This window comes from Salmo salar, chromosome 08 (genome assembly GCF_965601325.2).
Source record: "Salmo salar chromosome 08, fSalSal1, whole genome shotgun sequence".
Classification (NCBI taxonomy): Eukaryota; Metazoa; Chordata; class Actinopteri; order Salmoniformes; family Salmonidae; genus Salmo; species Salmo salar.
Window position 1 is genome coordinate 23,492,603 of NC_138298.1, and position 72,089 is coordinate 23,564,691.

The 72,089-nt window shown below is 46.0% G+C and overlaps 1 protein-coding gene and 1 long non-coding RNA gene across 2 annotated transcripts; both read right to left on the reverse strand.

Annotated features, from left to right (window-relative positions):
* Positions 1-4,738: 4,738 nt before the first annotated feature.
* LOC145881469 (uncharacterized) lies at positions 4,739-10,250 on the reverse strand. Its single transcript, XM_082978175.1, has 4 exons — positions 9,471-10,250; positions 6,752-6,794; positions 5,756-5,831; positions 4,739-5,400 (listed from the first exon to the last, which is right to left on the reverse strand). The coding sequence occupies exons 1-4, from the start codon at positions 9,677-9,679 to the stop codon at positions 4,739-4,741; spliced, it is 990 nt and encodes a 329-aa protein (XP_082834301.1). The 5' UTR covers positions 9,680-10,250.
* Positions 10,251-35,413: 25,163 nt separating this feature from the next.
* Positions 35,414-48,998, reverse strand: LOC123744195 (uncharacterized). Its single transcript, XR_006770784.2, has 3 exons — positions 48,696-48,998; positions 42,100-42,221; positions 35,414-35,822 (listed from the first exon to the last, which is right to left on the reverse strand). It is a non-coding gene; the product is annotated as an uncharacterized LOC123744195 (long non-coding RNA).
* Positions 48,999-72,089: the final 23,091 nt, after the last annotated feature.

The window sequence follows — 72,089 nt, forward strand, 5'->3', positions numbered from 1 at the left end:
GAAAGTGTCACTGTGCTGTAGTGACACGTGTTCCACTTAGGCTGAAAGGGTACGCCACTTCTCTCACTTTGTCTCTCTATCTCCCCCTCTCGCTCGCTACCTCTCCCCCTCTCTCTCGCTCTCTCCCTCACAGACACACACAGCCTGATTCACATTTCAATAACACACAACTTCTCACTGAAGTAACAGGAAACTACAGGACACCACTAAGGAGCCAAACAAACGAGGTAGCTCTACTTCTCGGTCTCTGACACTGTCATCATACCTTTTCACATGACAGCCCCCGAGGCGCCGGGCTAAGCCAATTAGAGCCAGAGTTTTGGACTCTGAGTCAGAGAGCTAGCAGGCAGGCAAGGGCCAGCCGGATACCAGCCAACAGCACAGGACCTTGTGCCCTTTATAGGGGGAATGATCCCTGTTTTCTAGCTGAGAGCTCAGAGTCTTGGACAACTTCTGCTGCAGTGGCATTAATACTGCAGGAGTAAAAGACAGCTATTGCTGTTTCTTTCTGGTCAGCCCAAGCGGAGAAAAGTGTGTGTGTGTGTGTGTGTCTATCTCTGTTTCTAGGTGTTTGTGCATGTGTGTAAGTGTGTGTGTGTGTGTGTGTGTGTGTGTGTGTATTTGTATGTGTGTGTCATTAATGCCGCAGAGCCAGTGTCTGGGGTCTCCTCGGGGCCCTGGCTGTTCTATTCTACGATAGCAAGGTAGGGGCCGGAACCCGGAGGCCACTTCCAGAACAGCGGGGATCCTGCGCTCTTTGACCTGGGTGTATCACACACACTCCTAATCAGGCCTCCAGTGGGTTGGGGCTGGTCGGGGCTCTGCCTGCTCCTGCCCAACAGGGGCCTCCTGCCAGTCCCACTAACTACCATACGGCCTGGTGTGTGTGTGAGAGAGAGTACGTGTGTGTATGTGTATGAGGCCGTGAGAGAGAGCGAAAGAGGAGGTCAGGTCATAGAAGAATTTGCCTGGCTACACAAACTCTACACCGCGCCACGGATGTTAGTTTCTTCTCCGCAATGAGTCTGTATTTGAGTACCTCCCCGACGAGTTTTAGAACAGAAATCCAGTTTAAACTGTCTGATTGGTCCCAGAAACCAATGGGTTGGGCCAGAGCCAGAATACATGGGGGTAAAGCACCGTTTAGAAAATTCATCATTGGCTTTGACACTCTGAAGAGTTAAATATGATCCAACACCCTTCATTTTGACGTCCCCACAAACAACATCAACGATGGCAGTCTCAGACTGAAGTACTGTATGTAGCAAACAAAGAATTCAGTTTGAGAAATATCACTGTTTCACAGAGACTAGTTGGTTGAGTCAGTACAGTATAGTATAATAATATAGTAGTCAGTGCAGTATAGTATAATATAGTAGTCAGTAGGGTTTAGTATAATAATATAGTAGTCAGTAGGGTATAGTATAGTAGTCAGTACATTATAGTATAATATAGTAGTCAGTAGGGTATAGTATAATAATATAGTAGTCAGTACATTACAGTATAATATAGTAGTCAGAAGGGTATAGTATAATAATATAGTAGTCAGTACAGTATAGTATACAATAGTAGTCAGTAGGGTATAGTATAATAATATAGTAGTCAGTATAGTACATTATAGTATAGTAGTCAGTAGGGTATAGTACAGTAGTCAGTACATTATAGTATAATATAGTAGACAGTAGGGTATAGTATAATAATATAGTAGTCAGTAGAGTACATTAAAGTATAATATAGTAGTCAGTAGGGTATAGTATAATAATATAGTAGTCAGTATAGTACATTATAGTATAATATAGTAGTCAGTAGGGTATAGTAAAATAATATAGTAGTCAGTATAGTACATTATAGCAGTCAGTAGGTTATAGTATAATAATATAGTAGTCAGTATAGTACATTATAGTATAGTAGTCAGTAGGGTATAGTATAATAATATAGTAGCCAGTATAGTACATTATAGTATAGAAGTCAATAGGGTATAGTATAGCAGTCCCCAGGGTATCGTATAGTATAACATAGCAGTCAGTAGGATAAAGTATAGTACATGATAGTATAGTAGTCAGTAGGGTATAGTATAGCAGTCCGTAGGGTACAGTATAGTAGTCAGTAGGTTATAGTATAGTAGTCAGGAGGTTATAGTACATTATAGCAGTCTGTAGGGTGCAGTAGTCAGTAGGGTATAGTAGATTATAGTATAGCAGTCAGTAGGTTATAGTATAGTAGTCAGCAGGGTATACTATAGTAGTCAGTAGGGTATAGTATAGTAGTCAGTAGGGGTATAGTAGTCAGTAGGGTATAGTATAGTGGTCAGTAGGGTAAAGAATAGTATAGTAGTCAGTAGGGTATAGTATAGTGGTCAGTAGGGTATAGAACAGTATAGTAGTCAGTAGCGTATAGTAGTCAGTAGGTTATAGTAAAGTAGTCAGAATGGTATAGTATAGTAGTCAGTAGGGTATAGAATAGTATTGAGTAGGGTATAGAATAGTATAGTAGTCAGTAGTGTATAGTATAGTAGTCAGTAGGGTATAGTATAGTAATCTGTAGGGTATAGTATAGTAGTCAGTAGGGTATAGAATAGTATAGTAGCCAGTAGGGTATAGTATAGTAGACAGTAGGGTATAGCATAGTGGTCAGTAGGGTATAGCATAGTGGTCAGTAGGGTATAGAATAGTATAGTAGTCAGTAGTGTATAGTAGTCAGTAGGTTATAGTAAAGTAGTCAGAAGGGTATAGTATAGTAGTCAGTAGGGCATAGTATAGTATTCAGTTGGGTATAGAATAGTATAGTAGTCAGTAGTGTATAGTATAGCAGTCAGTAGGGTATAGTATAGTCGTCAGTAGGATTTAGTATAGTAGTCAGTAGGGCATAGTATTATAGTCAGTAGGGTATAGTATAGTAGTCAGTAGGGTATAGAACTGTATACTAGCCAGTAGGGTATAGAACAGTATACTAGTCAATAGAGTATAGTATAGTAGCCAGTGGGGTTAGGTATAGTATAGTAGCCAGTGGGGTATAGTATAGTAGCCAGTAGGGTATCGTATAGTAGTCAGTAGGGTATAGTATAGTAGTCAGTAGGGTATAGTATAGTAGCCAGTAGGGTATAGTATAGTAGCCAGTAGGGTATAGTATAGTAGTCAGTAGGGCATAGTATAGTATTCAGTTGGGTATAGAATAGTATAGTAGTCAGTAGTGTATAGTATAGCAGTCAGTAGGGTATAGTATAGTCGTCAGTAGGGTTTAGTATAGTAGTCAGTAGGGCATAGTATTATAGTCAGTAGGGCATAGTATTATAGTCAGTAGGGTATAGTATAGTAGTCAGTAGGGTATAGAACTGTATACTAGCCAGTAGGGTATAGAACAGTATACTAGTCAATAGAGTATAGTATAGTAGCCAGTGGGGTTAGGTATAGTATAGTAGCCAGTGGGGTATAGTATAGTAGCCAGTAGGGTATAGTATAGTAGTCAGTAGGGTATAGTATAGTAGTCAGTAGGGTATAGTATAGTAGCCAGTAGGGTATAGTGTAGTAGTCAGTAGGGTATAGTATAGTAGTCAGTAGGGTATAGTATAGTAGTCAGTAGGGTATAGTATAGTAGCCAGTAGGGTATAGTATAGTAGTCAGTAGGGTATAGTATAGTAGCCAGTAGGGTATAGTGTAGTAGTCAGTAGGGTATAGTATAGTAGTCAGTAGGGTATAGTATAGTAGTCAGTAGGGTATAGTATAGTAGCCAGTAGGGTATAGTATAGTAGTCAGAAAGGTATAGTATAGTAGTCAGTAGGGTATAGTATAGTAGCAAGTAGGGTATAGTATAGTAGTCAGTAGGGTATAGTATAGTAGCCAGTAGGGTATAGTATAGTAGTCAGAAAGGTATAGTATAGTAGTCAGTAGGGTATAGTATAGTAGCCAGTAGGGTATAGTGTAGTAGTCAGTAGGGTATAGTATAGTAGCCAGTAGGGTATAGTGTAGTAGTCAGTAGGGTATAGTATAGTAGTCAGTAGGGTATAGTATAGTAGCCAGTAGGGTATAGTGTAGTAGTCAGTAGGGTATAGTATAGTAGTCAGAAAGGTATAGTATAGTAGTCAGTAGGGTATAGTATAGTAGTCAGAAAGGTATAGTATAGTAGTCAGTAGGGTATAGTGTAGTAGTCAGTAGGGTATAGTATAGTAGTCAGAAAGGTATAGTATAGTAGTCAGTAGGGTATAGTATAGTAGCCAGTAGGGTATAGTGTAGTAGTCAGTAGGGTATAGTATAGTAGTCAGAAAGGTATAGTATAGTAGTCAGTAGGGTATAGTATAGTAGTCAGAAAGGTATAGTATAGTAGTCAGTAGGGTATAGTGTAGTAGTCAGTAGGGTATAGTATAGTAGTCAGAAAGGTATAGTATAGTAGCCAGTAGGGTATAGTGTAGTAGTCAGTAGGGTATAGTATAGTAGTCAGTAGGGTATAGTATAGTAGCCAGTAGGGTATAGTGTAGTAGTCAGTAGGGTATAGTATAGTAGCCAGTAGGGTATAGTGTAGTAGTCAGTAGGGTATAGTATAGTAGTCAGTAGGGTATAGTATAGTAGCCAGTAGGGTATAGTGTAGTAGTCAGTAGGGTATAGTATAGTAGCCAGTAGGGTATAGTGTAGTAGTCAGTAGGGTATAGTGTAGTAGTCAGTAGGGTATAGTATAGTAGTCAGTAGGGTATAGTATAGTAGCCAGTAGGGTATAGTGTAGTAGTCAGTAGGGTATAGTATAGTAGTCAGTAGGGTATAGTATAGTAGCCAGTAGGGTATAGTGTAGTAGTCAGTAGGGTATAGTATAGTATTGCAGGAGACTGCAGCAGTGTGTTCAGTGCTCTGTGGCTCTTCCTCTGCTCCTCTGTGGTGCTGACCTCCTCAGGCGAGGGCAGGCCTGTCAGAAACACACTTATTAAGCATGATAAGGGCAAAGGAGCTGCTCCCACTGCAGCCAGGGATAGGGCCCCCAGAAACACACCGAAAGACAAAAGAAAAGACAGGAAGAAACAAAAGAGGAAACGTACGTTGGTACAGTAACTGGGAACAAGGAAGTTGTTCTTTTTCTCCCCCTTATCTTTCCCTACCCCTCCTTCTCTTCTGTTTGTTCCACTCTTTCTGTGCCTGTCCTCCCCTCTTCTGGTCTGTGGTACCTGTGATAACTGCTTGCTGACGTTCAGTCTCTGGGCGAGCTGCGACGTGATCTTCTCGTTGGCGTCTCGCAGCTCCTGGGAGGAGCGCTGGGCATCACGCCGGGCGGTCTGTAGAACGGCGAGGTGGTGCTGGAGCGCCAGAACGCGTCTGCGCAGAGAGGCGGGGGCGCAGCAGCCGCACCTCTGGGCCTTCCTCCTCTTTCTCTCACTCCGTCTCTTCCCTCCTTCCTCCCCCGGCTCCCTCTGTTTATATCCTAACAAGAGGAGAACACAGTGCGTTCCTCAGAGTGTTCATGTACAAGAGAGTGGTGAACACACTTACAATCCCCATTTAGATTTCTGCTGCCGAGAGTTATCAAACGTGTGTGTGTGTACGTATGTATGTGTGTGTGTGTGTGTGTGTGTGTGTGTGTGTGTGTGTGTGATACTCTATCATCAGACTGACTAAGCCATTCCATATATAACCGATACAACAGTGTAGAGACCAGAATCTTGTTTTGTATCAGGTGTTGCTTCCAATAGTGTGTGTGTTTTGGTGTGTCCCCCCCCTAAATAGTTGATAAAGTTTTGTGAAAATCTATGTGAAACATGAAAACGTGTTGTTGCTACCTTGGTTCGGAACATCAGGCTGCGTTCTGGAGAATTCTTCCGCTGGCTGTTCTGAGGCGGCTGCGTACCTGTGTGACTGGAAAAAGACAAACCAAAATGTTTTGAAACTCTTAAACCCTGCCGTTTAATGCAGCACAACAGGTTAACGTCCGCGTCGTGTCACACAGGAATCACAGCATGTGGCATTTAACGCGACGCGACAAATCACACCGAGTCATAATGCAGCGCAACGTGTTTAATACAACACACGTCGACTTGAACGCAACTCTACACCGCCACAACTCTCTTGACAGGTGCCTGATGAAACACCCCCGCGCTCACTCACCCCCTTGCCCCTGTGCCCCACGGTGTGTGTGTGTGTGTGTGTGTGACACCGCCTGAGAGCGTTTGTAGTCACATCAAAGCCCTCCCCCCCGGAGCACCGGTACGGTTTAATCACGGGCTGGTTTGATCACATGGAGCCTTCCGGAAGCCCTTTGATTTGTGACACAGCGCGCGTGGATCCACTGTCATGGCGATGAGGCTGGGCGGAGCTGATGGGCAGGGCGGGCGGAGGGGCATGTGGAGTGGCTGACTGAGGGATCTGATTTGACAGATAGAAGAGCCTACAGAACATCCCTTTGGGGAATAGCTGCCAGGTATTACAGTGAAGGAGTTGACAATAGACAAAAACAAGTACAGAAAAACCTGGACTATTGATTTCATTGGGTGGAGGAGGAAGGAAGAACAGAGGAGGCAGAGCCTAAAGCCAGGTAGAGCACAGAGTAGCCACTGCACTGCGTAATATAGGCTAGGCATTACTAGGCCAAACCCAGGTTAACAACATCCTGACTGACTCACCGATTACAAACAAACTCTTCAGAAATGAAATCAACAATTCAATAAAAAATTCAATGAACTACTTCAATTCCACATTATGCGTAAAGGCTTGTTAGTCGATTGAATGGAGGTTATAGTGAATGGAAGAATAGATAAGACTTCTCCAAATGGACTCACCTTGACTGGGTGACTGTCCAGGCTGTCAGAGTACTCCTCTCCACTGTCACGAGAGAGAGAGACATAGAGAGAGAGAGAGAGACAGACAGAAAGAGACAGAGAGGGAGAGAGACAGAGAGAGAGACAGAGAGACCGAGAGAGAGAGAGAGAGAGACAGAGGGGTGGGAAAAAGATAGAGAATGTGAATATGTATTACCACAGTAATATTTATAATTTGCATGTATGGAAGTTCAATAACAATTTATATATCCAATGTTCCATTTACCATCAAGCAGAGTATTGTTTTCTCCATCTCATTCCATGTGCAATTTAATTCCTGAATCTATTTCCTGAATTCCTGGAAATGACCTGAATCAATTTCAGCTCATCAGTTGTGCTGCAGTGTGTATCAACATGTATGAAGACTGCAGTGGCCTTCATTAGTGCGATCTGTGTGACAGACGTGTGTGAGTGGCATGGCTGAGCACCGACGAGACGAGCCCATCTGATGGACGGACGTGCGGTAAGGGTTTCGGAGACAAACACGCCTCCACTCCCTACCCACCCACCTCCCCCGTTATCGACAGTGACCTTTGACGTGGAAGTCAGTGACATTTACGCTGTGGGTTTTATTAACGTGGGGCGGTGAGAGCAGCAGAGGTAAAGACCTCCACATCACCATCAGCCTTCCCACATGACAGACCAGAGGCCCCAGGGCTGGGGGGCGCAGGCTGGGGGTGGAGGCTAGAGCTGGGATCTGGGGCTGGAGGGAGAAAGGACTGGACCCAGCCACTAAGGCCCAAGACTGGCCTACTGACAGACTGTGCTGAGCACTGAACATTCCAGTATACCACAAACCTGCAACAGAGAGGCATTTAGCCTACATTACCATACAAAAGTAATAGTTTGAATACTGTAGGTAATCAATGCAACAGGAAGGGGAATAAATAACTACTTCAAAACAAACCAACCATATGGATACAAGTCAAGTCCTCACTATAACAGTATGCTGGATGTATTGGATAGACTGTATTTACATGATATGCTGTTGTAATTGACAGGTATTTCAGATAGCCTGTCTTTACCTGCCTGCTCACTGCCTTTGGGCTGAACCACTCACTCAGCCAGGGCGGGGGTGATCACCTTGTCAGGGAGTGAGCTGTATCACTGTATCTTATACCCTGTGGCAGGGCGTCCCCCCTGTTTAGGGCACTTCTACTATTCCATCAGTCTCAGATGTGCTGAGTGGACAGGATAGTGTGCTGGTCGTGTCATGGCTGCCTTGCTTCGGGAGACAGGCTGTGTGTGTGTGCTGGTGTACTATATATTGTATACCAGATACCTCCTGCTAGCCCCTACAGTACTCTCCCGGAGGCCCCTGCCTCAGCCCTGCTCTGCTCTCCAAACAAACTGCTGATGTGGTCAAAATTCAAAATGTCCGCCAGCCTTAAGGTACTTCTTCCTGAAACTTTTAAACCACAAGTCGAGCCAGAGGCAGTGAGAAGAACAGTCAAAAACCAAGACGGAGGAAGGCGCTTGTCAGTCACTTCTTTAACGAGTCTGATATCTTCATTTTGTTGGTATTTAACACATTCTCTGCAGGATGAAAAGCCACATTTTGCCAAGCACCTATAGGCATAATAATATTGAGACATCAGAGACAGAAGGCTTTAACAGTACTGCACCTCAACTGACAGGTAACTTAACTAAAGATATCTTTATTTAAGTCCCCCTTTTAGGTTAAGGGAGAAACATGCCATAGGTTTATACAGCCACTGTTAGGTTTCATCGTCCCCATGTGAGTAACCAAGGTTTCAGTGAGATGAATTAGTCATGGGAGATGTGAGGTGAAGTGTGTGTGTGTGTGTGTGTGTGTGTGTGTGTGTGTGTGTGTGTGTGTGTGTGTGTGTGTGTGAAGTGAAGCTAGGCTACTGCTGGAGGGGGGGAATAGAGTCTCTGTGAGAAATGAACATCAGCCAGCGGTGCGGGTAGCCGGTGTTTGAAATCAAATCATCCCAACCATCACTCAATAAACATTAGCTCAGTGGCTTTCTAGCATAAAACATACATGAAATAATTACTGTAGATGGTTCTTCATTTGGAGAGTGTTAAACAGCTTGTAGACATCTGGTAGCGAGCCGAGGAGGGTCATTCAAAATTTATCCAACTAAATTAAGGCGAGGAGAGGAATGAGAGGGGGGTTCGTGTGGGGAGCAAAAAACGGTTGCGCACATCCTGAATCGACATGTCACAAGATAACGGAACTGACTGGGGTCGGGGTGGTGGGGGGGAACCTATGCCTGGGAATGTCTTAAGTTGCTGTCAACAGAGGGGTGAATATGCACAGGACCGGTAAATTAAATCAAGCTGCCAAACTGTCAATTCTCAGGCCTCATGACTGCATCACTCGAAGATATCAAGTGTCGGGCTTTCTTGGCACCAGTTCAACTCTGTGTGCAGAGGTGGCTAATTTTGCATGCACATTTCAGTCAATAAGCTCCGAGCAAGACGTCCCAAGATATTTTAAAGGATCTGACAGTCGTTTTCTTACATTTCCTCCCTCTCCCTCCATCGGCTCTTGAATACCAACTAGACAGGCGCTGAAAATTCAATCACCCATTTGCTTACGCTTTGCATATGCACGGTGTCCCCTCGATGCCGCTAAGCCCCCCCCACCCTAGAAAATAATGAGGGGCTGAGAGAGAGAGAGAGAGAGAGAGAGAAAGTGTGTGTGTCGTACCTGTCCGCGCTTATGTCCTCCCAGTCGTCCCTAGCAGGGCTGAGGCCTCCTCCTCCAATGGCTTGATTGGGGCCAACTGCTCGGTGGCGGTGCAGCCGCGCTGGGCCTCTGGGCCGCATGCCTGTTTTGAATTTGACCTTGCTGTTTGCTAATGCCCCTCCACTTATTCCTCCTCCTGCTGTGGCTGCTGTGGCCAGCCCTGTTAGCATGTTAGCCTTGGGTCATCTCTGGCTCTTGTTGAAGTCCCGGGCCGCCCTCAGGATGCCCAGCTCCTGCCTGAGCCGGAGCAGCTGCTGCCGGGTGCGTCCGGCTTCCCTCCTGGCCCCCTCCAGCTGGGTCTCCAGGGCCACTAACCTCTCTATGTACTCTGCCATGTAGAGTTAATGGACCTTCTATTCACTGTAAATGTCTTAAAACAAAGCTACAAACAAGAAAAATCCTGTCAACTTTGAACTGCGAAAACAGAGTAGTGTCAGTGTTTCTCTCTACTCTGACCTGTGTTTGCAGTAACTGTGCAGGCCAGGGTAGTAGAGGGTTGAAACAAACCATTAGGCCATTAACACGGCGGCAGGTAGCCTAGTGGTTAAGAGCTTTGGGCCAGTAACCAAAAGGTCGCTGGGTCGAATCCCCGAGCCGACCAGCTGAAAAATCTGTCGATGTGCCCTTGCCCAAGGCACTGAACTCTAATTGCTCCCATAAACTGTGGATAAGAGCATCTGCTAAATTACTGAAACACTCCCATTCTGACTGAGCCCCCACCTCCTAGAGAGGCTACAGACATCTGACTGCTAGCCCCCCCCCCCCCCCCCCCTCCTAGAGAGGCTACAGACATCTGACAGCTAGCCCCCCCCCCCCCCTCCTAGAGAGGCTACAGACATCTGACTGCTAGCACCACCCCCCCTAGAGAGGCTACAGACATCTGACTGCAAGCCCCCCCCCCTCCTAGAGAGGCTACAGACATCTGAAAGCTAGCCCCCCCCCCCTCCTAGAGAGGCTACAGACATCTGACTGCTAGCCCCCCCCCCCCTCCTAGAGAGGCTACAGACATCTGACAGCTAGCCCCCCCCCCCTCCTAGAGAGGCTACAGACATCTGACTGCTAGCCCCCCCCCCCCCCCCTCCTAGAGAGACTACAGACGTCTGACTGCTAGCCCCCCCCCTCCTAGAGAGGCTACAGACGTCTGACTGCTAGCCCCCCCCCCCCCCAGAGAGGCTACAGACATCTGACTGCTAGCCCCCCCCCCCCCCCCTCCTAGAGAGGCTACAGACATCTGACTGCTAGCCCCCCCCTCCTAGAGAGGCTACAGACATCTGACTGCTAGCCCCCCCCTCCTAGAGAGGCTACAGACATCTGACTGCTAGCCCCCCCCCCCTCCTAGAGAGGCTACAGACATCTGACTGCTAGCCCCCCCCCCCCTCCTAGAGAGGCTACAGACATCTAGCCCCCCCCCCCTCCTAGAGAGACTACAGACATCTGACTGCTAGCCCCCCCCTCCTAGAGAGGCTACAGACATCTGACTGCTAGCCCCCCCCCCCTCCTAGAGAGGCTACAGACATCTGACTGCTAGCCCCCCCCCCCCCCTCCTAGAGAGGCTACAGACATCTGACTGCTAGCCCCCCCCCCCCTCCTAGAGAGGCTACAGACATCTGACAGCTAGCCCCCCCTAGAGAGGCTACAGACAACTGACTGCTAGCCCCCCCTCTCCTAGAGACGCTACAGACATCTGACTGCTAGCCCCCCCCCTCCTAGAGAGGCTACAGACATCTGACAGCTAGCCCCCCCCCCCTCCTAGAGAGACTACAGACATCTGACTGCTAGCCCCCCCCCCCCTCCTAGAGAGACTACAGACATCTGACTGCTAGCCCCCCCCCCCCCTCCTAGAGAGGCTACAGACATCTGACAGCTAGCCCCCCCCCCCCTCCTAGAGAGACTACAGACATCTGACTGCTAGCCCCCCCCTCCTAGAGAAGCTACAGACAACTGACTGCTAGCCCCCCCCCCTCCTAGAGAGGCTACAGACATCTGACTGCTAGCCCCCCCCCCCCCTAGAGAGGCTACAGACAACTGACTGCTAGCCCCCCCCCCCCTCCTAGAGAGGCTACAGACATCTGACTGCTAGCCCCCCCCCCCCCCTAGAGAGGCTACAGACAACTGACTGCTAGCCCCCCCCCCCCTTCCTGGAGAGACTACAGACATCTGACTGCTAGCCCCCCCCTCCTAGAGAGGCTACATACATCTGACTGCTAGCCCCCCCCCCCCCCCTTCCTGGAGAGCCTACAGACATCTGACTGCTAGCCCCCCCCCCTCCTAGAGAGACTACAGACATCTGACAGCTAGCCCCCCCCCTCCTAGAGAGACTACAGACATCTGACAGCTAGCCCCCCCCCTCCTAGAGAGACTACAGACATCTGACAGCTAGCCCCCCCCCCCCTACTAGAGAGACTACAGACATCTGACTGCTAGCCCCCCCCCTCCTAGAGAGACTACAGACATCTGACAGCTAGCCCCCGCCCCCCCTAGAGAGACTACAGACATCTGACTGCTAGCCCCCCCCCCCCCCCCCCCCTAGAGAGGCTACAGACATCTGACAGCTAGCCCCCCCCCTCCTAGAGAGGCTACAGACATCTGACAGCTAGCCCCCCCCAGACAGGCTACAGACATCTGACTGCTAGCCCCGCCCCTCCTAGAGAGACTACAGACATCTGACAGCTAGCCCCCCCCCCCCCCCTCCTAGAGAGACTACAGACATCTGACTGCTAGCCCCCCCACCTAGAGAGGCTACAGACATCTGACTGCTAGCCCCCCCCCCCCCCCTAGAGAGACTACAGACATCTGACTGCTAGCCCCCCCCCCCCCCTCCTAGAGAGGCTACAGACATCTGACTGCTAGCCCCCCCCCTCCTTGAGAGACTACAGACATCTGACAGCTAGCCCCCCCCCCTAGAGAGACTACAGACATCTGACTGCTAGCCCCCCCCCCCCCCCCCCAGAGAGGCTACAGACATCTGACAGCTAGCCCCCCCCCTCCTAGAGAGGCTACAGACATCTGACAGCTAGCCCCCCCCCCCCCCCCCAGACAGGCTACAGACATCTGACAGCTAGCCCCCCCCCCCCCACCTAGAGAGGCTACAGACATCTGACTGCTAGCCCCGCCCCTCCTAGAGAGACTACAGACATCTGACAGCTAGCCCCCCCCCCCCCCCCCCCCCCCTCCTAGAGAGGCTACAGACATCTGACAGCTAGCCCCCCCCCCCCCCTCCTAGAGAGGCTACAGACATCTGACAGCTAGCCCCCCCCCCCCCCCCCCCCCCTAGAGAGGTTACAGACATCTGACTGCTAGCCCCCCCCCTCCTAGAGAGACTACAGACATCTGACTGCTAGCCCCCCCCACCTAGAGAGGCTACAGACATCTGACTGCTAGCCCCCCCCCCCCCCTAGAGAGACTACAGACATCTGACAGCTAGCCCCCCCCCCCCCTCCTAGAGAGACTACAGACATCTGACTGCTAGCCCCCCCCACCTAGAGAGGCTACAGACATCTGACTGCTAGCCCCCCCCCCCCCCCCTAGAGAGACTACAGACATCTGACAGCTAGCCCCCCCCCCCTCCTAGAGAGACTACAGACATCTGACAGCTAGCCCCCCCCCCCCCTCCTAGAGAGGCTACAGACATCTGACTGCTAGCCCCCCCCCTCCTAGAGAGGCTACAGACATCTGACAGCTAGCCCCCCCCCCCCCCTCCTAGAGAGGCTACAGACATCTGACTGCTAGCCCCCTGACCAGTCACCTGTCTCTTTGGTGGAAACGGTGAAACAGAACAGTGGATACCTGCTGGGTGCAGCTATACCCCCAGGCAATCTCTCTCTTTTATTGGGCACGGCTCTGCCCTAAGCTTAAGCAGCACGGTACCATTCAAACAAAATTAGAGCGGCTTTTCGGTCCGCCTGATCATCGACTTACAGTGAGACGGGGCGACATGTCAAATTTCATGCACACACACATACAGTGCATGCTCCTCACCGGGCCTCCCCAAAATGTCTTTCCATTACCCACCATGTCTGGATACCATAAATGAGTGCTGCTCCTCTCCTCCCCTCCTCCCCTCCCTCCTCTCCCGACCCCTGTTGGTTGTTATACTAACATGGTACTGTCACTCTGTAATAGAAGCCATGACAGTCTCCATTAAACCGCCCGCCATATGGCATTTGTTGGCGCTAGGCGCATTGGCATCATCTGCTATAAATGATTCCGGAACAATTTAATTCCCCGTTAAAATAGTTCCCTGTGTGCCTCTCAATCCTCTTCAACATACCACTGCATGACTGTTATGGGCGTATGAGCACGCTTTTACATCCCCTCTTAACATCCCCTGAACGGCACTTCACCAACGTCATTGTGGAGGATTATCACACTCACAGTGAGTGATGGGGTCTGGGAAGAAGTCATTTAAAAAACATTATTTGTGGTTGTTTTGTAGTTCTCAGAGGAAAGCCTTTGCAACCAATAGCAGACATTGAATACTTTTCAAATATGTTTTTCTAATTGTTATTTTGACCAGAAAAATGCCTGCTCAACGACAAAACATCCACATAAATCTTCCAAGAGCCGAGACAGTATTTTTCTCCCCACTTCAGTGTTACAGAAATACTTAAGTAGGTATTGTGGCGAAGAAGACTTTTGTCTTGCCGGGTTTCTTTTATTGGCGGTGACAAAGAGCACTTTACTGTACCTTCTTCAGCGACTGCTCCACTCTCTCGGCAGAGGGCTTTTTGGGAGTGCTGTTCTTGACCTCCGGATCGGCTGCCACTTTGTGAAGAAGCTCTGCCAACGAGGACAAAGCATGTTATTGTGACACGAAGACAAGACAAGTGTCTGCTTCCTTTCAGCCAGCCACATAGGTAGATAAAAAAGAGGAAAAAAATATATTATTGAATCCATTTTTATTAATTATGTCTAATTGATTTCTTTTCACGCCGTAAACCTATTCTTCTAGGCTACTTGTTCTTTTCTGAAAATAGTGTCAGAAAAGAACACATGACTTGCCAGTGTCTGACTGTCAACCTTTGAATCCTCCGTGTAAGTTCAAGACAAGAGAGCTCTAAATTATATCACTTTGGCAATTATTCAGAAATCTAAAACCATTATAAAATGACAACGCAAAGAGCAATTGAAGACAGTGATTTGTCATATTAGGGGATTAGAATCAATAAATCTACCCTAGAATATCCATTTCCATTCTAAAACCCCAGGACATAGTCTTTATCAAGCCCCATTAATAATACAGGTCTTATATTTTATCTAAGCATCCACTAGCATGTTCAATCAAAAGCAGACATTGGTGAAAACACAACCCCCTCACCCCTGGAGATCTTAAACAAACGTGGAGAAATGTTCAACTCCCCTGTGAACACACAAACCCTGGCTGCCCTGCTTGCTTTGTAGCCCACCATGCATCCACACCCAGTAGAATAACTCCTCTCCAACGAATAAAATCTGCCTTTATTGGGAGCAGTTCAACAAGTCATTATTATGTTTTTTAACATTCACCGGTGAAGAAGACGAAGAACAAGTATGTGAGTAGATTCCCCTGCTGCTACAAGCGAGAAAAAATACATTTAAAAATCACAAAAGGAATAGGAGTTTGTCTATTTTGTGTGTGAACTACCCTCTTTTCTGACCCCAAAAATTTAAATAAAAAGGTTGAGGCAAAATAATAATGAAGACAAAACTTTTCCGCCTCCCTTCACTCCTTCTTGTTAAACTTTCATGGCCGTACAAGGAAACTCATTTGTCAGATGAGGTTGAAAATGTTAAATATTCAGGCACTCGACTTTTCAGGTCAGTTGACCTTTTGTCGTGAGATGCAGGAGAAAGAGGCAAGAGAGCGAGAGGGTGAGAGCGAGAGAGAGAGAGAAAGAAAGAGGTGGATCCACTCTTCGCTTTGAAGCACTCTGCTCCTCCCTCCCTTCTCATTTGCTCCTCCCCCCCTTCTCATTTGCTCCTCCCCCCCTTCTCATTTGCTCCTCCCCCCCTTCTCCTTTGCATGGCCAAGGAAAGGAAAGGGAAGTTTGTTACTTCAAATTAGCCGTCTCTTTTGTCTCCGCCGACTTGTCACATCCAATCAGACCAGAGCCCAAATAAGCAAGGGCTGCCGCACAGCGCTGTGTACATAACCAGATAGGGAGACAATTATCCCGCTCGCGCCCGGGCTGGGGGGTGGCTGGGGAGTTGGCACCTCGGCACTAGTACCTTGATATGGAGGGAGTCAGTGGCTCTCTAGTCACTTTGCTTCGGAGGAGGTCCCAATGCCACAGCATTCATTAACGTCTAACGGCTGAAATGTCTTCTCAACCCCATCACCTCCTCCTCCGCGCCTCCGTCTCCCGCCCCTTACGGGCCAAGCCACAAAGGTCTCTGCCACGGAGCGCTGTCTTTCATCTGTTTGCTTTCGTTAGCAGGATTGTGATGGGGTTGGGTTGCTGCTTGAACCTTTCTCTCCCTTTGATCGGGTCAGAAGGGTTCCGCAAGAGTCAATTCCGGGGCCGCTTGTAAACGTGTTCGATGGATCTCTGGGTTTCTGCTGCCAGGGCCTGATTTGAGCTGCTACAGTGTTGGTTTATGATGAGCTGGCCTCAGAGTTAGCAATTTCAATTTACATCTTGTATGTCAATCAATTACATAATCACTTTAGTCACAATCAATCCTTGGGATTAACTTAAAAGGGCCAAACTGTGATATTTCTAGACAATTTTTCAAATCGGTATTGGGCCTTTATGTTATTATGAAGTGAAAGGCAGTAGTATAAATCATAAACATTCTGTGGCTGCCGCCGTGCTTTCACTCGGGTGGTGCCGTGTAGAGATTATAGGTCTCTAATTTGGTTGATTGGGTGACAGACAGGATACAATGTTAAACCATTACTTTCAAAGCCAGTCTATCTCAGCTTTTCTGATTATGCCATTGATTGTCAATGGGATCCGCCATCTTAATTAGTGGCGTCCTTTGTAGCCCTGGTTTTGCATTTGGCCGACAGACACCATCATTAATCATCAGGTAAATTAAAGTGATGGAGAACAGATTGGTTATTGAACTTGTTAATTAAAAGGGCCACTGTAGTAGGTTATTCAGTATTTGACAAAGCGATGCGGATTGGGAGTCCCAAATGGCACCCTTTTCCCTGTATAGTGCGCAACTTTTGACCAGCACATATGACTATGATAAAAGGTAGTGCACTATGTAGGGAATAGGGTGCCATTTGGGACACAGACAAATTGATGCATGTTCTATGATTAGGAGGGGAGGTTTGCACTATGCAAAGAAGATGCGTTCTTTTTGATATCCCAGTCCATTTAGAACAGGTTGATCAGTCTTTAATTGAATTGTCCTGTTAATTCCACTGAAGATGTGGTGTTCAACCCCCACAAAAAAAGTAGCTGAGGAGGTACAACATCACAAGCACGTCAGAACACTACCGTTCAACAGATGTTCGACCTACGTATGTTAAACTAACATATGTGCCGTTATTCAGTGTTTTTTTCCCCCCTGGGAAAAAATAAACATTGTTTTTACAGCTTTTTCTTTTGTCGTTACATGTACATTCTACACACATTCCACATACGTCTTTTTTTTAAACAGTAGTTACATAGCAAGAAAAAAGTAATTTGATATTTCGATATACATGAGATAGTACTTATACATTATAAATTGTGTTTTCATTCAAAACTATTATAGAACATGAGCTTGTAAACCCACCCTTCATTCAGTGTTTCCTCTTTGACTTGTTCAGCCTAAAGACAATATCCAGGGGTGTTGCTTCATACCTATGGAGGACACATTCTTTCAGACAAGGAGAAATGGGGCAAAACAGCTTGATGGGGTTCCGATCTGTCAGTCAGCCTCTAGACGAGAGTGTGGATCATAGAGTTGGATAGAGTGCACACTTGCCACAAAGCCTTTTTTAGCATGGACAGCACAATTGAATGCATTCATAATTTCACTGGGTGGGACTTCTAACATTATAATGAGGGTCACACAATTCCACCTAGGTCAGCAAGACAGATCAGCCAATGGATTATAATCCTGAGCAAACATTGGGTGGGCTTTCTTTCCAACTCTATGGTGTGGAAGTGAAAAGGCTCACCTTGTTGTTCGTTCTGAAGACACAGCCTCAGCTCCTGTACAGTGGCCCGGTCCATAGCAGCCTGGACCCGCAACACATCCAGCTCCTCCTCTAGGTTAGTCCTACCACCACACACGTCAAAAAAACAACACTTAAAACAACACAATGTTTTTCTTCAAGACTTTAGTGACAGGAAGGGCAGTTTCTGTGTCAGACTTGCCCTCCTCTTCTCTCAACACACCTGGACCCAAGGAAAGGATACATCTTGTTACATTCCTGTAAATGCCACTTCTAATTCCACATTACAACCATTGACTGTATGTGACGCCTCCATTTTACTTTTAACCTGACAACCGTGGCATCAAATCCTCCTCTACGATACCAAGATGATTAATATGAAGAGGAAAACCAGCTAATTAAGGCTGAGTTTAAATCATGTGGAAATCAAAGTGACAAGAAAGATGAAACCCAGGTAAGGAGGTACAATGTGTATGTATGTATGTATGTATGTATGTGTGTATGAGCCCAATTAACTCTCTGCCATTAGCTTGATTCCCGCTAAAGGCTAATTAAGAGGAAAGGAGCCATGCTCGAGTCTTAGTTATTATTAGGACCCAAAAAGAAGTCTGCGGAGGATACGGGTATAGGTCCCGCTGAGACCATCGCACCTGAAAACACACACCTCGTTCCCCGCCCCTTCCCTCCACAGCCCCAAGCACCCGGGGAGATGGAGAAGACAGAGAGAGAAACACTGTCTGTGTCAACTACTGATTTCCTTTTCCTGACTGACTGACTGACTGACTGACTGGTGGCTATTGTAATACAGGTTCAACTAGGAGCATGGAACGGTCCAGTAATGAAACCTTACACACCTCCAGACCAGCGCCATATGAGTGTGGTCGTGTCAGCTTGGACCCTGGTTCTGTTAGTAAACACACATGGTGAGGGCCTTCTGGTGTTCTGTTCTGTTCTGTTCCGTCCATTCCGTTCTGTTCCGTTCTTCCTCCAATGATGTCTTCACTTACATAAACATGGACTGCTAAATGTTCTTACCGGTAGTTGGCAATAAAATGTGAGTAGTTCCCGGTTAGGGATAGGTTAGGTAGTAGGCTTGAGGTGTGTGAAATGGCTCAGGGTTCACCACAGTAATACAGTGTGAACCAAGGCCTAGTTTTAAGTTGTATTAGTCGTATGTACAGGATACACACTGTCTAACTAAATACTTGCAGGTTCCTTCTGTACAATAATATATAATAACAGACTAAATGGCTAACGTACCCACAGCTTAAATAAGTCCACAAATGACCCTCTCTGGGGGGTGAGACAGAGAGAATGCAGATGGATATGTGTCGCTGCTTCACTATAGATTTTCCTCTATAAATGAGCTGCAGTCGATGCAGGCTCCAGCTCCCAGCACTGCCCTGAGAATACTATTATGTATCCATACAGCCCTTTAATGGGACAAATTAACTGAAACATGCCACGTGTGGAACGGGCCAATTTCTTCTAATGTTTCTCTTTTACGCCTTGTCCGATGCCGGCCGTATCGACGTGACACCGAAGTTCATATTGAAGACACTCTGTTAGTTGAAGGATGAACATGTTTCTCTCAGTGATCCCGGATTAGATTCCAGATGGGGTTTTGTTTTGTGTCCGGGGACCTTCTGGTTTCCCACCATGACACCCTAGTAAAGGACCAGTATAGGAGAGATATTAAACATATCTAATACATGAATGCAGTCAGTGTGTGGCCCAATACGCCACACACAAGCAAGCAAACAGAGACAAATTCCCTTGAAGGCGGCTACCGGTAGATGACTGTCCTTAGATCCTAAAAAGACATCATAGGTGACAGTACTATGAAGCACTCTAAGCAAAACTTGTCTTATTCCTCAACCCAACTAGATCACCTTCTACTGTATCTGCTCTCCCTCTCAACCAAACATTTACCTCACATCTCCAGCGTGGTGAGCTGTGGTGTTAGGCCTCTGGGCTGCAGTGTGAACACCGCTTTATTAGCCCTCAATCCAGCAGCCAGTACTGGAGGTCTCTTCAGACCCAACAGTTGTTCAATTAAAATACAGACCAAGGCCCGATGCAAATTCCTGTTTTTTTTGTCAACTGCATATAATTGTTTTATGAGAGGTTGCTAACTCCCATCTCCCTCCCGTTCCATTCGCCCCCTTCTCCGTTTCCCTCTCCCTCTCGCTTCATAGGCTTGTGTGATTCCTTAGTGTGAATGCATCAATTTGAAAAACAGATGTTTATTTGCAGTCTATTTGGTTCCCTGGGGGGAGGGGGGAGCGTGGCCCTCTCTAGAGGGTTGAGAGGCTGGTTGGATGTTAGATATCTCTTCGAATAAATACATAAGGAAGAGGGGGTAACACCAGGGTTGCCTGAGGAGTGTCTGTATCTATCAGCGCACCACACACAGGAGAACGGCTCAGAGTAAAACGAGTAGAAACAACAGCCAACTCCCCTGTTGTTCTGAGATCAGATACATAATGTACTACTCTTAGCTATAGAACAGTGGTGGGGAAAATCATGCCACTAAAATCCTATTCCCTATATAGTGAACTACTTTTGGCCGCATGTAACGTGTGAATAGGATGCCAATTCAGATGCAGCCATTGACTTCTGTTTACTGGTCAAACAGGCATGCGTAAGGACACATTTGATCCACTACAGTGGCCCTCCAGAACACTACTGATAGGTAGACTTTAATAATCCTAAAACAGATGCTTTCCTGTCCAACCCTTGACAGCAGCATAGAACAATGTTTGTGGTCAATCACATATCCTGTTCTCTCTTTTTCCCCTTTCTCTTCTGTTCAAATAAAGCCAGCAAATCCATCTCCAATTCCCTCATAACGCCTCGCCTGAGGTAGAATACAAACTCAGCAGGCTTGAAAGCGGAAAAAACAAACGCTTTTACCTCTGCTAGCATCAAAACGAAAGAATACAGACGGAACAGATGCGTTCTGCTTGGTAATGATGGATCTGTATTGTACGTCTCTGTTTCGCTGTTTGTTAAAACCCTTCTCTCCTGAAATACAGTAGTAGCATCGGAGCCAGCCGAGCCCTGAGCCATCTATTCCAAGTCATTTGATCTTTTCTCTACCTGTGTTCCTCTAGAGTAGACTAACAGAGCTTAGAGCACACACTGCCAGCTCCGACCCACCAGGGATCACAGACCAGTACATCATCTTTTGACCATTGTGCTTTTCACGCGCCAGGCCTTCCCTCGATCTCACTCTCTCCCATTTCATGCTTGGCACATAAAAACATATAACAGAGAGAGAGAAAGAGTGAGTGAGAAAGAGAGAGAGGGGGTAAAAAAAACACTTCTAGCACTTTCTATGACTAGAGAGGAGAGCACGTCAGTTCCCCCTGAAGAAGAGGTGAGGAAAGACATCATTTTGAGTCAGAGGGGAATTCCCCTCTCTCTGCAGCTTTAAGCCCAGAAAGGCAAGAGTCTGTCTGTGTGTCCATACCAAATTACACCCTATTCCCTATTAAGTGCACTACGTTTGACCAGGGCCCATAGGGCTCTGGTCAAAGGTTGTGCACTATATAAGGAATAGGATGCCATTTGGGACACAGCCTGTGTCTAGTACAGACGGGGAGGGAGGACGGATAAGCCTCCACTGTCAGCAGTAAAGTGTTGTAGTTCATACAGCTCTCTGTTCTCGTGGCCACGGGCCATAATGCAACAACAACAGTGAAGCAGTGAGTCACTGAGCGGAGCCAGAGCACGCCTCTCCCTCCTCAGCCATGGGGCATTGATACAGGAGATAAATAGGCCTCCATGTTCAGGCACTAGTGGGGTGGACTAGTGAAAATGGTCAAGGAGGTCCATTGTGCCCGCCACATTAAAATACCAGATTTGAGATTTCAGACCATAAGAACAGTATTTTTGTTAAGTATGATCTCATCTGATGACGGCATCTGTCAATATTGACATTACGACATGCAAATACCACAAAACGTAGACTGAACCCTGCTGTGTTTATACTACTGTTCAGTGTGTAGTGTTATGGTATCTGTTTGCATGTCGTAAAGTGACACAACACACAGTATCTGACTAAACAGGTAGATATCACTGTAGGGATGTACTTTCTCAGCTTGGTCCTGTGAAATGTGCTTATTATCCATGTTGATGTTTCACAGCACAGCTTTAGTTCCCATGCCTTCTGAGCGTCGGCTGGCCGCGGTACAATCCAGACAGCAGGCAGGCTAGGGCTTGCCTCATAATTACCCAGTAAGTGTGCAGCAAAGTTTCAAAGAATAATTCATTTAGCAAATAATGAATAAAGGAGGCACTTTGGTGGTCGGTTATCAAAACAAACATAAAACATTCTGTCTTCTTTGTGTGTGTGTGTGTGTGTGTGTGTGTGTGTGTGTGTCTGTCTGCCCCGTGCGTCCCCTCCCCGTAACACTCCCTGGTCCGGGGGGGGGGGCAAAATACACTCATTACTCCTAATACATTTTAGCAATCAAGATGAAAGGAGAGAGAAAATACATTGCAGAGAGACAGAGAAAGAGCAGAAAACCCGGGTAAACTTTATTAAACTTCATTAGAGTCAAACGTCTCCACCACGTCTGTAATGGTCACCCTCAGTAGAGGGGGCTTCTTCACCACTCCGTTCTTCCTACAAATCATATCAAAGGCTTTTTATCCAACAGTAATAGCTGCCTAATTTATGCTTTGATGTCGACTGAGTGTACCGTCTTTAGTGTGAGGGCGCCGCCTGCCGCGGAGTGCGTCACGTAGCCAGTGTTTAGTCTGTTTACGAGGGCCTAAATAATCCCTGCCTCCCTTTCACCCACAGACCGCTAACAACAATTAACGAGCGGCGGACAACCAGAGGACTACCAGAGACAGAACCATAATGATGGGAGATAAAATTAACCCATGGCGAATCAACATTCCTCGCCCAACCCGCTCCCGCCCTGCCTCTCCTCCACCAACGACAAAGAGGACATTTCAATCTGAATGCCTGGCCGGCGCTCCGGCGGCTTTCCGCTTTATTTGCAATTGAAGTAATTCAGATCATTCTCCTCCAGAGTGCGCTTCATGTTTGAGAGCCCATATTTGAAACGGGGGTCTCTGTCTGAGGAGTACAACAATTGATGATTAAATAAAGGAGAGAGAGAAAGATTTCCTGCTGACTGCCTAATTTGATATCAAACCGATGGTAGAGTGGTCCCAATGGAAAATGTCAAGTCTTCTCTCAGGACCACTTCAAACCTGGGAGGGTAAATATGCCTGTTTTAGGGCTATCAGGAGAGTCAGGGGAGTCTATAGACCTTGACACAACAAACCAAGGGTAAACCCAGTTTATACATTGAAATAGTGATCAGAGTGAGATTACACATAAATCTATGATCTGTTTGATATAGACACAACAACAACAAAGGAAACAAACAATGTTATGACAGAGGGAATTTACACTGCCAATGTGACTCTATGCACACTCACTGGACTCTACCCACACGCTCACACACTGACACTCCAACACACACATACACACGTACAGTCGTGGCCAAAAGTTTTGAGAATGACACAAATATTAATTTTCACAAAGTCTGCTGCCTCAGTTTGTATGATGGCAATTTGCATATACTCCAGAATTTTATGAAGAGTGATCAGAAGAATTGCAATTAATTGCAAAGTCCCTCTTTGCCATGCACATGAACTGAATTCCCCAAAAACATTTCCACTGCACTTCAGCCCTGCCACAAAAGGACCAGCTGACATCATGTCAGTGATTCTCTCGTTAACACAGGTGTGAGTGTTGACGAGGACAAGGCTGGAGATCACTCTGGCATGCTGATTGAGTTCGAATAACAGACTGGAAGCTTCAAAAGGAGGGTGGTGCTTGGAATAATTTTTCTTCCTCTGTCAACCACATGGTTACCTGCAAGGAAACACGTGCCGTCATTATTGCTTTGCACAAAAAGGGCTTCACAGGCAAGGCTATTTCTGCCAATAAGATTGCACCTAAATCAACCATTTATCGGATCATCAAGAACTTCAAGGAGAGCGGTTCAATTGTTGTGAAGAAGGCTTCAGGGCGCCCAAGAAAGTCCAGCAAGCGCCAGGACCGTCTCCTAAAGTTGATTCAGCTGTGGGATCAGGGCACCACCAGTACAGAGCTTGCTCAGGAATGGCAGCAGGCAGGTGTGAGTGCATCTGCGCAGGCAGGTGTGAGTGCATCTGCACACACAGTGAGGCGAAGACTTTTGGAGGATGGCCTGGTGTCAAGAAGGGCAGCAAAGAAGCCACCCCTCTCCAGGAAAAACATCAGGGACAGACTGATATTCTGCAAAAGGTACAGGGATTGGACTGCTGAGGACTGGGGTAAAGTCATTTTCTCTGATGAATCCCTTTCCGATTGGGGCATCCGGAAAAAGCTTGTCCAGAGAAGACAAGGTGAGCGCTACCATCAGTCCTGTGTCATGCCAACAGTAAAGCATCCTGAGACTATTCATGTGTGGGGTTGCTTCTCAGCCAAGGGAGTGGGCTCACTCACAATTTTGCCTAAGAACACAGCCATGAATAAAGAATGGTACCAACACATCCTCCGAGAGCAACTTCTCCCAACCATCCAGGAACAGTTTGGTGACAAACAATGCCTTTTCCAGCATGATGGAGCACCTTGCCATAAGGCAAAGGTGATAACTAAGTGGCTCGGGGAACAAAACATCGATATTTTGGGTCCATGGCCAGGAAACTCCCCAGACCTTAATCCCATTGAGAACTTGTGGTCAATCCTCAAGAGGTGGGTGGACAACAAAAACCCACAAATTCTGAAAAACCCCAAGCATTGATTATGCAAGAATGGGCTGCCATCAGTCAGGATGTGGCCCAGAAGTTAATTGACAGCATGCCAGGGCGGATTGCAGAGGTCTTGAAAAAGAAGGGTCAACACTGCAAATATTGACTCTTTGCATCAACTTCATGTAATTGTCAATAAAAGCCTTTGACACTTATGAAATGCTTGTAATTATACTTCAGTATTCCATAGTAACGTCTGACAAAAATATCTGAAGACACTGAATTAGCAAACTTTGTGGAAATTAATATTTGTGTCATTCTCAAAACTTTTGTCCACGAGTGTACAAACACACAAAACACATGCACATTGGCGACACACACACAGCTGCAATTCAGTTTATTTTCTAACCTGATTGCCTAGTCACTTTTACCCCTACCTACATGTACATATTCTCTCAACTACCTCAACAACCTGGTACCTCTACAACCTGGTACCCCTGCACATTGACTCGGTACTCCTTGTATATAGCCTCGTCATAGTTATTTATTGTGTTCATATTTTCTATTGTTCTTACTTTTTAACTCTGCTTTGTTGGGAAAGGGCTCCTAAGTAAGAATTGCACGGTAAAGTCTACACCTGTTGTATTCTATATTCGGCGCATGTGACCAATACAATTTGATTTGAGATAACAAGTTAAATAGAATACTTCCCTGACTATATCCTTATTATTTATTCATTAGGACAAAGGGAAATTTCTAACATAAATGCAGGCATTTAATCTAATGCTGCAGATCATGGTACTTCTAATGATGTCAGGGGAGACTCTAGTCCGCCTTCACTCAAATCACCTAAACACACAGGTCTTAATAATACCTAGCAAGTTCAAGGGTATGAAGTTGAGTTCTTAAGCACTCTGTGCCTGATTGCATCCATGATCATTTCCATTGCAGGGAGCCAGTGGGAGAGAGATTAAACTACCATAGTGGACCTGCAGCTGGTTCACCTTCCTTAACGGCCTCACCTCCACTAAGGGAACTAGAGGATCCAATAATTGGAGTGTTGTTGTGTTGAGAGCAACACTACAGGGACCCGGACCCAGGGAATAAACACTACACAAGCACACTCATTTTGGCAACAAATGGTTGATTGGACCACAAGCCTTTTTTATAAGTGCCTGTTTGGATGGGGGAGCAATGATAAAACATCTGTACACAGCAGCTCAGGACAGAACGAGAGAGTGAGAGACCAAAAGACACAGAGAGAGACTGTAGCCCGAGAGAGAGAGAAAGAGAGAGAGAGAGAGAGAGAGAGAGAGAGAGACAGAGACAGAGATTGAATGAACAACAGGACATAATGAAAACCCTCCAACCCAAAAAGGCCTGTGGTGTTAATGGTATCCTAAATGAAATGATAAAACATACAGACCACACATTCCAATTGGCTATACTTAAACTCTTTAACATCATCCTCAGCTCTAGCATCTTCCCCAATATTTGGAACCAAGGACTGATCACCCCCATCCACAAAAGTGGAGACAGATTTGACCCCAATAACTACCGAAGGATATGCATCCACAGCAACCTTGGGAGAAACCTCTGCATTATCATTAACAGCAGACTCGTACATTTCCTCAGTGAAAACAATGTACAGAGCAAATGTCAAATTGGCTTCTTACCAAATTACTGTACGACAGACCACGTATTCACCCTGCACATCCTAATTAACAAACAAACAAACCAACAGAGGGTAGTGCATACGGCCCAATAAATCACTGGGGCCAAGCTTCCTGCCATCCAGGACCTATATACCAGGCGGTGTCAGAGGAAGGCCCTAAAAATTGTCAAAGACTCCAGCCACCCAAGTCATAGACTGTTCTATCTGCCACCACACGGCAAGCGGTACCAGAATGCGCCAAGTCTAGGTCCAAGAGGCTTCTAAACAGCTTCTACCCCCAAGCCATAAGACTCCTGAACATCTAATCAAATGGCTAGCCAGACTATTTGCATTGCCCCCCCCCCCCCTTCTACACTGCTGCTACTCTCTGTTATTATCTATGCATAGTCACTTTAATAACTCTACCTACATGTACATATTACCTCAACCAGTGCCTCTGCACATTGACTCTGTACCGGTACCATCTGTATATATCCTCGCTATTGTTATTATACTGCTGTTCTTTAATTATTTGTTACTTTTATTTCTTAGGTATTTTCTAAAAACTGCATTGTTGGTTAAGGGCTTGTAAGTAAGCATTTCAAGGTACCTGTTGTATTCGGCGCATGTGACAAATACAATTCGATTTGAAAACAAAGGCAAAGCCTTCTCACGCTTTGTTGAGTTCAAAATAGCTTTTGACTCAATTTGGCATGAGGGTCTGCTATACAAATTGATGGAAAGTGTTGTCGTGTCTTTGGGTCACCATTAAACTGAAGACATGTTTATCAATTAACTCCCTGTAATTATTATCACGCGATTAAACTGATTAATCGTTTAATTGTAATTAACTAGGAGATCGGGGCACCAAGGAAAATATTCAGATTACAAAGTTATAATTTTCCTAATATAACTTTCCTATATTATAACATATATTATATTATAGTATAGGCCGATTATCTTCTGGTTTAAATGGTGTATTTTACCTCGCGTCCAGTCTCATTCCAAACGTCGTAAATTGTTGTATCTGCACGAACCCAGCCTTTACTAAGAGTCATCCATACATCAATTGTCTTAAAATCATTTATTTACTAAACTAAGTAATTCACAGAAAGCATACAAACAGTAATTATCGTCACAAAGAATTGGTAGAGTAATGTGCCCTAGTGGGCTAAACAGGCATGGCGGCCTGTTATACAAAGGGTCATAAAAGGTCAGCTGAGGAGGCACACAGGGTTCATTAATATTAACAATTGATATGCTAATCCTTTGCACATGAACGCTCACTCATTCGGGAACAATTGCAATCAATATATATTTACGCTCAGTGTGTCGTCGGGATCCTTGTTGGAGAGTCGTTCTGTTGGAGAGTTCTCTCTTTCTCTCTCTCTCTCTCTCTCTCTCTCTCTCTCTCTCTCTCTCGGTTAGAATGGATCTTTCAAAGCGACATTCATTAATGTCGTCATAGAATGAATGTTTCGTCGGTCTTCGTGTTCAATGATATAATTTCTAGCTGCAGACTATTAATTAATATCAAAGACTTGTTCTTATTCTGTCGGTATCGATAGTCTAAAAGTTAACCACGTGGTATAGTTCACTTTCAGTACAGGAATTGGATGGTCAAACCTATTGGCCAACTCGCAATGGAGTGGAGGCCTGGTCTGCTCAATGTAAACCAGGGTGGGGGTTTTATAGGTGAACCTAGTACAGGCTTGTCAAATGACGCCTGGTCCTGTCTGTGTCCCTGGGGGGCGTGCCGATGACTGATTTAATCTTTGAACATAAATACATTCTATCACATTAACATCAGTACACAGCATCTCAATGTATCACAAATAGCTTTATCCTTATTAATACATTCTATACAACCATTTGGATGCAAGTCCCATAGCTGAGGCTATTATATAAACAGTTTTATGGTAATATGGCTATATTGTCTCTTCTGAGTATCACAAAATTGTACCAAGCAGACCAGTTCGTAGCTGGATTCTTCACCAATCTTCCATACCTTCTCCACAACATAAATGTCGTTCGGTTCCCCAATTCTGTGAGTTGGAAGAATTTCCTGTGTCTCTCTATGAAACCCCTCTCTGTCTCAACTGGGCCATGTGGTAGGAGATTCTCCTCTAGAATTTTAGAACCCCTTCACACAGGGCCTGGGTGGGGGGAGGTAGGTTGGGGGATGGTGCAAGGGGGAGGGGGTCAACTGTCCTCCCTGTACTCAAAGAGGGCAACGTCATGACAGTGGTGTTGGGGGAAAAACATACGACATTATAAAATCTATGTACACAAATAACAAGTGTGCAATTAAAATTGCCAAAAAACACACACATTTCTTTCCACAGGGCCGTGGGGTGAGACAGGGACGCAGCTTAAGCCCCACCCTCTTCAACATATATATCAAAGAATTGGCGAGGGCACTAGAACAGTCTGCAGCACCTGGCCTCACCCTACTAGAATCTGAAGTCAAATGTCTACTGATGATCTGGTGCTTCTGTCCCCAACCAAGGGGGGCCTACAGCAGCACCTAGATCTTCTGCACAGATTCTGTCAGACCTGGGCCCTGACAGTGAATCTCAGTAAGACAAAAAATGATGGTGTTCCAAAAAAAGGTCCAGTTCCCAGGACCACAAATACAAACTCCATCTGGACACCGTTGACCTAGAGTACACAAAAAACAATACATACCTTGGCCTAAACATCAGCGCCACAGGTAACTTCCACAAAGATGTGAACGATCTGAGAGACAAGGCAAGAAGGGCCTTCTATGCCATCAAAAGGAACATAAAATTCGACATACCAATTAGGATCTGGCAAAATATACTTGAATCAGTTATAGAACCCATTGACCTTTATGGTTGTTAGGTCTGGGGTCCGCTCACCAACCAAGAATTCACAAAATGGGACAAACACCAAATTGAGACTGCATACAGAATTCTGCAAAAATATCCTCTGTGTACAACGTAAAACACCAAACAATGCACGCAGAGCAGAATTAGGCCGATACCCGCTAATTATCAAAATCTACAACCACCTAAAAGGAAGCGATTCCCAAACCTTCCATAACAAAGCTATCACCTACAGAGAGACGAACCTGGAGAAGAGTCCCCTAAGCAAGCGGGTCCTGGAGCTCTGTAAACAAACACAAACAGACCCCACAGAGCCCTAGGACAGCAACACAATTAGACCCAACCAAATCATGAGAAAACAAAAAGAGAATTACTTGGCACATTGGAAAGCATTTACAAAAAAACTGAGCTAGAATGCTATTTGGCCCTAAACAGAGAGTACACAGTGGCAGAATACCTGACCACCGTGACTGACTCAAACTTAACCTGTTGGGGGTAGGGGGCAGTATTGACACGGCCGGATAAAAAACGTACCCGATTTAATCTGGTTACTACTCCTGCCCAGTAACTAGAATATGCATATAATTATTGGCTTTGGATAGAAAACACCCTAAAGTTTCTAAAACTGTTTGAATGGTGTCTGTGAGTATAACAGAACTCATATGGCAGGCAAAAACCTGAGAAGATTCCTTACAGGAAGTGCCCTCTCTGACAAGATCTTGTTCTTCTTGTCTCTGTTTATTGAAGACTGAGGATCTTTGCTGTAACGTGACACTTCCTACGGCTCCCATAGGCTCTCAGAGCCCGGGAAAAAGCTGAATGATATCGAGGCAGCCCCAGGCTGAAACACATTATCGCTTTTGGCAAGTCAGAGGCTTAGGCAATGGGCTTAGGCGCGTGCACGAGTCGACTCCATGCTTTATTTTCTTTCGTATTTTTACCTAAACGCAGATTCCCGGTCGGAATATTATCGCTTTTTTACGAGAAAAATGGCATAAAAATTGATTATAAACAGCGGTTGACATGCTTCGAAGTACGGTAATGGAATATTTCGAATTTTTTTGTCACGAAATGCGTCGTGCGCGTCACCCTTCTTTACCATTCGGATAGTGTCTTGAACGCACGAACAAAACGCCGCTGTTTGGATATAACTATGGATTATTTGGGACCAAACCAACATTTGTTATTGAAGTAGAAGTCCTGGGAGTGCATTCTGACGAAGAACACCAAAGGTAATAACATTTTTCTTATAGTAAATCTGATTTTGGTGAGTGCTAAACTTGCTGGGTGTCTAAATAGCTAGCCCTGTGATGCCGGGCTGTCTACTTAGAATATTGCAAAATGTGCTTTCACCGAAAAGCAATTTTAAAATCGGACATATCGAGTGCATAGAGGAGTTCTGTATCTATAATTCTTAAAATAATTGTTATGCTTTTTGTGAACGTTTATCGTGAGTAATTTAGTACATTTTTAGTAAATTCACCGGAAGTTTGCGGGGGGTATGCTAGTTCTGAACGTCACATGCTAATGTCAAAAGCTGGTTTTTGATATAAATATGAACTTGATTGAACAAAACATGCATGTATTGTATAACATAATGTCCTAGGTGTGTCATCTGATGAAGATCATCAAAGGTTAGTGCTGCATTTAGCTGTCTTCTGGGTTTTTGTGACATTATATGCTAGCTTGAAAAATGGGTGTCTGATTATTTCTGGCTGGGTACTCTGCTGACATAATCTAATGTTTTGCTTTCGTTGTAAAGCCTTTTTGAAATCGGACAGTGTGGTTAGATTAACGAGAATCTTGTCTTTAAAATGGTGTAAAATAGTCATATGTTTGAGAAATTGAAGTAATAGCATTTCTAAGGTATTTGAATAACGCGCCACAGGATTCCACTGGCTGTTACGTACGTGGGACGATTTCGTCCCGCCGGCCCTAGAGAGGTTAAGGAAAGCTTTTACTATGTACAGACTCAGTGAGCATAGCCTTGCTATTGAGAAAGGTTGCCGTAGGCAGACCTGGCTCTCAAGAGAAGACAGGCTATGTGCACACTGCCCACAAAATGAGGTGTAAACTGAGCTGCACATCCTAACCTCCTGCCAAATGAATTACCATATTAGAGACACATATTTCCCTCAGATTACACAGACCCACAAAGAATTCGAAAACAAATCCAATTTTAATAAACTCCCATATATACTGGGTGAAATACCATAGTGTGTGTCATCACAGCAGCACGATTTGTGACCTGTTGCCACAAGAAAAGGGCATCCAGTGAAGAACAAACACCACTGTAAATACAACCCATATTTATGTTTATTTATTTATTTTCCCTTTTGTACTTTAACTATTTGCATATAATATGACTTTTGAAATGTCTTTATTCTTTTGGAACTTTTGTGAGTGTAATGTTTACTGTTAATTTTTTTATTGTTTATTTCACTTTTGGTTATTATCTATTTCACTTGCTTTGGCAATGTTAACATGTTTCCCATGCCAATAAAGCCCTTAAATTGAAATTGAAAGAGACCAACAGAGAGAGAGAGAGACTTTAGCCCAACAGAGAGAGAGAGAGTTAGAGACTTTAGCCCAACAGAGAAAGAGAGAGACTTTAGCCCAACAGACAGAGAGAGAGAGAGAGAGAGAGACTTTAGTCCAACAGAGAGAGAGAGAGAGACTGTAGCCCAACAGAGAGAGAGAGAGAGAGGAGAGAGACTTTAGTCCAACAGAGAGAGAGAGAGAGAGAGAGAGACCTTTAGCCCAACAGAGAGAGAGAGAGACTTTAGCCCAACAGAGAGAGAGAGAGAGACTTTAGCCCAACAGAGAGAGAGAGAGAGACTTTAGCCCAACAGAGAGAGAGAGAGACTTTGGCCCAACAGAGAGAGAGAGAGAGACTTTAGCCCAACAGAGAGAGAGAGAGAGAGAGACTTTAGTCCAACAGAGAGAGAGAGAGAGACTTTAGTCCAACAGAGAGAGTGAGAGAGAGACTTTAGCCCAACAGAGAGAGAGACTTTAGCCCAACAGAGAGAGAGAGAGAGAGAGACTTTAGCCCAACAGAGAGAGAGAGAGAAACCTTAGCCCAACAGAGAGGAGAGAGAGAGAGCGAGAGAGAGAGAGAGAGAGACTTTAGACCAACAGAGAGAGAGAGAGAGAGACTTTGGCCCAACAGAGAGAGAGAGAGAGAGACTTTGGCCCAACAGAGAGAGAGAGAGAGAGAGAGAGAGAGAGAGAGAGAGACTTTAGACCAACAGAGAGAGAGAGAGAGACTTTGGCCCAACAGAGGGAGAGAGACTTTAGCCCAACAGAGAGAGAGAGAGAGAGACTTTGGCCCAACAGAGAGAGAGAGAGACTTTAGCCCAACAGAGAGAGAGAGAGAGAGAGCGAGAGAGAGAGACTTTGGCCCAACAGAGAGAGAGAGAGAGAGAGAGAGAGACGTTGGCCCAACAGAGAGAGAGAGAGAGAGAGAGAGAGAGAGCGAGAGAGAGAGACTTTGGCCCAACAGAGAGAGAGAGAGAGAGAAGAGAGAGAGAGAGAGAGAGAGAGAGAGAGAGAGAGAGAGACTTTAGTCCAACAGAGAGAGAGAGAGAGACTTTAGTCCAACAGAGAGAGAGAGAGAGACTTTAGTCCAACAGAGAGAGAGAGACTTTAGCCCAACAGAGAGAGAGAGAGAGACTTTAGCCCAACAGAGAGAGCGAGAGAGAGAGAGAGAGAGACTTTAGTCCAACAGAGAGAGAGAGAGAGAGAGACTTTAGTCCAACAGAGAGAGAGAGAGAGAGACTTTAGACCAACAGAGAGAGAGAGAGAGAGAGACTTTGGCCCAACAGAGAGAGAGAGAGAGAGAGAGACTTTAGACCAACAGAGAGAGAGAGAGACTTTGGCCCAACAGAGAGAGAGAGAGAGAGACTTTGGCCCAACAGAGCGAGAGAGAGAGAGACTTTAGACCAACAGAGAGAGAGAGAGACTTTAGACCAACAGAGAGAGAGAGAGAGAGGAGAGAGAGAGAGAGAGAGAGAGAGAGAGAGAGAGAGAGAGAGAGAGAGAGAGAGACACTTTGCCCCAACAGAGAGAGAGAGAGAGAGACTTTAGTCCAACAGAGAGGGAGAGAGAGAGAGAGAGACTTTGGCCCAACAGAGAGAGAGAGAGAGAGAGAGAGAGAGAGACTTTGGCCCAACGAGAGAGAGAGAGAGAGAGAGAGAGAGAGAGAGAGAGAGAGAGAGAGAGAGAGAGAGAGAGAGAGAGACTTTGGCCCAACAGAGAGAGAGAGAGAGAGAGAGAGAGAGAGAGAGAGAGAGAGAGAGAGACTTTAGTCCAACAGAGAGAGAGAGAGACTTTAGCCCAACAGAGAGAGAGAGAGACTTTAGTCCAACAGAGAGAGAGAGAGACTTTAGCCCAACAGAGAGAGAGAGAGACTTTAGTCCAACAGAGAGAGAGAGACTTTAGCCCAACAGAGAGAGAGAGAGAGAGAGAGACTTTAGTCCAACAGAGAGAGAGAGAGACTTTAGTCCAACAGAGAGAGAGAGAGAGAGAGAGAGAGAGAGACTTTAGCCCAACAGAGAGAGAGAGAGACTTTAGCCCAACAGAGAGAGAGAGAAAGGAAATGAGAGGGGTGAGAGAATATCCTTTAAGCATCTAAACATCCTAACAGCAGCCTTCGATAGACTGTTATTGGGCCCAAACTCCTCCTCCTACCTCCAGCCAGGAGATAATTAGCCATTAGCGAATCATAGCTAACACTTACGAGGAGGCGCAACCTTCACAAGCACAATCATCTTAATATGGACGGTAGAATGGCAAACTGCCACTTATTATTGGGCCTTGCAGAAACACTAGATGTCTACGTTCCAAATGGAACCCTATTCCCTATATAGTGCACTGCTTTTGACCAGCGCCGGGCCCACAGTGGTCTGGTCAAAAGTAGTCCACTATATAGGGAATAGGGTGCCATTTTGGGATACAGCCGAAGTTTAGGGCTGGGGGTGTGTGTTGGTCTAGTTATTGCACCAACACGGCTCCCATCTCCTTAATTGTTGGCTATCAACAGTAATTTACATCGCCGGAGCCGCCAAACAGCTTGATATAGAAGCCCAGCCTAATTGCACCATGTATGCTTCGTTTCTTGCATCCCTCTTCCCCTGCCCTCCCACACCCCCGCCTTCCCAAACACTCCCAATAGATATAAATGGAGATGGGGTGAGGAGAGTGGGTTTGGGGAGAGGAGAAGGGGGGAGTGGGGAAGGTGGTCGGACGGACGGTGTGCCTGCTGCTTGCTTTTGCACACTGAGCCGTCTAATGGTCGTTGGGGCTGTTGCCGGGGCCAGGATCAAAGCGTGGCGGTTCAGTGTGTGTGTGGGGGGGGGGGGTCGTTTTTCTAAAGCACGAGTTAGAGACCTCCGCCAAGTTTACTTTGGGCCTTGGCGTATGCGCTGGGGTAGCAAGTGCCTGGCTGGGTTGACGGGGATCAGCACTAACCCCTGAGGACAGGGGCTGCACAGCCTGAAAGGGAACGGGCGGCTTCCCGCTCTCCCTCGTGCTCCTCGCAGGTCAGTTGCAAGGACCGGGCAGGATGTTGCAGCCGCTTGCCCGGCCGGGAGGATCCTTAACGGGCAGCGGCGGCTGGAGCTGTGGCGGCTGTATGCCTGGTCTGTAATTAGCTCGGACAGCTCTGGCTCAGAGAAAGAGAGAAAGAGAGAGAGGGGCAGCCGGGCTAGATCATAATGAGATCATCTGGGATTAGAAGGACCGGACAGGAGGAGGAGAGGGGAAGAGGAGGAGAGCCCAGGCCTCAGCCTGCTTCAGCACCACACTACAGAGGTGGGGTAGAGTAGGGAATGGGGTAGAGTAGGGAACGGGGTAGAGTAGGGATGGGTAGGGCTGGTCAGTGGTTGGTTGAGCCTGGTCTGGGCTGTACAGCAGCATGAGCCCTGGCAGAGTGGTAGGGAGCCGCAGTCAGAGGCCCTAATGAAGAGCAACACCAACAGCCCAGGTAATTAACACAATCCCTGTCCCCCACCTTTACCTTTATATATCCCTCCCTCCCTCCCTCTCTCCCTCCCTCCCTCTCGTTACACTGCTATTGTCATGGAGGCTCAGTACCGGTACGTGTACTGTGGGACACGGACAACATGTCTCCATAATACTCTGTCTGTTTACGTTCTTAGGTAGCTCTCCTTTACCAAACACATTCACATAGCCACAGATCAGAGAACAGAAAGGTCCAGTGAGGTATTTGATATAACTAATTGGTTGTGGTGATGAATGAAATCATACCCCAGAGCTGCAACTAACAGACCCGCCCGTCCCCACGTTCGTTGCAAAAAAGTGTAAAGGTAAAATTACTTTAATGAAGAAATGTTTTTGCTGTCCGCCGTGTAGAATGATTCAAATATATATGACGTGGAACATGGAGCTGTTGCCAGCTTAAAACGATCTATTTCTCACTATCATTAGAAACAACACGAAAATGAAGACACTTCACAAAGACAGTGCCAGAGCACACCGATAATGTGAGATTTTTTTCTCCAACCAACAAAATCTTCGGGCCGGGAATTTTCCAAATGAGAGACGGGGCTAATGATCTAGTGTTGGAACCTGCTGGCTGGAAATAATGAGGAGGGGAGACGGACGCTGTGAAGTTCAGAAGGGCGTGCTCAAAGTTTAACACCGACAAACTGTGGGGGAGAGGTCGAGAGGTCGAGAGGTCAGACAGAGGTGAGGGCGTGTGTGTGTGTAAAACAATGTGTGTGCAAATGACAATACTCTATATCAGCAAGCAATCAGGCCAACTGAGGAGGTATAGAGACAGAGAGAGAGACAGAGAAACAGACAGGAGTGGGACTTACTTGTGTGTAGTGAGCTTCTTGTTGAGGTGTTTGAAGTAGGCCAGCTCGTTCCACACCGCATCGCTGTTCTCCTGGCGGAGCTGCCACGGCTCTGCCCGCTGCTGGGTCCTGCCCCTGCACCCACCCACCCACCCACCCACCCACCCACCCACCCACCCACCCACCCACCCACACACACACACACACACACACACACACACACACACACACACACACACACACACACACACACACACACACACACACACACACACACACACACACACAGAACACAGAACACAGGGGAGAACAGTTAGTACCATACCTAGCAGCCCCTGGTCAATTCACATCGGGAGAACTGTTGTTATTTAGACATTTGTAGCCGTATTCAAATGAGCGGCCTTAACTTTGATACTTCAGTGGCAAATCAAGTGTACACACACAGTTGGTGTTAGTTAAATCCCAGGGCAGTGCCCGAGTGGCTAGGCTGTGGACTGCAGAGCATTCCCAGTGTGCCATGTAGATGTAAATAATGGCTCAAACACACCCAAACCAACACACACACACACACGTCACTTATGAATACTTAATGACACTAATACACGGTGGCGTGGCAGACACACACCCACCGCCTATTTCCCCTCGGCCCCCCAGTATCCTCCTCATCAATCAATCCCAGCCAACCCACCCCTCCACCACCATTTAACTCCCATCAGTCCTTCATTTGAACACTTCTGGTGCAAAGACACAGAGACATCAACCATCTAACAAAGAAGAAAATGAGAGACTGCATTTTGTCTCTCTCTCTCTCTCTAATTTTCAATCAATCAAAGAACAAAGGAGAGGAAATGGATTCCGAGGTAGGCGAAACCAGGGTTATATCTATATCGTCCAGGGTTTCTTTCCCGTGGTCATTATGGGCTATGTAGACGCCGCTCTGCCACGCTAATACCAGTTAAGACCCCGTTCCTGGGAGTGGGAAGGCAACGGGAGGAACAGTACATTTTCTTTCATTTGATACCGCTAATGCCCCTGTGAGCAATTTGGAGCCCTTTAACTTGTGGTATGGTGCCGACTGTGCGGTGCTGTAGTGTGTCTGAGCTGTCCTGTGATCCCCGGGTTTCTTTCCCCGAGAGCAAAGACTCTCTCTCTCTCTCTGATACATTGAAGAGAGATCACTGGAACTTCCCACAACAAAACTTAGACACTGAGGAGTATTCTGGATGTATTCTTGGGGAGAGTATTGCGATGCAAAGTGCATTTCTCTACACTGTGTGTTGTATGCAGGAGCAAGCCCCTACAGCCTGCCGTCCTGTGGATCTGATCAGACAGACCTGCTACCAGGGATATGGACAGAACGCTTATCTTGTCCGCTCCTTTAAGCAATATTGTAGTTGAGGTAGCCTAGCAGTTAAGAGCATTGGGCCAGTAACAGAAAGGTTGCTGGTTCGATTCCTCGAGCCAACTAGGTGAAAAATCTGCCGATATGCCCTTGAGCAATGCACTTAACCTTAATTACTCCAGTGAAAGCTGCTCTGGATAAGAGCATCTGCTAAATTACTAAAGGGTAAATATGTAAATGATTCACACCGTCTTCTGATAGGCCGAGAGGAGCATTTAGATCTTCAGGGAGTGCCTAGGGGGTAGGGACTAGGAGTCCATTTTGGATCCAGCACCAGTCCAGCCCTCAGTGCTTCCCCCCAGCAGTCAACTAGTTTCCGTTATTAAGCAGCAAGGAAACAGAAATGGGAGAGCACTTTATTCACAGAGAAGACTCTCCGGCTAATTGCTTTTAATTCGAGGGGAATCTGTTTACGGGCGCAACTTTGATCAGACTGCAGACGTTTTAATAACCTTTCATTTATTTACTCATCCCGTCATCCCAGTCTGATTAAAACTTTCTTCTCTCTAATATAAATGAGAAGTTGGGCTTTTTCTGCTCTGTTATTCCGTTTGGGCGCGTCTGGTTGTAATCATGAATGACAGTGCTGTTTCTCCGGAGCGGTCCAGCCCGACCGTGTGTCGGCTGCATGTTGATGAGGAGAGAGAGTCCAGGGCCTGCAGCTGTGCTCTGATTCGCTGGTAGTTACCCTACTTCCTACTTCCTGCTCCAGTGTCCACTCCACCCACACACACTGGCTGTGTCTGAAATGGAACGATATTCTCAAAATAGTGCACTACTTTTTAACCAGAGCCTCAGGTGAACTATAGGGAATAGGGTGCCATTTGGGAAACAGCCACTGCACTCACTGCACATCAACCCAGACCCATAGAGCACCAATAATAACTCAGTCCCTCAATAAGTCACTCTCCTGGGGAGAGAAACCAGATGAATGTGAGGGTGGTAGCAGCATCATGCTGAAGAGGAAGCACAAACTAACGCTACTAATCCTAATGGTTTCACCTGTCATAATGGGGGGAGGAGGTGGTCTATTCAATTTAAACTCCAGAACAGAATAAGAGGCAGGTAGAGGTGATCTTCAGAACAGTTTACACCCCCCCCCCCGTTTCAGTCTAACACACAAAGGGAGGGCATAAAAGAAGCCCCTCCCCACCCCCACCACTTTCCCCGAAAACAATCAACACAGCGTGGAGGCAACTGGGAAATCCCTAACAAGCCCAAAATGCTATGAGAGTGGACGTTTTCCCCCCTGACTTGTTAGGCCTGATTCCAGTGTTTAAGTGGTTTCTCCATTGTCTCCCCGTTCAGACTGGCATTACCCCAGTGGGTTTGGGACTATTTAAGGATGGATATGAGAGGTTAACCCATCCAAGTGAATGCCAACGATCATAAGGCTGAGGAGCTGCCTGGGTGGCGCCATCAAAGGCTGAGGATGAAAAGGGCAAAGCTGCATATCGTGTCAATTCTGTCTCCTGTCAAATGATGATGCCAATATGCAGGTGACAGGTCAGTCTGATGGCGTACTGGTTGACTGTGTATTATGAATCACCAATTCCCTGTTTGCAACAAAACTGCTTTATAACATTTAAAATGTACCTTTTTAATATGACTTATTGCCAGAAGAGGTTACAAACAGAGAAAAATATCAGACAAACCTATTTTTGTCCTGCTAGCAAAGTGTGCCCTCGTTTTCATCAAGATCCTCCAACAACAAGGAGACAACCACACACACCTCACTTTCTTGATAACCTGCTAAAATGTACAGACGGGCACAAATGGTGTTGTTTCCAAGTGATGCTCTCTTCGTTTTCTCTGTCTGTCACACGCTCTCTCTGTCTGCCTGTCTTTGTTCCGTGCTGCGCTGAGCAGCTCCTAGCCGAACGGCGGGGAGGTGGTGGATGGTGAATACTCGCTCTACTTTCACACGGCCTCACGTTGCAGCCGCTGTTTTCTTTAATTAACCCGGGGAGAAAACAGCTGACAGGGTCAACACGTCAGTCCCGTGTGGATACCAACCCCACATACGCTTCTATTAGTTAGTGTTTTAAAAGGTTCTCCTCGCTGCCTGAAGCTTTGGGGGAGGAAGTCAGAAAGAGGGAGAAAGAGTGTGTGTCACGTTAATGACATTTGCCGCCACGTTGCCCTCTTTGTGTGAAAACCCCGTGGTTTAAATCTAGATCAAACCAAGGGGATCGGAAGAGGAAATCACTCCCATTTCAAATCACCCCCTCTCCACCTCGTCCCCCGTCCCTCCCCAGGAGTTTCTCAGACACCCTGTCCCCTCTATAACGGACACCTTCAGCCTCCTGCCCTCAAGTCCTAATTGATGCCAGGGGAAGAAGGAGAGAGAGAGAGAGACAGAGAGAAACAAAGACAAACGCACAGTGACTCAAACGCTAAGCAACGAAATTGATTCGCTTAAAACCAGTGAAGCTTTTTCAAAGGTAAAGGTGTAATCCTCCCACACAGTAGGTCAGGTGATGCCATGTAACATAAAGAGTAAAGGTCATGGGAGTATTTGAGAGAGTTTCAGTTGGGTTCTGATGTGTTCCAGGGGGTTCAGAAGGGCTTAACTAAAGAGAGGAGTTACGCGCCTTTAAAACACTCCCCAAGGCAAGTTCATATTAACTCCAGGCTAAAGGGAAAGGATTGTGACATGGTTTGAGCTGATAAAATCCAGGATTTTTTTAAAAGTCTGTTCTGGCTTGGTTACACATACCTAATAGTTCCTGGAACAATGTGAAAAAACAATATCCAAGCCAGCATAGCACGTTTCTGGTCGGCACCACTGTGTGGAAATGTGTCACCTGCCACTCTATACCAGAACGTCGGTCTGCCGCTGGGTAGAGGTGTCACCTGCCACTCTATACCAGAACGTCAGTCTGCCACTGAGTGGAAGTGTCACCTGCCACTCTATACCAGAACGTCAGTCTGCCGCTGGGTGGAAGTGTGTCACCTGCCACTCTATACCAGAACGTTGGTCTGCCGCTGGGTGGAAGTGTGTCACCTGCCACTCTATACCAGAACGTCAGTCTGCCGCTGGGTGGAAGTGTCACCTGCCACTCTATACCAGAACGTCAGTCTGCCGCTGGGTGGAAGTGTGTCACCTGCCACTCTATACCAGAACGTCAGTCTGCCGCTGGGTGGAAGTGTCACCTGCCACTCTATACCAGAACGTCAGTCTGCCGCTGGGTGGAAGTGTGTCACCTGCCACTCTATACCAGAACGTCAGTCTGCCGCTGGGTGGAAGTGTCACCTGCCACTCTATACCAGAACGTCAGTCTGCCGCTGGGTGGAAGTGTGTCACCTGCCACTCTATACCAGAACGTCAGTCTGCCGCTGGGTGGAAGTGTGTCACCTGCCACTCTATACCAGAACGTCAGTCTGCCGCTGGGTGGAAGTGTCACCTGCCACTCTATACCAGAACGTCAGTCTGCCGCTGGGTGGAAGTGTGTCACCTGCCACTCTATACCAGAACGTCAGTCTGCAGCTGGGTGGAAGTGTGTCACCTGCCACTCTATACCACAACGTCAGTCTGCCGCTGGGTGGAAGTGTCACCTGCCACTCTATACCAGAACGTCAGTCTGCCGCTGGGTGGAAGTGTGTCACCTGCCACTCTATACCAGAACGTCGGTCTGCCGCTGGGTGGAAGTGTGTCACCTGCCACTCTATACCAGAACGTCGGTCTGCCGCTGGGTGGAAGTGTGTCACCTGCCACTCTATACCAGAACGTCAGTCTGCCGCTGGGTGGAAGTGTCACCTGCCACTCTATACCAGAACGTCAGTCTGCCGCTGGGTGGAAGTGTCACCTGCCACTCTATACCAGAACGTCAGTCTGCCGCTGGGTGGAAGTGTCACCTGCCACTCTATACCAGAACGTCAGTCTGCCGCTGGGTGGAAGTGTGTCACCTGCCACTCTATACCAGAACGTCAGTCTGCCGCTGGGTGGAAGTGTCACCTGCCACTCTATACCAGAACGTCAGTCTGTCGCTGGGTGGAAGTGTCACCTGCCACTCTATACCAGAACGTCAGTCTGCCGCTGGGTGGAAGTGTGTCACCTGCCACTCTATACCAGAACGTCAGTCTGCCGCTGGGTGGAAGTGTCACCTGCCACTCTATACCAGAACGTCAGTCTGCCGCTGGGTGGAAGTGTGTCACCTGCCACTCTATACCAGAACGTCAGTCTGCCGCTGGGTGGAAGTGTCACCTGCCACTCTATACCAGAACGTCAGTCTGCCGCTGGGTGGAAGTGTGTCACCTGCCACTCTATACCAGAACGTCAGTCTGCCGCTGGGTGGAAGTGTGTCACCTGCCACTCTATACCAGAACGTCGGTCTGCCGCTGGGTAGAAGTGTCACCTGCAAATCTATACCAGAACGTCAGTCTGCCGCTGGGTGGAAGTGTGTCACCTGCCACTCTATACCAGAACGTCAGTCTGCCGCTGGGTGGAAGTGTGTCACCTGCCACTCTATACCAGAACGTCAGTCTGCCGCTGGGTGGAAGTGTCACCTGCCACTCTATACCAGAACGTCAGTCTGCCGCTGGGTGGAAGTGTCACCTGCCACTCTATACCAGAACGTCGGTCTGCCGCTCGGTGGAAGTGTGTCACCTGCCACTCTATACCAGAACGTTGGTCTGCCACTCGGTGGAAGTGTGTCACCTGCCATTCTATACCAGAACGTCGGTCTGCCGCTGGGTGGAAGTGTCACTTGCCACTCTATACCAGAACGTCGGTCTGCCGCTGGGTGGAAGTGTCACCTGCCACTCTATACCAGAACGTTGGTCTGCAGCTGGGTGGAAGTGTGTCACCTGCCACTCTATACCAGAACGTCAGTCTGCCGCTGGGTGGAAGTGTCACCTGCCACTCTATACCAGAACGTCAGTCTGCCGCTGGGTGGAAGTGTCACCTGCCACTCTATACCAGAACGTTGGTCTGCAGCTGGGTGGTACCACAGAAATAGAATTCTAGTAGAGTAGAATATTAAATTCTAGTTCTAGTAGGGTACTCACAGGCCCTGTGCGTCCTCCACCTCTCGGAGCTGGTCTTTGACCGTCCTGTAGTTGGTCTGGACGAGACGCAGGCGCTCGTGGCGTTTCTCATGGGCCCTCCGCAGCTCCTCGTTCTCATCCGTCTGCCGGCCAGAGACATACAGGAGGTTACGTTACACAATGTGGCCACGTCACACATGCAGTGCACAGGGAAATCAAATGATGTCACTGAAATGTGAAACCGGTCGGGGATTGGGAGTGAAACGTTTTTTTTTTTAAAGTTAAAATGACTTAAATCTTACATTAAGAGCAGTGTATTTCCAAAAGATAGAAAATTGACCTAGAAACAGTGTAAATAATTGAATTACTGACAGTGTCACTCTAGTACGGAACTGTACAGCAGTGGAGGCTGGCGGGAGGAGCTATAGGAGGATGGGATCATTGTAATGGCTGGTATGAAATAAATGGAACGATATCAAACACATGGAAACAACATTTGACTCTGGCCCCTTCATTCCTTTCCAGCCATTACAATGAGTCCTCCTATAGCTCGTCCCACCAGCCTCCACTGCTGTACACCCCCCAGGTCAGATATAACTCTTGTTACTGTAACATGTAGCTACAACAAGGATGTGCTCCATTATTGAGGAAGCATCACCTCTCTCTGACATTGCAGTTCCTCTCCTTCTCTCTGACAAGTGTTCCTCCAGCATCCGAGGTTCGTTACAGGTACAGCATTAATATGGTCAAGTCAACCGGGAGAGAGAGCACTTTGAACCCTCTTCACACCACCCTCCTTCAGCCCCTCTCCCCTCAGCGGGGTACTGGTCATTGACTGGGGTCACCACGCAATTCGGGCGGCAATGACTGACTATTTAAAAAAAAGAAAAGATTACAACGTGGGACTTTCAGGGGAGAGGAGGAGAACATCTAGATGCTCCTGACAGGAACGCCTCTATTATTCTGACCTTAACAGAGTGGAAGAAGAAAACACTTTAAAACAGGCAGGCTAGGGCTAGGGAGGGAGAAGAGGAGGAAAGATGAGAGAGACAGAAAGAGAGAAAGAATAAGAGAGAGAGAGAAAGAGAGCAGAGCAGGTTTCTGCTTGAGTGGCCAGGCAGTGCTGGGGAGACTTCTTGTCGAGAGCCTTTTGAAGGGAAGAGCTTGTTTACTGCTGATATGACACGGCTGCCCTGCAGAGAGGGAAATGTGAGCTCTGAACCCTGTTATTATTAACAAGGACAAAGAGAACAGAGAGGAGCGGGAGCGGCAGCACACACATGGACGCATGCACACACACACTCAGAGACAGACACACACACACTTTCTCTCACACTCCACCGATGTGACAAGTATGGATTTTTGTGTACTGGTGAGAGATATTCACAGAGGACATCCGTTACACGGGCCGCCTTTACAACACAAAGCCCCCCAAACAAACGCAGCCTGGGTTTCTGCCTCTAATGAAAGGAGAGAGAACCACACACAGAGAGAGAGAGAGTCCTGACTGATTGATTGCAGAGGGGCTCTGGTCGGAGTGGCAGGGCATTAGCCACATCATTGCTTCCCAGGCCCCTTAGAGCTCCCACTGGGCCCCGGCCCCAACCCTGGTCATCACAGATCACACTTCAACCCCACCACCAGCAATCAATACTCCACAACACAACACACAGCCTGCTCTGGGTACACTGGCCCCAGACCCTAATCATCCAGCATGTATGTTCTCAAGCTGAAAAATAATTTGGTGTCTCTCAGACCTCAGAGAGAGACAGTGCTGTTGTTTACTTGTCTTGGAAGTGGCAAGTTTGTACAAAAAAATGAAATAAATAAAAATGGTTTGTTAGGATCCCCTACTGTTCAGTCCAATCACACTGGGTACACAGTATAAATTGTGTTCCCAATATAATGGGGTCAGTGGCTGTCTAATCTAAGATTAGAATAGGGGTTTGGGTTTAAGATTAGACATCCACTGCGCACACGTTTGTTTTACTATCTTTGTGGGGACCAAACAATTGATTCCCATTCAAAATCCTATTTTCCCTAAACCTAAACCCCTATTCCTAAACCTAACTCCTAACCCTAACTGTAACCGTAACCCTAAGCCTAAAACAGCCTTTTTCCTTGTGGACACCGGCGAAATGGCCCTACTTGTGCAAATGTTCCTTGTTTTACTATCCTTGTGAGGACTTCTGGTCCCCACAAGGACAGTAAAACCAAAAACACACACACAACTCTGTTAAACGCCTCTCAGTCCGCACTACAGACAAGTAAATGGAACCATTAAATAACACAGTCATGCGTATCATCAGCCATTAGCATCAGTCTGAGTGTCTGTCTAGTATGTGATGTAATAGGGACACTTTAGACCTGACACCAAAATAACTGCTAATATCCCTGGCTGAGTAAAGAGACATGACCTCCATATATCTCTAGTGGACGGGGGGGGGGGGGGGGGGGGAGAGAGAAAGAGAGAGAGAGAGAGAGAGAGAGAGAAACAGAGCGAGAGAGCAACAGAGAGAGAGAGAGAGAGACAGAGAGAGAAACAGAGAGAGAGAGAGAGAGGGACAGACAGAGACAGAGAGAGAGAAACAGAGAGAGACAGAGAGAGAGAGAGGATTTTCCAGAGAAGATCCAGATCTCAGGGAATTAGACTAAAGTTCTCAATAGGTACAAAATTTATAGAGTACTGCACACACTACAATTACTTAGGTTTAAATATATAAAGTACTGCACACACTACAATTACTTAGGTTTAAATATATACAGTACTGCACACACTACAATTACTTAGGTTTAAATATATACAGTACTGCACACACTACAATTACTTAGGTTTAAATATATAGAGTACTGCACACACTACAATTACTTAGGTTTAAATATATACAGTACTGCACACACTACAATTACTTAGGTTTAAATATATACAGTACTGCACACACTACAATTACTTAGGTTTAAATATTTAGAGTACTGCACACACTACAATTACTTAGGTTTAAATATATAGAGTACTGCACACACTACAATTACTTAGGTTTAAATATAAGCTCAACTGGACACCTTAATGAGGCAGTGAATGAACTGAGAGAGAAAGCACACAGGGCATTCTACGCCATTAAAAAACAAATTCAAATTGAAATACATATTAAAATTTGACTAAAACTAATTGAATGTATCGTTGAACCAATTGCACTTCATGCCAAAACAAGATTTCATCAAATGGGACAAACACCCCATTGAAACCCTGCAGGCAGAGTTATGTAAGATGCTCCTACATGTCCAGAGGAAAACTACAAACAATTCATGCAGGGCAGAATTAGGCAAATATCCACTGATAATAAAAACTCAAAAAAGAACAATTAAGTTTTGGAAACATCTAAAATACAGTGACCCCCTCTCATATCATTACCACGCCCTGCAATGCCAAGAGCTGAGCAAAGAAAAGAGTCCCCTCATCCAGCTGGTCCTGGGGCTGAGTTCACAAACCTGTTCTACTAACACACTGAAGCCTCAGGACCAAAACATCCAATCAATCAGAATAAACCAAATTACAATACTGGCAAAACAATACTACATTTCTTATTGGGAAACACAAGCACAAAGCAAAATGCAGTGCTATCTGGTTCCCTGTAGAGGAAAGGCTGTGCAACCACTGCACCACAGCAGAACCTGAGACAGAGCTGCATTTCCTGGCAAAATGTAAATAATATAAAACAATTAGAGAGTGTTATTTCCCCAAATTTGAAACCCTTATTCAAGGCTACAAAGACCTCTCTGATGAGAATAGGCTACCCGTCCTGTTGGGGGAGGACGCAGAGAGCTGTGGGTTGGCAGTGCACTATATTGCTTTGCTGTCTACCATAAGATGAGGGACAGTGTCTGACAGACCAACCAACCTGCACATGTCCTCTACTGTATGCTTATTGTTATTGTTCAATGTATGGTTATTTTGACCCTTGGTTATTGTTGTTACTGTTGTCCTGTTGACAATTTTGATTCTTATTATTTTAATATTGTAAATATCCAAAGTAATCTTTGGCAATATGTACATTGTTATGTCATGCCAATAAAGCAAATTGAATTGAAATTGAAATTGAAAAATTGAGAGAGAGAGAGCGAGAGGAAAGAAAAGAGAGACAAGGAAGAAGAGAAAGAGGCAAAAACAGAGACGAAGAGAGAAATAAGAGGGGAGAAATAATAATAGCACAAGAGAGAAATAAAAAGGAGAGAGAGGAGAAAGAGAGAGACCGCAGAACAGAGGAGAGTGTGAAGGTTAAAAGAGCGATGGAGCTGATTGGTTTATGGGGAGAGTCCAAGTCCTACCGCATCCTCTCCTCTCCTGCTGCTTCATTGCCCACACAGACGCTCAGCATTCGTGTGTATCAGTGTGTGTATGTGTGTGTGTGTATGGCACACCGTTAGGAAAGGTCAGAGAGGAAGCAGTCGGTAACAGTGGTGCAATTGAGCCCCTTAGAGACCATCAGCCTTCCCAGATGCTGGACCACGGGGAGAGAGAGAGAGACAGAGAGAGAGTCTCTGCTATCCCCTCCACTCACCTCTTATCAGGAGCAATTCACCCTGCTGGCCTCTCCAACACACACCAATCATATTGCAGAGATACTGTACCCACCGGCTGGTGTTAAAATACTATAAAGCGATACTCTGTTGTTACAAAACCAAAGACGGTCATCATTTTTAAGAGTTGAGACTGAGAATGTCACAGGTTGAGACAAGTCTAACACACAATACCCAGACACTGATGTGTGGTTGAAAGCTGGAGGCAGTCAGTCAGAACACACATGTGGGAGTCAGTCACTCTGCTGCAGCAGCCAGCCAGCCAGGCAGGCAGGGACATCTTCATCTCTTTTTCAGAGGCATTACTACCTCTCTGAGTGGTGATTACAGACGGTGATAATTGAGCCGTCAGGAGAAGGCACTGATGAGAGGGGGGAGACAGGGGGCTGGCTGGGCCTCTGAGGGGAGATGGGAGGCAAGGGACCCACGCAGGCAGATGCGTGACAAGCCCTCCCTCGTCCTATCGGTGCGTTAGCTAACTCTCAGTAGTAGCGTGTCGTGGCTGGCGGCAGAGCAGTGACATTCACACATGACGGCCTGTCTGTCTCTGAATGGGCCTGATGATGACAATGAGGTCATATCAATACACACAGGAAACAGAACACAGGTACCTCTCACCTGGACCCACACTACTCAATGTGCTGGAAAGCATTAGGAGGAGGGAGAGAGAGGAGAGACGAGGGAGTAGAGAGAGTGGAAATGGGGAGAGAACGGGGGAATGAATAGAGAATAGAAAACAGAATTAAGACTAAAGAGACAGGAAGAAGAGAATTGAAAAGAGAGAGAAAATTACACAAAGAGAGAGAAACAGACAGAGAGACAGACACGGAAAGACAGACAAACAGAGAGATAGACAGACAAACAGAGAGAGAGGCAAACAGAGAGAGAGACAGCGAGACAGCGAGAGAGACAGACAGAGAGAGAGCAAGAGACAGAGAGAGAGCAAGAGACAGAGAAAGAGACAGCGAGAGAAACGAGAGAGAGAGAGAAAGAGAGAGCAAGAGAGAGGGAGAGAGAGAAAGAGACAGAGAGAGACAGAGCTGCATTTCCTATTACACTGTGACAAATACTCAGACCTAAGAGAATATTTCTTTCCCAAAATTATAATTCAATACAAAAAAATTGAAACTATAAAAGATGAAGAAAAAAATCTAATATTTATTGGGTGAAAAGCCAAAATGTGCAGTTTTGGCAGCCAAATATGTGTCCTCCTGCCACAACCTGAGGGACAGCCAGTGAAAAGTGCAATGTAATGTGGATAATATTTCCCATCTTGTTTTGTTTTGTCTTTCATACCAGGTCATGTGTCTTCTCAGTCATGTTGACACTGGTCTACTACCGTTGCTTTAATGTATTGTTGTTCTGATTAATATTGTAGTTGTAGTTGTTGTTAATGGTAATCCCATGTCCACTACTACTATTATTATTGCTGTTGGTCACACCATTTATTTATATATAAATATATATATATTATATATAAATGTTTTTTCCTATATGTATACTTTGACAATGTAAGTAATAATGAACTTGCCATGTCAATAAAGTCAATTGAATTGAATTGTGTGTGAGAGAGAGAGAGAGAGAGAGAGAGAGCAAGAGACAGAGAGAAAGAGCAAGAGACAGAGACAGAGAGAGAGAGAGAAAGAGAGAGACAGAGAGAGAGAGCAGGAGACAGAGACAGAGAGAGAGAGCAAGAGACAGAGAGCAAGAGACAGAGACAGAGAGCAAGAGACAGAGAGAGAGAGAGAGAGAGAGAGAGAGAGAGAGAGAGAGAGAGAGAGAGAGAGAGAGAGAGAGAGAGAGAGAGAGAAGAGACAGAGCAAGAAATAGAGAGAGCAAGATAGAGAGGGAGAGAGCAAGATAGAGAGGGAGAGAGCAAGATAGAGACAGACCTAGAGACTGAGAGAGAGAGACAAAGAGAGACAGAGAGAGACAAAGAAAGAGCAAGATAGAGACAGACCTAGAGACAGAGAGAGACAAAGCGAGAGACAGAGAGAGACAGAGAGAGTGTGTAGTGTAGAGGTCAGTGAGGTTTGTACCTTCAGTCTGAGCAGCTCCTCCAGGTCATGAATCCTCTTTTCCACTCCTCTTCCTGACTCCACGCTGCTCGCCGGGGACAACGACCTGGACCGCTGCACCGGTGCACTCTGGGGGATGTAGTCATTCAATCAGAGAGAGAGAGAGGAAGGGGGTTCGGCTACGCGCTTCAGCAGGCTTTAGCATCACATTATAGAGACAACTAGTGCTCAATTAACAGCTGCACAACGGCTGTGTGAATACCAATAACACATTATATATGTTCATTTCACTTTTCCCTTACATACAGATACACACACAAGCTAGAAAGAACACACCCTCTGAACACACACCACACACACATACCATCTCTCCCCTCACACACACACATACCATCTCTCCCCTCCCACACACATACCATCTCTCCCCTCACACACACATACCATCTCTCCCCTCATACACACATTCCAGCTCTCCCCTCACACACACATATCATCTCTCCCCTCACACACACATATCTCTCCCCACACACACACATACCATCTCTCCCCTCACACACACATACCATCTCTCCCCTCACACACACACATACCATCTCTCCCCTCACACACACATACCATCTCTCCCCTCACACACACATACCATCTCTCCCCTCACACACACATACCATCTTTCCCCTCACACACACACATACCATCTCTCCCCTCACACACACACACATACCATCTCTCCCCTCACACACACACACATACCATCTCTCCCCTCACACACACATACCATCTCTCCCCTCACACACACATACCATCTCTCCCCTCACACACACATACCATCTCTCCCCTCACACACACATACCATATCTCCCCTCACACACACACATACCATCTCTCCCCTCACACACACATACCATCTCTCCCCTCACACACACATACCATCTCTCCCCTCACACACACATACCATCTCTCCCCTCACACACACATACCATCTCTCCCCTCACACACACACATACCATCTCTCCCCTCACACACACATATCATCTCTCCCCTCACACACACATATCATCTCTCCCCTCACACACCATCTCTCCCCTCACACACACATACCATCTCTCCCCTCACACACACACATACCATCTCTCCCCTCACACACACACACACATACCATTTCTCCCCTCACACACACATACCATCTCTCCCCTCACACACACATACCATATCTAACCTCACACACACACACATACCATCTCTCCCCTCACACACACATACCATCTCTCCCCTCACACACACACACACACCATCTCTCCCCTCACACACACACACCATCTCTCCCCTCACACACACACACATACCATCTCTCCCCTCACACACACACACACCATCTCTCCCCTCACACACACACACACACACCATCTCTCCCCTCACACACACACACCATCTCTCCCCTCACACACACATACCATCTCTCCCCTTCACACACACACATACCATCTCTCCCCTCACACATACACATACCATCTCTCCCCTCACACACACATACCATCTCTCCCCTCACACACACATACTATCTCTCCCCTCACACACACACACCATCTGTCCCCTCACACACACACACCATCTCTCCCCTCACACACACATACCATCTCTCCCCTCACACACCATCTCTCCCCTCACACACACATACCATCTCTCCCCTCACACACACACATACCATCTCTCCCCTCACACACACACACATACCATCTCTCCCCTCACACACACACACATACCATCTCTCCCCTCACACACACACACACATACCATCTCTCCCCTCACACACACACACATACCATCTCTCCCCTCACACACACATACCATCTCTCCCCTCACTCACACACACACATACCATCTCTCCCCTCACACACACACACACACACACACACATACCATCTCTCCCCTCACACACACACATACCATCTCTCCCCTCACACACACATACCATCTCTCCCCTCACACACACATACCATCTCTTCCCTCACACACAGAAGACAAAAACCCAATCAGGGTACCAGAGGAATAAGGAAGCATCCCTCCACACACTGCACCACACGGAGCTCCAAAGGTTTCTCCCGCCACTGGCTAATGAGTATGTTCATTTACATGTACACTGTTTCTTTGACTGTAATGACGTCCCATTAGGGGACACTAAAGGGCTATAGATTCCAGGCTGCGCCGGGCTTCATTACCACAAGGTGGGCAGTGGGGCCCCTTTAATTGCTCTATGAGGACCCCGAGGTTACACTTGATAGGACAACTGGCTAGTAGAAACTGCTGGGGGGAGAAAAAAGAAAGCTGCTCTCTCGCTCCTCCTTGAGAACAAGCACTCTCCGGTCCTGCTGTGTGTGTGTGTGTGTGTGTGTGTGTGTGTGTGTGTGTGTGGTGTGTGTGTGTGGTGTGTGTGTGTGTGTGTGTCTTTTCTTTAAAAATAAATAAAGAAGCTCTGGGAACAATATGCTGTTGGAATATGGAAACAGAAAGATAAGGATAGGAGCCCCTGTGGTGGGAATGTTGAGCGGAACAGATGGCGGCTAAAATATGCAATGTGACTAAATGTGCCGATGCTTCTTTAGTCTGGAGATTAGGCGGTAGCAAGAGTTTATAGGGAGGACGGAGGGATGGCAAGTTGGCTGACCCAAAAAGGACAAAGTGACATTGAATGGCAACCAGAGGTGTCCAAAGTGTTCCACAGGGATGCTGGTCCATGTTGACTCCAATGCTTCCCACAGTTGTGTCAAGTTGGCTGGATGTCCTTTGTGTGGTTGTTCCATTCTGGATACACAAGGGAAACTGTTGAACGTGAAAAACTCAGCAGCGTTGCAGTTCTTGAAACAAACCGGCGTGCCTGACACCTACTACCATACCCTGTTCAAAGGTGCTTAAATATTTTGTCTTGCCCATTCACCCTCTGAACGGCACGCATACACAATGTCTCAATTGTCTCAAGGCTTAAAAGTCCTTCTTCAACCGGTCTCTTCCCCATCATTTACAGTACACTGATTGAAGTGGATTTAACAAGTGAGGGACAAATAAGGGATCATAGCTTTCACTTGGTCAGTCTATGTCACGGAAAGAGCAGGTGTTCTTAATGTTTTGTACACTCAGTGTGTACTACTGTGACAAATACATTCCTCCTGGGTGTCAACGACCTTCAATTCAATAAAAAAAAATGTTTACACTCCAAAAACAAGCTTATATTAACAACAACTTACAGACACCTACAAACAATGACTACATCTCAACTGGCCAGACAGCATGCTCAGATCCCCATCCTTAGATTATTACAATACAGTCAGCATTCTCTATGATTTGCTTGACCTTCACTTAAACTCATTTGAACTCTGCATCCAGCAAATGAGTAGATAAAGCATGTCTGGTTTGAGGAGTGTATGCTGGGCGAAGAACATTCAGAATTCTCTTCCAATACACATTGCCTGTGAGCATCAGAGGTGAACCAGTTGCATACACAGCTCGAGCAAGACATTCATCAGCATTTCTCTGACTACGTTCCTCCATTGAGTCAAAAACACTTCTGATTCCAGGAGGACCATGAGCTGTTGCTATCGATAAGGTGTCTGATTCATCATTTTCACCTTGAATAGAAGTAGAGGGACTTTTGTCAGAGGTTGCTTGTTGTGAGCACTGAGGGAAATTTATGCACTTGGCCAGATGATTCTGCATCTTTGTTGCAGTCTTCACATATTATTTGGCACAGTATTTGCAAATGTACACAGCTTTTCCTTCTACATTAGCTGCAGTGAAATGTCTCCACACATAAGACAGTGCTCGTAGCATTTTCCTGTAAAGATTAGACAAAAATGAGTAAAAAAAACAACAAATACAATTCCATGTACAGATAAATAGTTAGGCAGTTAGATTAAACAACTCCTTTGTAAGATAGATGTTTTAAAATGAAACGCGTATGGAAACAGGTGAATTAACACTCCTCAGTTAGCAGGCTCAAGCAAGCTAAAACCCATATGGTAGCAAAAACTAACTAGCAGAAATTGTTATTAACAAGTTAGAACTGATTTTAACACACTTTGCTGTAGGCTACTATTTACTAGTTAACAAAACATCATGTATGTCATAAAATATATTCACCCCACCCAGTATTGTACTCAAAACTCACCAGAAAGCATGTAGTCCTTGGCTCTGACAGTGTAGTAGTGTGGGCTCAATAGCATCTCATTAGTGTGCAAGATCTTGGGAATCAACTGCATATGTGATGGCAGAATGCACTGTGCATGCAGAGGGTTGCAATTCCATTGAATTGGGGATAGTTTAACCAAAATATGCCACAAGACCTAGAATTGCCTTGTGTATCCCACAAAAAAGGTTCACTGTTATAAGCTAACTTTTTTGATGCATTTAAGCAAAATTCCCGGACTTAACTTCCCATGGAAAATTTCCAGAAGAATTCGGGAAATTTACCAGAAAGCTTCCAACCCTTTGCAACCCTCGTGCTCACACTAGAGGTCGACCGATTATGATTTTTCAATGCCGATACCAATACCGATTATTGGAGGGCCAAAAAAGCCGCTGCCGATTAATCGGCCGATTCTTTTATTTATTTATTTGTAATAATGACAATTACAACAATACTGAATGAACACTTATTTTAACTTAATATAATACATCAAAAAAATCTATTTAGCCTCAAATAAATAATGAAACATGGTCAATTTGGTTTAAATAATGCAAAAACAAAGTGTTGGAGAAGAAAGTAAAAGTGAAATATGTGCCATGTAAAAAAAGCTAACGTTTAAGTTCCTTGCTCAGAACATGAGAACATATGAAAGCTGGTGATTCAATATTCCCAGGTAATAAGTTTTAGGTTGTAGTTATTATAGGAATTATAGGACTATTTCTCTCTATACGATTTGTATTTCATATACCTTTGACTATTGGATGTTCTTATAGGCACTTTAGTATTGCCAGTGTAACAGTATAGCTTCCGTCCCTCTCCTCGCTCCTACCTGGGCTCGAACCAGGAACACATCGACAACAGCCACCCTCGAAGCAGTGTTACCCATGTAGAGCAAGGGGAACAACCACTCCCAAGTCTCAGAGCGAGTGACGTTTGAAACACTATTAGCGCGCACCCGCTAACTAGCTAGCCATTTCACATGGGTTACACCAGCCTAATCTCGGGGTTGATAGGCTTGAAGTCATAAACAGCGCAATGCTTGAAGAATTGTGAAGAGCTGCTGGCAAAACGCACGAAGGAGCTGTTTGAATGAATGCTTACGAGTCTGCTGCTGCCTACCATCGCTCAGTCAGACTGCTCTATCAAATATCAAATCATAGTCTTAATTATAACATAATAACACACAGAAATACGAGCCTTTGGTCATTAATATGGTCGAATCCGTAAAATATTATTTCGAAAATGAAACGTTTATTATTTCAGTGAAATACGGAACCGTTCCGTATTTTATCTAACGGGTGGCATCCCTAAGTCTAAATATTCCTGTTACATTGCACAACCTTCAATGTTATGTCATAATTATGTACAATTCTGGCAAATTAATTACGGCCTTTGTTAGGAATAAATGGACTTCACACAGTTCGCAATGAGCCAGGCGGCCCAAACTGCTGTATATACCCTGACTGCTTGCGCGGAATGCAAGAGAAGTGACACAACTTCATGTTAGCAGGCAATATTAACTAAATATGCAGGTTTAAAAATATACTTGTGTATTGATTTTAAAGAATGGCATTGATGTTTATGGTTAGGTACATTGGTGCAACGACAGTGCTTTTTTCGCAAATGCGCTTGTTAAATCATCACCCGTTTGTCGAAGTAGACTGTGATTCGATGAGAAATTAACAGGCACCGCATCGATTATATGCAACGCAGGACACGTTAGATAAACTAGTAATATCATCAACCATGTGTAGTTAACTAGTGATTATGTTAAGATTGATAGTTTTTTATAAGATAAGTTGAATGCTAGCTAGCAACTTACCTTGGCTTCTTGCTGCCCTCACGTAACAGGTAGTCAGCCTGCCATGCAGGCTCCTCGTGAAGTGCAATGTAAGGCAGGTGGTTAGAGCGTTGGACTAGTAACCAGAAGGTTGCAAAAACGAATCCCCGAATCCCCCCTGAACAAGGCAATTAACCCCCGTTCCTAGGCCGTCATTGAAAATAAGAATGTGTTCTTAATCTGACTTGCCTAGTTAAATAAAGGTGTCAAAAAATAATAATAATAATTTTAAAAAGCGGCAAATCGGTGGCCAAAAATACCAATTACCGATTGTTATGAAAACTTGAAATAGGCCCTAATTAATCGGCCATTCCGATTAATCGGTCGACCTCTAGCTCACACACACCCCCTTCCCTAGAGCCTGCGTGCTCACACCCCCAACCCTAGAGCCTGCGTGCTCACACCCCCATCCCTAGAGCCTGCGTGCTCACACCCCCATCCCTAGAGCCTGCGTGCTCACACCCCCATCCCTAGAGCCTGCGTGCTCACACCCCCATCCCAAGAGCCCGCATGCTCACACCCCCATCCCTAGAGCCTGCGTGCTCACACCCCCATCCCAAGAGCCTGCGTGCTCACACCCCCATCCCTAGAGCCTGCGTGCTCACACCCCCATCCCTAGAGCCTGCGTGCTCACACCCCCATCCCTAGCGCCTGCGTGCTCACACCCCCATCCCTAGAGCCTGCGTGCTCACACCCCCATTCCTAGAGCCTGTGTTTAGACGCTGTGTTTAGACGCTGTGTTTAGACGCTGTGTTTAGACTGTGCCGCAGGCTACTGTTGACCGGAGTGACCCAGGTGCCACAGTGCTCTCCACCAGCAGTCCTGACTGTGGAAACACAAGGCAGGTGTCAGCCCTTCTGCCATTTCTGTTCCAGCTCTGTCTTAATTAACTCCATGGTTAGTCATTAGTAGATGGATCTGCATATTACTGATGTTTTGGCTTGGCTGGCATCGCTCTGTGTGTGTGTGGGGGGGGGGGGTATAGAGTGTGTGTGTGTGTGTAGGGGAGTATAGAGTGTGTGTAGGGGGGTATAGTGTGTGTATAGGTGTGTGTGTGTGTGTGTGTGTGTGTGTGTGTGTGTGTGTGTAGGAGGGCATAGTGTGTGTGTAGGGGGGTATAGTGTGTGTGGCTGCGGGGTATTGTGTGTGAAGGGGGGTATAGTGTGTGTGAAGGGGGGTATACTGTGTGTGTAGGGGGGTATAGTGTGTGTGTAGGGGGTATAGTGTGTGTGTAGGGGGATATAGTGTGTGTATAGGGGGGTACAGTGTGTGTGTGTGTGTGTGTGTGTGTGTGTGTGTGTGTGTGTGTGTGTGTGTGTGTGTAGGGGGGTATAGTGTGTGTGAAGGGGGGTATAGTGTGCGTGTAGGGGGGTATACTGTGTGTGTAGGGGGGTATACTGTGTGTGTAGGGGGGTATAGTGTGTGTGTAGGGGGTATAGTGTGTGTGTGTGTAGGGGGATATAGTGTGTGTATAGGGGGGTACAGTGTGTGTGTGTGTGTGTGTGTGTGTGTGTGTGTGTGTGTGTGTGTGTGTGTGTGTGTGTGTGTGTGTGTGTGTGTGTGTGTGTGTAGGGGGGTATAGTGTGTGTGAAGGGGGGTATAGTGTGTGTGTAGGGGGTATACTGTGTGTGTAGGGGGTATACTGTGTGTGTAGGGGGGTATACTGTGTGTGTAGGAGGGTATAGTGTGTGTGGCTGCGGGGTATAGTGTGTGAAGGGGGGTATAGTGTGTGTGTAGGGGGGTATAGTGTGTGAAGGGGGGTATAGTGTGTGTGAAGGGGGGTATACTGTGTGTGTAGGGGGGTATACTGTGTGTGTAGGGGGGTATAGTGTGTGTGTAGGGGGTATAGTGTGTGTGTGTGTGTGTGTGTAGGGGGGTATAGTGTGTGTGTAGGGGGGTATAGTGTAGGTGTAGGGGGGTATAGAGTGTGTGTAGGGGGGGTATAGTGTGTGTGTAGGGGGGTATAAAGTGTGTGTGTGTGTGTGTGTGTAGGGGGTATTGTGTGTGTAGGGGGGTATAGAGTGTGTGTAGAGGGTATAGTGTGTGTGTAGGGGGGTATAGAGTGTGTGTAGGGGGTAGAGTGTGTGTAGGGAGGTATAGTGTGTGTAGGGGGGTATAGTGTGTGTGTAGGGGGGTATAGAGTGTGTGTGTGTAGGGGGGTATAGTGTGTGGGGGGGTATAGTGTGTGTGTAGGGGGGTATAGAGTGTGTGTGTGTGTGTGTGTGTGTGTGTGTGTGTGTGTGTGTGTGTGTGTGTGTGTGTGTGTGTGTGTGTGTAGGGGGGTATAGTGTGTGTGTAGGGGGGTATAGTGTGTATGCGGGGGGGTAGAGTGTGTGTTGGGGGGTATAGTGTGTGTGTAGGTGGGTATAGTGTGTGTGTAGGGGGGTATAGTGTGTGTGTGTAGGGGGGTATAGTGTGTGTAGGGGGGTATAGGGTGTGTGTAGGGGGGTATAGAATGTGTGTAGGGGGTATAGTGTGTGTGTAGGGGGTATAGTGTGTGTAGGGGGGTATAGTGTGTGTGTAGGGGGGTATAGAGTGTGTGTGTGTGTAGGGGGGTATAGTGTGTGGGGGGGTATAGTGTGTGTGTAGGGGGGTATAGAGTGTGTGTGTGTGTGTGTGTGTGTGTGTAGGGGGGTATAGTGTGTGTGTGTGTAGGGGGGTATAGTGTGTATGCGGGGAGGTAGAGTGTGTGTTGGGGGGTATAGTGTGTGTAGGGGGGTATAGTGTGTATGTAGGGGGTATAGTGTGTGTGTGTAGGGGGGTATAGTGTGTGTAGGGGGGTATAGGGTGTGTGTAGGGGGGTATAGAATGTGTGTAGGGGGTATAGTGTGTGTGTAGGGGGGTATAGAGTGTGTGTAGGGGGTAGAGTGTGTGTAGGGAGGTATAGAGTGTGTGTAGGGGTATAGTGTGTGTAGGGGGGTATAGAGTGTGTATGCGGGGGGGGTATAGTGTGTGTGTGTAGGGGGGGTGGGTTATAGGTGTGTGTGTGGGTGTGTGTGTGTGGGGGGTAGGGGGGTATAGAGTGTGTGTGTGTAGGGGGGTATAGAGTGTGTATGCGGGGGGTATAGTGTGTGTGTGTAGGGGGGTATAGTGTGTGTAGGGGGTATAGTGTGTGTGTAGGTGGGTATAGTGTGTGTGTGTAGGGGGGTATAGTGTGTGTGTAGGGGGGTATAGCGTGTGTGTAGGGGGTAGAGTGTGTGTGTAGGGCGGTATATTGTGTGTGTAGGGGGGTATATTGTGTGTGTAGGGGGTAGAGTGTGTGTAGAGGGGTATAGTGTGTGTGTAGGTGGGTATAGTGTGTGTGTGTAGGGGGTATAGTGTGTGTGTAGGTGGGTATAGTGTGTGTAGGGGCGTATAGTGTGTGTATAGGGGGTGTATAGTGTGTGTGTAGGGGGGTATAGTGTGTGTAGGGGGGTATAGTGTGTGTAGGGGGGTATAGTGTGTGTAGGGGGTATAGTGTGTGTGTAGGGGGGTATAGTGTGTGTAGGGGGGTATAGTGTGTGTAGGGGGTATAGTGTGTGTGTAGGGGGGTATAGAGTGTGTGTGTGTGTATAAAGGCAGAAACGTATTAGACCAGGCTGACAGGATATAAGAGATGAGAGGAATGTGGCACTGCCCTCACTAACACTGTAGAGAGGAGATACTATGTGTGGAATGATCATATCTGATCAAGCACTAATCATAAGAGGTTTGAATTATCTTTCAGGTGTTATCAAACCATATACCCTTCATCAAAATCCAAATAAAGCTGGAGACAGAAATTCCACCTGGACTGAAATGTAAGTATCATAATATTCATGTTTGTGGGGTCAGCTGGAGAACATCCATTTGCATCACGTGTAAAAGTCACAAAACACAGAGTGAACAGACAGTGAAGGACTGGACAGAGGGACACACAGTGATCGATGAAAGGCTGTGGGTGCAGATGTCCAGTTGGACAGCCAATCTGCCGTCTGTCCAGCAACAGGTCCAGAGGACAGACGTGTGTGTGTGTGTACTACGAAACGACATGCTATGGAGGAACACGTCATTATCTCTTTAATGCTGGGCCAGCCACAACTCGTGCACGAGCCATCATAACACACACACACACACACACACACAAACAGCCTGAGGACAAAACAAAAAAGGCGAAGGCGTAAGGAAGATGAAGATGCGCCCTCATCTCGCATCGACAGCTGGCTAGGGGCCACGACCTGCCCTGTGCCACGCACCCCGTAATGGCTCCACAAACAGATGAGAGAGAGAGAGAGAGAGAGAGAGAGAGAGAGAGAAAGAGAGAGAAAGTAGAGAGAAAGAGAGAGAGATGTGTTACCAGACGGAGAGAGAGAGTGCGAGAAAAAAAGTATGTTATTTCCTGAACGGTTGATGACCCCAGCTCCACGTTGGAGAGGCACTCCATAGACCCCCCTCCTCACCCCTCCCTCCATCTCCCTGTGAGTGGAGAGAGAGACTGGGGGGTCACACTGTCATCAATGGAGTTCTTTATGATGGCAGCACCGTGTCATGTGTGTAGCAGCGCCAGCCAGGGCTCTCAAAGCACGACTTGTTCAGGACCCGGGTGATGTGAATGGGATATATTGTAAGCCACACACAAACATGCGCCCCCACACACACCCACAGCTATATGGGCCATTCAAAGACCCACTCGGTGCTTTTCAGGATGCAAAAAAAGCAACAGGTAGTAAAAGGTTTTAAAAGGGACATTAAGATACATTAAGAGGAGCAGGGAAGAACCAGGAGAGTGTTGTACATAAACTAACACACAAGACATGCTAAAGTACAGCCCCTATAATGGTTTGACTGATATGGACTGGAGGCTGGAGTGAAAGTGACAACAACAAAGAAACGGTGTGATGTGGGCAGAGCGGCTGAAGGTTGTGTGTGAGCGCTGGCCAGCACGTGAGTGTGTGTGTGTGGTGTGTGCGTGCGCTGTGTGCGTCAGGGTCAGTATTTCCTCCAGCGTCAGATCAGATAAGGTTCTAGGGCCAGGTCCCTGTCCAGGTGGAGCGGAGAAGAGAGGGCCTGACTAATGGAATTTCTGTGTCATCTCTGTAGCTGGGTGTTAACATCACACACCCAGGTGCATAACGGGAGACTCCTCTGGCAGACCGGAGCCTCGGGATAGAGACAGACTGGTACTGCTGGGACCGTTATGGTGCTGTATGCTGTATGGCCCTCTCTCTAAAGAGATGTCAATGATGTTTTGGCCTGTATTCATGTTAAAAAGCCTAAGTGTAAGCAAAAGTGACACGTATATTTTTTGCTGCCTACAAAGTCCTTAACAATGTTTGTCTGTATGGCAGATTTGGAGTGTTATCTAAAAACATATTAGTCAAAATAGTGAGTGGTTGGAACTTGAACGACCGGACGCCTAATGTGGTAAATTAGCCAGTGCCTGAGCCCCAGGCATGCATGAAACCCGCAGCACACGCCGGCCCGGCCCCAGCCAGCCACGGCAGGAGACATTTTGAAAAAAATATGTGCCCATTTTTAACTGCCTCCTACACCAACTCAGAAGCTAGGATATGCATATTATTAACACATTCGGATAGAAAACACTCTGAATTTTCTAAAACAGTTTGAATGGTGTCTGTAAGTATAACAAAACTCATATTGCAGGCAAAAACCTGTGAAAAATAGATAAAAAAAAATGTGAATTTTGTGACTGTACTATTTAGTGTCATTGTTTTATAGATACCATAGTGAGAAAGGATTCATTTCGCAACACCTACGGCTTCCACTAGATGTCAACGATCTTTATAAAGTTGTTTGAAGCGTCTATGATAAACAGAGAGCAAATTAGAATCCAAGGAAGTTGACATGTCATCACTTCATTTTTTTGCGCCTGCGCATAAATCTGAGAAACGTGAGTTTGTCATCATTTTTTATCTAGACATAGGATATGTTGTGTGAAAATATTACTGATGTTTAACGTTAAAAATGGACCAAAAGATTAATGCTAAACAACATTTGACATGTTTGAACGAACATAAATAGATTATTTACTAGGTTTTTTTAGCTTTTCGGCGTGATTTTACCAGCCCCCCACCACGTTTTGTGGGAGCATAATGAACGCTAAGTACTTGGTGTTATTTGGACATAAATTATGAACTTTGTCAAAAGAAACCACATTTGTTCCGGACCTGGGATGCCTTCCGGACCTGGGATGCCTGACTTCTGATGGAGATAATCAAAGGTAAGGGGATATTTACAATGTTATTATCGATTTTAGATGATGCTAACTGTATAGCATAGCCTGTTGTTCTTAGCATAGCACCCCGTTTATTGCAAAATGTGATTTCCCAGTAAAGTTATTTTGAGATCTGGCCATTCGGTAGCAATTACGAGATGATAATATATTATTCTTTGAATGACAATATTATAATTTACCAATGTTTTCGAATAGTAATTTTGTTATGTTCACCGGAAGCATTTCAGAGAAGAAAAAAATCTGAATTTCACGCTACTGTAAAATGCTGTTTTTGGATATAAATATGAACTTGATGGAACAAAAAATGCATGTATTGTATAACATAATGTCCTAGGAGTGTCATCTGATGGAGATTGACAAAAGTTAGTGCATAATTCAAGCTGGTTTCTGCTTTTGGTGACGCCTGACCTTGAATTGAAAATGGATGTTTGTACTTTTGTGGCTATGTACTGTCCTAACATAATCTAACTTTATGCTTTTGCCGTAAAGCCTCTTTGAAAATCGAACAATGTGGTTAGATTAAGGAGATGTTTATCATTTAAATTGTGTAAAATAGTTGATTGTTTGAGAAATTGAATTTATTAGATTTTTGATGTTTTGAATTTCCAGCCTTGTTAGCAATCCCGGCTCGGGGTTCATTGCTAACCTGTAGCCCCAACAGGTTAAAGAAAATGATTAGATAATTCTAACCTGAAACGTAACTAATTAGTAATTAGTTGTTTATGTAGCATTTATAATGAAAAATCTAAGTATTAAACATATGTCCAACTGTCACGTCCTGACCAGTTAAGGGTTATTTGTTGTTGGAGTTTGGTCAGGATGTGGCAGAGGGTATTTGTTTTATATGGTTCGGGGTGGTGGTGTAGGTAGTAGGTCGTTTTATTTATGTATTCCGGGGGTTTTGGGCACTGCTCTGTGTTTATGTATTTCTATGTTTAGTTAGTTAGTTGTGGGTATAGGTTCTAGGTTCGTTTTCTATGTCTAGTTAATTGGGATGGGACTCCCAATTGAAGGCAGGTGTGTTGAGTTGCCTTTGATTGGGAGTCCTATATAATAGGGTGTGTTTGTCTTTGTGTTTGTGGGTAGTTGTTTTTGCATTGCTTTTCGTTAGCATGCAAAACTGTTGTACTGTCGTTGTTTCTTGTTTTGTATAGTGTTCACGTTATTGATTAATTAAATTCAAAGATGAACGCGACCTCCGCTGCGTATTGGTCTACTTTATCAGATGAGGACTTCTCTATTTCGTCTGAGGACGAAGACAGCCGTGACACCAACTAGGTTGGACTGGGAGGGAGATAAATGTGTGTATGTGTGTGCCGAAGAAAATAAAGAGAACATTTAACACTGTGTTTGGCTCGACCTGGCTAGAACTCTGAGAAACTTATGATAGGACAGGGAGTACTTCTCAAGGTTTCTCTAATCTCGGGGGAATGGAACAGACAGCGCTGGGTAGTGATACACAGTGGTGAGAACTCACAACTCACCTGCTGTTTGTGTGTATGTGTCACGTCCTGACCAGTATAAGGGTTATTTGTTATTGTAGTTTGGTCAGGACGTGGCAGAGGGTATTTTGTTTATGTGGTTCGGGGTGGTGTTTTATGTAGTAGGGTGTTTGATTTATTATTTCCGGGTTTTTGGGGTTATGTTCTAGGATTGTATTTCTATGTGGTCTCTAGTCTTTTGTATTTCTTTGTCTAGTTTATTGGGGTTGGACTCTCAATTGGAGGCAGGTGTTTTCTAGTTGCCTCTGACTGAGAGTCCTATATATGGGTATGTGTTTGGTTAAGTGTTTGTGGGAGATTGTTTCTTGTTTTGCATGTGTGAGCCTGACAAGACTGTTTTGTTGTTCGTGCGTTCTTTGTTTGTTATTTTGGTGTTCTCTTGATTTAAAATAAATACAAGATGAGCATCCACATTCCTGCTGCGTTTTGGTCCTCCATTCCCGACGACAACCGTTACAGTATGTATGTGCGTAGGATATCTACTGTTTGTGTGGATGTATGTGCGTAGGTAGGAAGTGAACCATAAAATGGATGTCTTTGTATAATGAACTTCAGAGTACCCTCGTGAATAAACATTTTGACTATTGTAAGCTGGGACTCTCGTCTGTTTCATTCAACTAGAATCTTACAAACTCTGGGTTGCAGACTGAGTAGATTAATTGAAGTTTATGAACATTGATAATGAAATTCACGTAACAATTTGGTCCTTCGAGCCGGATTCCAATACCTGTCCCTGTCGTCCGAAGGTAACACGCCGAGAACGTGCACGGGCGGGTCATTGACCCGTAAATTAAAGACCTGTCCCCTGACACTGGGGTTCCATAACAGGCCGGTATATATCTAAGGTCAACAGAGACAGTGACGGAATCCAACCAACCTTGCTTTTCCCAGACTACAAGACGAAGGTCAGTAAACCTTTATTCACGAATTTGGGGGAATAATTTAAGACATCTCAGATTTGATATTCTAAACATCTAGAATTGATCAATAATAGGAGCTTAGTTATTCTAAACAGATTCACTTGGAGGGTTTTTACTTTGTGTATTAACAAAATCGATATAGGGAGCAGGTCCACGAAGACCTGAGGTACATGTGCACTACCATAAATAAAAATAGCTTAATAATTGAGGTCTGTGCGAAGTGGCCCGAGAGGTTATTAACAGGGATATAAAATAGGTGCTGTGAGATAGGACGGTGATTTTGTGCAAATAGAATAACTTAAATGGTTAATTAACATGTGGTAAATTAGCCATATTCAATATACATACCTAAATTCAAAATACATACCTAAATAAAGTCCTAAATTGAGGAGAGGCGACGATATAAAATAGGTTTTGTGAGATAGGAAAAGTTACAATAGTAATTATTCCGAAATTCTGAGTAGGAGATAGAGTGAAAAAAGTCAAGAGAGGAAAGGAAAAGAGAAGATAAGGCGAAAAATCGGGAGAGAAAGAGAGAGGCAGAGACAACGAGAGCGAGATTAATGAGCGTCATCGCCGGAGAAATGCCTGGACCTTTAAATTAGGGCTATTTTCTGGGGAATTGTCTCGGTAGTACGTGCTTGAGTTTTCGACTAGAGACATATAAATAGGGTTATTTGCGAGGAGTCTTCGTCATTTCAATAGCTTTGGTGGTCCAGTGGTATAATTCTCACCTACCACGCGGGAGACTCGGGTTCGTATCCCAGCCTATGCACCAATTGACTCAAATCTGGGTTTCTGATTATAATTCAACTATTGGTATGTTTTGCCTGGAAAGATACGGTCGCTAGTGTTTGTTTCACAGATAATGGCGATAGAGTTGTGCCCACCGAAATGTTTTTATTCTTATGGATTGACTGATGTATGTTATAAAGTTGGCGATTTACATGTTACTTTTAAGTCTTGGACATTTCATAAGTGTGAAGCCGAAAGAGAAGAGAAAGTTGTAAAATGTGTTTTAATCTTACGATAGAGGTAAGGCAGAACATTGTTTGAGTAGAGGTTATATTTTTGCCCACTGGTAAGAATAGGAGAGTTGGTTGTGCGCGCTGGGCCATATTTGGGCTGTAAGGGATTCAGGTCTAAATAGTTGAATCGTAAAAGTTTTGTGATAGTTTCTGGTTATTGATTATTGGTTTGATTGTTTAGGTAAAACCAGTGAATTTGAGCAGGAAGTTAATGTATTCTAACATTATAATCTGTTTCCATTACGTGGAACAATGTCAGGTCAGAAAAGTGGATTGCAGGTTGAGTTAGTTTTTATTTTACATTTAAGTCATTTAGCAGACGCTCTTACAAATTGGTGCATTCACCTTATGATATCCAGTGGAACAACCACTTTACAATAGTGCATCTAAATCTTTTAAGGGGGGGGGGGGGGGTTAGAAGGATTACTTTATCCTATCCTAGGTATTCCTTAAAGAGGTGGGGTTTCAGGTGTCTCCGGAAGGTGGTGATTGACTCTGCTGTCCTGGCGTCGTGAGGGAGTTTGTTCCACCATTGGGGTGCCAGAGCAGCGAACAGTTTTGACTGGGCTGAGCGGGAACTGTACTTCCTCAGAGGTAGGGAGGCGAGCAGGCCAGAGGTGGATGAACGCAGTGCCCTTGTTTGGGTGTAGGGCCTGATCAGAGCCTGAAGGTACGGAGGTGCCGTTCCCCTCACAGCTCCGTAGGCAAGCACCATGGTCTTGTAGCGGATGCGAGCTTCAACTGGAAGCCAGTGGAGAGAGCGGAGACAGTGCACATTAATCACAGTTGTGTGTGTCTAATGGCAGGGTATTCCAGAAAGGGGAAGCTCTCAAACTGAAAGAAGATTGACTAAAGGTGCTTTTCCTTAAGGGAACTATACAGTCATCTCTCATGGCAGACCTTGTGGATCTGCTGCCATAAGGTTTGGGTTTTCTGTTAAACAAAACTAATGATTGAAGGGAGTACAATGGAATTGTCATTATTATTAGGTTTTGTTTGTAGTCAACTTTTGGGTTTCTGAATCGGTGTAGTATAATGAATGCTGACCAAGTGTTTGTGTTTTTTCTCTGGGAAAATAAGTGTTTCATTGTCTCTCTTTGGAATGTTTTCTGGGGCTGTAATCTTGGCGGGAGCGAGTGAGATAGAGGCATATTTGTGCCAAATTGAAAAGGCCTGGAAATGTTTTGTTTATTTTTAACTAGGGTTAGCAAATACCCACACATAACAAATAGTGTATAACTATTTGTTGGTGTTTTTAAAATACTATGTTTGGATTCGTGCGTATTATTTATTTGGGTTTGGTGAGCTTTCCATTTGCTGTAGGGCCATGATATCTTAAAGGGGTACACACACATATGGAATTTTAGAAGTTTTATTTTCTGAGTTTTAATTAAAACACGTGAATTCTTTTGATAAAGGAATGTTCTGGGAACCTGAGATACAACATGTAGAAAATGTTTGAAGGTTTTTCTTTAAATTGATCTAATATAGTAAAAAATACTTATTTGAAAGGGTGGTATGACTTTTAACCTCTATCATGGCTCTCCTTTGTGGTCTGATCAGCCTCAAGGGAGGGCCATTTGGATGGTGAATTTAAGGACATTTGTAATACTGGTTTTAAGGTAATTTGTGTAAATTATAATTATGATAGAGTTTATAGTTCTTTGACATATTTGTAATTTGAACCAATGAGAAGAAAGATAGGGCATAACCTTTGACTAAGGGTAGACTTCCTTAAGGCTCTCTTCCTATGGCCATAAGGGTACAATAATTTTTCTTTGTGGAAGGTTTCAGAGTAGTGATTTTGGTCTGATTGTGTTATTTGAAGTTTTGTTTTATCTTTTGACCAGTAGTAGTATTTTTTTTTTTTATACAATACTCTCATGGAGAATTATGGGTTAAAAATGGGGCGAAGGTGGGTTTATAAAGAAACTGTCATAAGGTTATTTTTAAACTCCCATTATTTTGGCTTAAGTAATGCTTAGTAATCTAGCAAAGTTTTATTTTCCCTTAGGTAGTCAGCTCTTGTTGTAGGCAGTGTAAGAAATTTAACACAACAAGGCTGTGAAATTGATATAATAATATTATTATATTTTGTTGTTGAATAAGGTTATAGAGATAGCAAGAATAAGTTTAATAATGGTAGACTTAGGTTAAGTATTTAGGACATATTCTAAGCCAACAGGACAGGGATATATGACATCTGTGGTGATCCAGGATCATTGAGAGTATCAGATAAACTTACTTAACTATGCTAGTCTCCACTCAGTAACTGTTATCTAACCATTCCGTGTCACTTCTATCTTCTCCTCCTGGCCCCCTCCTTTCTTCCTACTACTCCTGAACCATCAAGGTCTCAGCAGTGCGGGGGAGCGCTTCTCCGTCTGCCCTTCCTTCTATCTGTCTGTCGCTCTTTCTCATAACAGTCACTGTCAAATATTGGTTCTGTTTCCACCTATTGACTAACTGTCTCACTGTCTCCCCGTTTGCTCTCATGGATTTTAGAAAACTCAACATGTCTATGGTAGTAATCGCTAAGATTATTACATAGTTAGCCTGTTAGGGCTAGGGGGCAGCATTGACACGGCTGGATAAAAAACATACCCGATTTAATCTGGTTACCACTCCTACCCAGTAACTAGAATATGCATATACTTATTACATATGGATAGAAAACACCCTAAATTTTCTAAAACTGTTTGAATGGTGTCTGTGAGTATAACAGAACTCAAATGGCAGGTCAAAACCTGAGAGATTCCTTTACAGGAAGTGGCCTGTCTGACCATTTGTTGAACTTCTTTTCCATCTCTATCATTTACTAAGGATCTCTGCTCTAACGTGACACTTCCCACGTCGTCCATAGGCGCTCAGAGCCCGGGAAAAAACAGAATGTCGTCATTCCAGCCCCAGGCTGAAACACATTATCGCCTTTCTCAAGTGGCCGATCAAGGGACACTGGCTTATGCGCGTGACCCCGACCGCCCCCGCCTTTGGGATTTTTTCCTCTGTTTGCCGAAAAGGAGATTCCCTGTCGGAATATTATCGCTTTTCTACGAGAAAAATGTCGTAAAAATTGATTTTAAACAGCGGTTGACATGCTTCGAAGTACGGTAATGGAATACTTAGAATTTTATTGTCACGAATTGCGCCATGCGCGTGACACTTCTTTACTATTTCGGATAGTGTCTGGAACGCACGAACAAAACGCCGCTATTCGGATATAACGATGGATTATTTTGGACCAAACCAACATTTGTTATTGAAGTAGCAGTCCTGGGTGTGTATTCTGACGAAGACAACAAAAGGTAATGAAACTTTTATAATAGTAAATATGATTATGGTGAGTGCTAAACTTGCCGGGTGTCTAAATAGCGAGCCCGTGATGCCTGGGCTATGTACTTAGAATATTGCAAAATGTGCTTTCACCAAAAAGCTATTTTAAAATCGGACATATCGAGTGCATAGAGGAGGTCTGTATCTATAATTCTTAAAATAATTGTTATGCTTTTTGTGAACGTTTATCGTGAGTAATTTAGTAAAATGTTAGCGAATTCCCCGGAAGTTTGCGGGGGGTATGCTAGTTCTGAACGTCACATGCTAATGTAAAAAGCTGGTTTTTGATATAAATATGAACTTGATTGAACAAAACATGCATGTATTGTATAACATAATGTCCTAGGGTTGTCATCTGATGAAGATCATCAAAGGTGAGTGCTGCATTTAGCTGTCTTCTGGGTTTTGGTGACATTATATGCTGGCTTGAAAAATGGGTGTCTGATTATTTCTGGCTTGGTACTCTGCTGACATAATCTAATGTTTTGCTTTCGTTGTAAAGCCTTTTTGAAATCGGACAGTGTGGTTAGATTAACGAGAGTCTTGTCTTTAAATGGCTGTAAAATAGTCATATGTTTGAGAAATTGAAGTAATAGGATTTTTAAGGTTTTGAAAATCGCGCCACAGGCTTCAAGTGGCAGTTACGTAGGTGGGACGAATTCGTCCCGCCTAGCCCAGAGAGGTTAACCTCTTACATCTAGATGTTCTGCTAGCGGAACGCCTCGCCAATATCCAATGATAGAGCGTGGCGCGAATTACAAACACCTCAAAAATCCCAAAACGTCAATTTTTCAAACATATGTGTCAGTGTGTAGTTCAAGGAAGCAGGAGAGGTAGAGTCAAGCGCAGAAGACAGTAAATTCTTGAACACACTTTTAATCCGTATGCACAAAACAAGGAAAGTCCCAACACGGCAGGGCAGGACGCCAGACAGATACCAAGCTCCAAACCCTTATTAGACGTCCAAAAATAGGGACGCAGCCCATAAATACATCTGCGATGATAAAACACAAACAATCACAGGAAAAAAAAACACGTTTCCTCAAGTTTCCCCAAATCTGACAAGGAACAGAACAGATAGAAAACCCATAGAAACACAAACATAGAAAAGAAACCCAAAACCCCGGAATACATAAACTAATACCCTCTGCCACGTCCTGACCAAACTACAATAACAAATAATCCTCTATACTGGTCAGGACGTGACAATATGACTATTTTACACCATTTTAAAGACAAGACTCTCCTTTAAAGACAAGACTCTCAGCAGAGTACCCAGCCTAGAAATAATCACACACCCATTTTTCAAGCTTGCATATAATGTCACATAAACCCAAACCACAGCTAAATGCAGCACTAACCTTTGATGATCTTCATCAGATGACAACCCTAGGACATTATGTTATACAATACATGCATGTTTTGTTCAATCAAGTTCATATTTATATCAAAAACCAGCTTTTTACATTAGCATGTGACTAGCATGTGACTAGCATTCCGACCGAACACTGCCGGTGAATTTACTAAATTACTCACGATAAACGTTCACAAAAAGCATAACAATTATTTTAAGAATTATAGATACAGAACTCCTCTATGCACTCGATATGTCCGATTTTAAAATAGCTTTTCGGTGAAAGCACATTTTGCAATATTCTAAGTAGATAGCCCGGCATCACAGGGCTAGCTATTTAGACACCCAGCAAGTTTAGCACTCACCAAAGTCAGATTTACTATAAGAAAAATGTTATTACCTTTGCTGTTCTTCGTCAGAATGCACTCCCAGGACTTCTACTTCAATAACAAATGTTGGTTTGGTCCCAAATAATCCATTGTTATATCCAAATAGCGGTGTTTTGTTCGTGCGTTCAAGACACTATCCGAAAGGGTAAATAAGGGTGACGAGCATGGCGCATTTCGTGACAAAAAAATTCTAAATATTCCATTACCGTACTTCGAAGCATGTCAACCGCTGTTTAAAATACATTTTTATGCCATTTTTCTCGTAAAAAAGCGATAATATTCCGACCGGGAAAGCGTGTATACGTACAAAGAGAGAGAAAATAAAAACATCTCGTGCCCTCGTGCACGAGCCTGAGTCTCAGAGTACTCTGACCAGCCACTATCCAAACGCGATAATGTGTTTCAGCCTGGGGCTGCCTCGATATCATTCAGCTTTTTCCCGGGCTCTGAGAGCCTATGGGAGCCGTAGGAAGTGTCACGTTACAGCAAAGATCCTCAGTCTTCAATAAAAAGAGCCAAGATGAACAACAACTTGTCAGACAGGCCACTTCCTGTTCAGAATCTTCTCAGGTTTTTGCCTGCCATATGAGTTCTGTTATACTCACAGACACCATTCAAACAGTTTTAGAAACTTTAGGGTGTTTTCTATCCAAAGCCAATAATTATATGCATATTCTAGTTACTGGGCAGGAGTAGTAACCAGATTAAATCGGGTACGTTTTTTATCCGGCCGTGTCAATACTGCCCCCTAGCCTTAACAGGTTAAAACTATGAGTATCCACATTCCTGCTGCGCCTTGGTCCATTCTTGAAGACAGTTATTACAGAACTACCCACCACCAAAGGACCAAGCAGCGGAGGAGGAAGGTGCCACAGGAGAACAGCGTGGATGGATGGACTTGGCAGAAGGAGCGAAGATTCTGGGAGGACAAGTTAAGGGAGCTAAGGGATCCTGAGAGGCAGCCCCAATAATTTTTTTTGGGGGGGCACAAGGGCTGTTTGACGGGGCGAGAAGGGAGCCCCAGGCCAGCTCCCCGTACCCTGTTTAGGCAGAAACAGACTGAACATGTCCCGTCCTTTGGGGTTGGGGCTGTGGTGAGGCCTGGGATTTTCAGGCCGGTAGGCACAGTACCAGCGCCCCGCATGTGCCAGGGCGAAGTAAGCATCGAGCCTGAAGGGGTGATGCCAACCCTTCGCTCAAGACCGCCAGTACGCCTCTACGGTCCGGTGTTTCCCGCTATACGCACTAGCATGGAGGTACGTGTCTCCAGGCTGGCACGTCCAGTACCAGCCCCATGCATCAGGCGTATAGTGCGTCAGCCCAGCCTCGCCAGTCAAGAGTCGCCAGAGCTGCCCGCCAGTCAAGAGTCGCCAGAGCTGCCCGCCAGTCAAGAGTCGCCAGAGCTGCCCGCCAGTCAAGAGTCGCCAGAGCTGCCCGCCAGTCAAGAGTCGCCAGAGCTGCCCGCCAGTCAAGAGTCGCCAGAGCTGCCCGCCAGTCAAGAGTCGCCAGAGCCGCCCGCCAGTCAGGAGTCGCCAGAGCCGCCCGCCAGTCAGGAATCGCCAGAGCCGCCCGCCAGTCAAGAGTCGCCACAGCCGCCCACCAGTCAAGAGTCGCCAGAGCCGCCCGCTAGTCAGGAGCTGCCAGAGTGGCCTGACTTCCCGGAGCTGCCAGAGTGGCCCGACTGCCCGGAGCTGCCAGAGTGGCCCGACTGCCCGGAGCTGCCAGAGTGGCCCGACTGCCCGGAGCTGCCAGAGTGGCCCGACTGCCCGGAGCTGCCAGAGTGGCCCGACTGCCCGGAGCTGCCAGAGTGGCCCGACTGCCCGGAGCTGCCAGAGTGGCCCGACTGCCCGGAGCTGCCAGAGTGGCCCGACTGCCCGGCCCAGCCCGAGTGGCCCGCCTGCCCAGATCTGCCAGAGTGGCCCGCCTGCCCGGATCTGCCAGGGTGCCCCGCCTGTCCTCCGGCCCAGCCCGAGTGGCCCGCCTGTCCTCCGGCCCAGCCCGAGTGGCCCGCCTGTCCTCCGGCCCAGCCCGAGTGGCCCGCCTGTCCTCCGGTCCAGCCCGAGTGGCCCGCATGTCCTCCGGCCCAGCCCGAGTGGTCCGTCTGCCAGGGTCAGCCCGAGTGGCCCGTCTGCCCGGCGCAGCTATCGGCGCCACCGAAGTGGGCGACGCCGAAGGTGGAGCGAGCTCCACGTCCTGCACCTGAGCCACCTCCAGGATAGGTGGGTTGGGGAGGGAGGGTGTAGCACAGTGCCGTCGTTGATGGCAGCCACCCTCCCTTCCCTCCCTTATTGTTTAGGGGTTATTGTTTATGGGTTTTGTTGGGGTATTGGGGATTTTTTTGTGTTTTCTTTTTTAAGGTGCATTCCGGGGTCTGCACCTTGAGGGGGGGGGGGGGTACTGTCACGTCCTGACCAGCAGAGGGAGCAATTGTATTCGTTTTGGTCAGGACGTGGCAGGGTTTTTGTGTGTGTTAAGTGTTGTGTTGGTGATTGGACTCCCAATTGAAGGCAGGTGTGTTGAGTTGCCTTTGATTGGGAGTCCTATATAGTAGTGTGTGTTTTTCTTTGGGGTTGTGGGTAGTTGTTTTTGCATTGCGTTTGATAGCCTGCAAAACTGTTGCTGTCTTGTTTATTGTTTTTTCCTGTGGATGCCTTACTT

Excerpts from the sequence above, each read along its gene's own strand:
- LOC145881469 (XM_082978175.1), bottom strand. The coding sequence starts at position 9,679 with ATGCTAACAGGGCTGGCCACAGCAGCCACAGCAGGAGGAGGAATAAGT. Across the intron at positions 5,832-6,751 it reads TGGACAGTCACCCAGTCAAG|TCACACAGGTACGCAGCCGC; the intron begins GTGAGTCCATTT and ends GTCTTTTTCCAG. Across the intron at positions 5,401-5,755 it reads GCCTGATGTTCCGAACCAAG|GATATAAACAGAGGGAGCCG; the intron begins GTAGCAACAACA and ends TCCTCTTGTTAG.